This window comes from Amblyomma mixtum, chromosome 2 (genome assembly GCF_055824585.1).
Source record: "Amblyomma mixtum isolate Tamu chromosome 2, ASM5582458v1, whole genome shotgun sequence".
NCBI lineage: Eukaryota > Metazoa > Arthropoda > Arachnida > Ixodida > Ixodidae > Amblyomma > Amblyomma mixtum.
The window spans coordinates 61,737,212-61,809,300 of NC_143013.1; the positions used below are offsets into that span (position 1 = coordinate 61,737,212).

Here is a 72,089-nt window from a genome sequence, read left to right on the forward strand (position 1 = left end):
TATCAGGCTAGGGCCCAGAGTGTACCCTGACGCGCTGCCATGATGCTTTTATTCTACAGAACTGGCAAAAATAAAGAAATTGAAGAAGACGTCATGCGTGTATATAGTGCAGTGTGAGCGAGTGCTTGCGGTCTCCGTTGCTATTGTTACGTTGTCGGCGTTTTTTCGTAATAATTTTGCCGTCGTTATTCCGAAAGTAGGCGGAAAGCCACACAAAGGAAAAAGAGTGGACACAAAGGGCCTGTAGAACACCGACTCCGCGACAATGTGAAGCGGATAGAGAACACGTAGCGAAACCCATGTGTATGACGTCAGAGTGAAGGTGAACATCCTGGAGGTTCTTTATTTTCGTCCTTTCTTTTCCTTTTTCTGGGATAGTGTCTTGCCGCCTTTAGGCCGCACGAAAAATGAATTGGATCTGAGGCTTATGATCCTTAGCGTCCAGCATATTGGTACTGCACGCGCCTAAGTTATTGGAACGTGAACATTTCGGCAGAGGTCAGCTTGGGCGAGAAAAGGATTAAAGAGGAAAAAGAGAGTATGACCAAAGGCTCACAGACACCCATTGTTTTTTTGTTTTTTTTGGCATATACGCGGCACCTTCTTCACGACTGACTGGATGCAGGCAAAAGACGCGCGTGAGTCACAATGAGTCACAGCGGTGGAACAACGGGTCATTGAAGGGACGCGGCGAGTAAGGTGCAACCTGACAATGAAGTAGGCAGACCGGCGAGGGGCGGATTTTGCGACGTCATGAAGGCCATGTACACACACTGAAGGAAGGGAGCCGTGGGACCGATTTTTTTTTTTAAGAAAGTTAGGCTTTATTAGTCCCAAAAAAATATACAAGACATCATAAATGTGCAGACGAGGGTCCCAAAGTCAAAGACTGCACCGGGACCCTCGATAAATCATTAGTACAAGAAATGGTTACAGCATAGTTAGCGGATAAATACAAAATATAGAAAATATAAAATCAATACTTCACAAAAACAAGGTCAAAAATCACAATAACGCAGGTAATATAACACACCAGCAAAAAGTGAATAACACATCAGCATTCCAATAAAAATACTTTGAGCTTGTTTTTGAATTCAGGCAAGGAAATTGATGTTTTTAGATTGGGTGGCAATGTGTTCTAAATTGAAATAGCTTGAAAAGACGACGTCGATTTACCATATTGGTATGGACTTTGGGGAGCAGAAAATTGTTTCTTGCTGCAAATCTGGTAGGGTTGTGATTGATGAGCTGAATGGGGTCTACAAACTGAAAATGTAGGGTGACATGTAGTAATCTAAAGAACATGATTGCAAGGTGATACTGGAAAAGCTGGTGGACTGGTAAAATACTGTGCTCCTGTAATAAAGAACGAGCATTAGTTGAGAAAGGGCTACGTTTAATAATGCGGATGGCCTGGTTTTGTAAGTGTTGCGAGACGATAAATGGCAATGATAAGTATTTCCCCATGCAATAATCACATAAGTGATGTGACTATGTATGAAGGCATAATACAAAGATAGGAGTAGGTTGCATGGAAAATATGAACGCGCCTTAATTAGAGCTCTGATGCCAAACATAGATCTTTTTTTTTTTTTGATGAGCGATATGGGCAGAAAATTTAAGAGTTGAATCAAGGATAACGCCGAGGAAGTTGGTGTTATCAGAAGCCGGAATATCACAAGAACAAAGATTTAACGTAGGGGGACACGAAATAATTTTCTGGCTACTTTTGAACACTATGAATTTCGTTTTAGAGGAATTAATCAACAACTGATTGTCAGTGCACCATTTGGCTACATTACTTAGAACGCCATTCAGTTCAAGAGTTAGATCATCTATGGATGTATTAGATAATTACACGGTAGTGTCATCAGCATATAAGGCACAGTGAGTTGGACTAATAGAATTAGGAAGGTCATTAATATACAGTAAGAATAGTAAGGGTCCTAAAATAGAGCCCTGAGGAACACCTTGGTTAATAGTTTTAGCTTGGGAAAAGCTTCCACCAATATTGATTATTTGTTGACGATTTTGTAAATAGCTTTTCAGCAGTCGTGACACGGGACCTGCAATACCATAAAATTCGAGTTTTTGAAGCAATATGGAGTCATTAATCATAACAAAAGCTTTTGTGAAATCTAAAAAGACAGAACCAACAAACTTCGCCATTATCAATACCTTGCTTGATAAAATCAGTCAAAGAGATCAGTGCTAAGTTAGTCGAGCTGCCAGGCCGAAAACCAAACTGATGGGGGGAAATTATCTTAAATTTATCTAGGTAATTGTTTAAGCGTTCAACTATCAATTTCTCGATGATCTTACTGAGAGAAAATAAAACAGATATAGGTCGATAGTTAGAAATTAATCGTCTGTCTCCTTTCTTGAACACTGGGATTACCTTAGCTGTTTTGAGGCAAGCAGGAAAAACACCTGTCTTTAGGATGAGATTAATAACATGACAAAGTGGTTCAGAGATCAGATTCGCTACAACTTTAAGGTGCCGAGAGGATATCTTATCTAATTTACATTTCTTTCCATTAATACGAAACTCATAGCACTATTACGATACTCTGCATTGCGTCTTTACAGCCCAAGTGATCCGAGTGATTTCTGTGACTGAATTAAAAAGCTTTGCTATTGTCAATTTATTATTTATACTGGCTGTTAGGTTAAAGTGGCTTTCATAGCAGGGTCTTGCAGCGCCGGCGTCCAGTTTCTACTTTGGCGATGCGTTTGCGATTACCTGTAGTGCCGTGACTGTCCAGTGAGTTTTTACAGCTGTACTGTAATAAAGCATTACCGATTATCGTAATCGTGGCCTTTTCAACCCTTCCTTAATCCCTTCCTTTACTTTTCTGTCCAGGTATCCACCCGCCGATGGCTACTACTGCGCTTTTCCTTAGAATTGCCGATTAGTAGGAGTTGGACTTTTCTCTTTTTTCTTTTTGAAATTCGGGGAACTTTTTTCGGGGTTTATTTCAGAACGCAGTTCTACGAATGAATTACTTTTTCTTTCTTTTTCCCAGATATGTAACACCATTTTTCTCTGCAATGAAAAGTCACTGAGAGTTTAATCTTAACCTTTTTTGTGCCCCCAACCATTCAATTTATCTGCAACATAAAAATTGTCGTACTTAGAGGTACCTCCAGAAATAAATACTATCGCCCTCAAAAAGGTACCCGAAATTATATGGTCATGCCATCAGACAAAACTGCCAGTGGGAGTTGACTTCAGGCTATGTTCTCATGTTACTGTTGGGTTGTTGCGAAGGATACAATGAGAGAACAGGTTATCACGGGACCTGTGTTTCGACGGAATCTGTGGAAGCGCAGGTTAACCGACGGTATAACCCGAAAATTAAAATTTTTCGTGGCGCTTACGAATGGTTTCGCGTCAGCATCCTTTATGCGGTACAAAAGCCAACTTAACCAGGTAGCTGCCCTAAGCGCGTTATGACGGTGAATAGCTTTACATTGTGTGGAACCTCCCGCTCTACAAAGAAATTTAAGCTTGCGTAGGTGAAATGCCTGCAAACGCACACCTGCACTAGTTAATCGAACGCTGCCGCTGCCTTACCAAGCGGTTGACTTCCGTACTGTGTTCTTTTTTTCCTTTGAGTGTAACTCCTATTCAGTAGTCAGCCAGTTGTGGTGTGAATGTCAAGAATACCGGCCTTTTTAGGTTAAAGCCGAATTTCCAAAATTGAAAACTTTGCACTTTTCTTTTTCATTTATACCGAGAAGTACAACCGCTACTTATCACTCCTGCACCGACAAGCTCGAAGTAGTCGCCCGAAAGCGGGGAAGAGTTAAGCGTGGTAACGTGAATATAGGCTAGCACTAACCCCACGCTAAGAAGACAAAGGTAGCCCCTGGCCCGTGCAGGAGATGGTCACGTTAACTGCTGTATACTGATACCACCAGCGTCCGAACAGGTGTGCTGTAAAACGCATAGCTGAATGCTCTACTCGGAGCTAATCTGCTATCTTAATCTATGAGTGCGTTCAGAGCCTGTCATGAATAAAGTGCTGAAAATCGCGGTGGCTCAGTGGTTATGATGCTCGGCTGTTGACTCGAAAGACGCGGGTTCGATCCCGGCCGCTGCGGTCGAATTTCGATCGAGGCGAAATTTTAGAGGACCGTGTGCTGTGCGATGTCAGTGCACGTTAAAGAACCCCAGGTTGTCTAAACTTGCGGAGCTCTTCACTACGGCGTCCCTCATAGCCTGAGTCGCTTTGGGACGTTAAACCCCCATAAACCAAACAATATAAGTTGCCATGTTAAGTTGTAGAGATACATAAAACCCCGTTACAAAACTGGAAGCCTATTTTTGTTACGTTCCGGAAGGTTGCCTTACGTTCATAGCACTCGCAGACGGTTGCAGCGCAACTTCAGTCCCCATTCGGCCCATGAGAGCCAGAATCAAGTTTATCTAAAAAAAAAAACAGCTTGAGGTTTGTCATCAAAGCAAGGGCAGTCATAGCGAACGGTTATAGCACCAGCAGTAACCGGTAGCCATGCCGACGAGAACCGCAACGAACGCTTATTCGGCTAAAGCGGGTGGCTCTCGGTTTAAAGAACATCGCCATATTTTCAGGCTAATCGCTCAAAAACGGTAGCGCTAACTTTCGATAATTGCGTGCGCACGCTAACGCTATTTCTCCGTCAGCGTTCTGCGCGTGCGCACACAGGACCCGTTATTGCACTAATTACGCAAAGCCCGCAATACTAAAACTCTATTGCATCTATGAATACAATGAGGCAGTCAATAGGCGCTCTCAATGCGTCACATTGTATCCGCGCAGTAAACCTAGGGCGATTGTATGGACAATGGCATCATGATGTTTGCACCTGCTGTTTACTCTAAGAATTGGTAGCTTAAAGGCTGTCTGGGACAAAAAAGAAACAAACAAATATATGACGGGAGAACGGCCATTTTCCGTTCCATAAGGTGTATAAAAGTGCACTGGGCTTATCGTTGCTAGACATAATTCCAGGTGCTGGCAGGTACAGCTGCATTTGCTGGAAGAATGCTCTGTATAACGCTGGTTGTTCTCTTGTGCAGCGTTGGGACAAATGCTGCCAACCTCGATCATCTTCTTGATGTAAGATCGTCTGCTTGATGCATGTTGTGGAATCCCTTTATTGCTTCATGGCCGCTTTTGTCTGGCAGGGTAGTTCTTGATTTCTCCTTTTACTTGACTTTTCCTTTATTTGTTCCTCAGACAGTGTCTAAGAGGAGGCCAAGGCTAAAGGCTAAGAGCCTGGGGAGGCCTCGGCTTTATATGATGTTTCTTCATTTCATGTGGAGCACAATCCGACGTGCTGGCGCGATCAAAATATTGAGGGACATGGGAAAGCGAACTAAACTGAGTTCTGCGCCACCTAAAGCCGCACGCCTGTTCTATCATCCCTCGCAGGCAACTCTGCCGCCTGCCTCCTACTTTATGCGTGCCGTACGTAGGTACTTCGATCAGAACCTGCGCAAGATGCCGCTTCGATATCCAGCTAGCTGACGGCTAGCGTCTGTTGTAGTGGCTGTGAAGAAGAAAGCAGATAGCGTGCGCCTATCGCCACGCTGCAAGTCTGCATTGAGGGGGTGGGGGGTGGGGTGGGGGGTGGGGGGGGGGGGGGTAGTTATGCAGTTTTACGTCTTACTGCATTACCAATATAACCTTTTTTCTGCGAAAAAGGCGCTGTGTGCTTGTATGTATGTGTGTGGCAGCACCTTCAGGAGAAAGCTCCCGCCGAACACGCCTTTTGACTTCATTATGTGTTAAATTTACCTAGTTATCAGTAGTATAATCGAAATGCCGCACCAGGACTTGATCGCATTGCTGGCTAGTCCGGAAACACGAACTCGGTTTGTTTGTTGAAATAGTAATATACAGGCACCTAGACAGTTGAAGTGGCCGGACAGCCGTGCGGAAAATACGGTAAGGCGTTGCCGTTGCTACCATAGTTGCTACCTTGCCAGGCTTGCCTAGGCACATTTGCCGGACGGCAGCATTTGCCGCATTTAACGTGTTTACCTGTACGGTGGGGCTAAAACTTCCTAAAATGGGCACTGCAAATTTCTGGCTACTCCTTGACGTTATCCACCAATTAGACGACTTCCAGCGGGTGTGTGCGTTATGAGCCATCTGGAAAAAAGTAATTAAAGGAAGCGGATCTTGCACTGAATATAACAATAACTTTCTAGACATGACAGTGCACGCAACATCTCAACACTAGGGATCGTTCTTATAGCACATTCAAAAGTTCGTAATTTTACTTCGGTGCCCAATCCTAATGCTCAGTTCTCCCCAACGTCCATCAAATGGGAGACTTTCTGCGGCTACCACTCAGCACCATCACCGACTTCGATCAGGAAAATATTGAATAACATAATCTGGCGGGCTAGTTGGTGGGAATCCATACTAGGAAAATATTACCCCGAGATGGACGAGGCAAATCGGCAGCCCAATGCCACGGCATAGCCCAGGAGGCAAAAGTCATGACGTATAATTTTGCGTCCACCAGGACAGATGGAAAACCTCATTAAAAACTGGAAACGATAAGCAAGCGATTTGACCTGCGTAACTTAAAATTCTTTCATGCGATACGACGGTAGCTGGCTTTTAAGTCGAGACAGACACCACCGGGCAAGGTATATATATACATGAAACAGGCCGCGCCGCGCAATGATGAGTGCGCGACGCAGATGTGATGAGGCGAGCCGTAGTACACCTGCTGGCTATATTTCGAGTTATTGATAGTAAATCATAACTCAAATGTAGGCTCCACAAAAGATAAAAATAGGCATCTCCGTAGTAAGCGGAGCGTGGCCCTTCGGCGTCACTCTGGCCGCTATTGCTGCTTACAACTGGTTACGAAGTACAACACTGACGATCCCTTACCCGAATTATGTGGTTTATTAGCTAAATCAAACAAAACCAGCCGTATTCTGAGTTCAGGTATACTTAACAGCACCAAGCTGCCGGGCAGCGTCCACAAGCACCGCGCAGTAGCCACAGCATCATTTGTACGCACAGCCCAAGATGGCGTCGGTGCGAGCTTTTATGTTTGGCTCATACGGGGTGCCGCCAGCAAAGTAAGATGGTGGCGACCTCGCATATATTCTCCGTACAAATGAGATCTACGTACAATATTCTATGTACAAAGGATATCATTGTCTTACATCTTATGGCACCAGTTCCGCTGAGTGGGTGACCAGACGTCCGTAGTGGCCGAGGGACAGGCCAAGAGAGTGCGGAGCGACTGCTCCCCTCGCTTATCAAGCTTGCACCCCTGTCGATTTACTAGGCCGCAGCCGGGAAGGAAGGGTCTGGGGCAACGAACGGAGGAGGCGATGGGAGTGTGGCTCGTACTTCGAATACTCGGCATGACGCGGGCCCCACAACCTTGGTCTAATGATTTTTTTATTATTATTGTGCACTAGAAGAACACTGAAAGAGAGAGACAAAGAAAAGGAGGATTATCATTAGCAAAGAGAAAATTATTATTTTGAACAGTGAAGCCACTTCTGAATACAACGCAAACAGCAGAAAACTGTAGAGCTGTTGCAAAGCTAAACGCGCACTATACGAAAGCTGGTTGTTATTGGTCATTAGTGCTGCAGACGACGCGGATTTATAATTAATTCTCATCAAATCAGGAAAATACATCATCCAAACTTGGTATTGAATAAGCAAGACTGTGGTATGCCATCTCTGCGTCATATTCCAGTACGAATATCTCGACAGAACCATTTTACGCTGCGCGTATAGCGCTGCAATAGTGTATATAAGCTATCACTAAGAATGACTGAGTTCAAAAACATTTAAGTTCTCCTTTCACACGATCTGGTCTTTATTCAGCATACAATCAGCAAAGCAAGAAACCAGAGGCAATATATTTAAGTTGGTCATGCGGAACCTTAGAATCACTCCTCACATGCCAAAACGTTGGCGTGTCAAAGCCTAGAGAGACCACGCGCACTTAGAGTACACGTGCACCTTGTGGGAAAACCGTCAGATGTCTCATCCAAGAAATCGAAGCAGGGTGGTGTTGTGTTAGGAAGTTTAAGCTTGATATTCGCGGGAGCTAGTGTGAGGTAGATGAAGGCTTGCGTCAGAATCGAACCTCCCGAGAAAAGGCGGAGAAAAGCGGTTGAAACTGAGGCATGCACTTTAAACAACTTAAGATATGAAGGTTAATTTAACTATAATAAGTCCACCTACCACGACTGAGGTACGAGGAACCACAGAAATCAAACTTGAGAAAAATTTTTTCGGACACATTACAAAAAATTCACATTTCAAGAAACAGTTTTAAATTGCAACATGTTACCAGCTATTGTATCAACTGACAGCTGTCGTTTCGTTCAGATTATCGATAATTTATGACCACAAGAATTATTCTTGCCTTCCGATGTTGTGTAGTGCCTGAATAATATGTTCCCAACTTTCGAACGCTTTGTTTTTAGTTGTCATGTATTTAAATTTTTGTTTGTAGTTTCTTGGTGACATTGCATTGTATTATTAATTGGGCAGCATTAGAAAGGTCTGTGCAAGCGGAAATGAGGACTGCAGTCACGAGTGGCCATCTCGGATATAACAAACTGGTTAAGGTGCTCGGCTGCTGACCCGAAAGACGCGGGTTCGATCCCGGCCGTGGTGCTCGAATTTCGATGGAGGCGAAATTTTGGGGCTGTAGAGCACTCTATGGAAAAAGAAATCGGATAACAATACGGGATGGGAGGGTGTTTCAAGTTTTATGAGGGAAAAGTAAAAAGAAAAAGCTAATGATGTAAAACAAATTATACTCAAACAACATTGTTACTTAACACCTTGAGCAAAAGTAGCTTTACCTCACTTAAATACTCGCCTAATGAGTCCAGTCAATAATTTGTTTAATGGAAGATAACTGAATTTTGATGGTTGGTTGGTTTATGGGGTTTAACGTCCCAAAGCGACTAAGGCTATGAGAGACGCCGTAGTGGAGGGCTCCGGAAATTTCGACCACCTGGGGTTCTTTAACGTGCACTGACATCGCACAGTACACGGGCCTCTAGAATTTCTCCTCCAAAGAAATTCTAGCCGCCGCGGCCGGGATCGAACCCGCGTCTTTTGGGTCAGCAGCCGAGCACCATAACGACTGAGCCACCGCTGAGCTATTGAAGATATACTCAAGCGCTTCATTTGGAAAGATGGCGATCGTTGACAGATACCGATAAATTTCGAGAAACAATATCTCCAATATCAACAGATTTCTGTCCTCTAAACAAAGAGTGGATAAAGCACACCTTCACTCGATGATAGCTACTGCGGTTGCGCCCATAGAAGTTTAGAGTATGGGCTGTAGCCGCTAAGGCTTTTTTTTTTTGCCAGGTTCTTTTTTAGCGCGTAAAGCGCCTTTCTAATGAACAGCAATCTCGCAGATCATGCCTTTGGAAGCTTCTTTTGGTGCCCTACCACTACATAGGTGAATTTTTTTCCGTATGTCAAATGGCGGAAAGGCAATGACATTACCTTGAGTAACTCAATGTATAATTCGGAATGAAAACAACCTAGCCTCCTCTAGGCGACCCGCAGAAATGCTGCTTCTGTTTCTTTACGGTACTTTTACAATTTTTTTAACTTACGTTTCGTGCTGCCCCGTATGAAGTATATCCACAAAAATCGTCTGCGAATGCATTTAGAGGAGCTTCCAAATCACTTCAACAAAGCAGACGAAGCCTTTCTCAGCGGCGCGATAAGCTTTTCAGAGGTTCGCACATGAACCCAATATTGTCCTCGAAGATTCGCTTCCGGTGCCTCGTCTCAACCGCATAGCCCCTACACATGCCGAGGATGTAGAAGTCTCGAATTGCATACAAGGCAGACAAAGCTGCTCTTCCGTCAGATTCGATCAGTGAGTGCGCGTGACAGCATGCCAAAGCCGGAACCGAAACTCACAACCAAAGCTGGGAATACGCTTCCGGGCTAGAGGCTGGTCTATCAATCCAGCCCGATTCCGCTTAGGTGTATATACAAAAGGCGTAGACATTTGTCATCATCAAATATTGTGGCTTTTATAGATGGCGCTGGTCTATCAATCCAGCCCGATTCCACTTAGGTGTATATAAAAAAGGCGTAGACATTTGTCATCATTAAATATTGTGGTTTTTATAGATGACGCTGGAATGGCCATAGACAAAAAAGTAACGCCGATGCCTAGTTACACGCGGCACGCAGACCGCACACCTTACCAATACGACGAGTCCTGTTAAAGAAGCGGTCCAGCTTTTTCCATAACACTGCAGTGAGCTTCATCATTAACGCGAGTAAATGAAGGTCAGTGCTCACACCTGAGGTTATCTTCTGGGCTACATAATGTTGAGACTGTTCGTCATTTCTCGCTAAAGAAAACGTTGATACTCAACGTGCTATTCTACATGTTATCCCGTTATTTAAGGAACGAGGGCTTCTATAGTATTCACAATCTTTTGAATGTTTCCGTGAGCATCTAGCGGTAAATCCTAATCCCAAAATTGGTTTCGCTTTCGCGCGGGTGAACACCCGATAAACAATCCTTTTAGGGCCTACAACTTTTGTCTTTTTACTTGTAAATGTCTACAAAAGAACTGTTCGCGTGCAAGAAAGTTTGGTAACTTTATAATCATGTCATTACGTCAACTTACCTTGCTGGTTTTACAGTTCATGATAAAACTTTTCAAGGAAGTACTTCTCCGAACTGGGCCAATTTTTTCACGCAAAAATAACATTGTAAACTGTAGAGTTCAACGCCCCGTAGGGACACACGAGAGATGAACGCCGCGTTGCAGGGCTCTGGATTAATTTAGATCACCTTGGGACCGTCAACACGAGCTGACATAGCACAGCACATGGAAGTTTTTGTATATTGCTTCCATAGAAATGCGGCCATCGCGGCCAGGTTTTGATCCCGTCTTCTTGGAATCCCAAAGCCCCAAAGCCACTGAACCACCTCGGAGAATAACGCATAAATGAATTCTTGATCATCCCCTCATACGCCTTGGTGCCTGCAGCGCTGAAGACACTTTGTAGTCTACCTCGCTGTCGAGAATAGTGGAAGCATCAAATTCTTTGCAGGAAAGGCGTCGCGCACTCTAGAACGATTCAGAGATGGTGGCAGCCGCACATGAGTATTGGCCGGGGAGTAAGGCTGCTGAACATGGCCCTCCCTTCGGCTGCTTCAGCTCTTTGAGCTAGCTATTTCAATTTTCGATGGCCTTCCTGAGTGCTTTCGCACCTTGAAGTACCCGCTAGCAATCGTTTTCTTAAGTGGACAGCATGCGCAGCTTACCTCGCTGCTTTTGGGACTTTACGGGCTGCCGCACTATCTTGACATGCCGTACCACTCGCCTCAGCGACGTATTCAGCCGCATTGCCCACCTTCTCACACTCGTTTGCGGGCTACATACTGCTACCAAAGCGAGCCTTTATATTTCTCGACTCTTGCGGCTCCATCGCACAGACAAGGAAGTACCCCTACGGACGCCGAGCATTTAAGAATACAGAACCGGGATGAAGGCGACGATTTATAACACATTGAGCTAGATGCGAGAGGCTACGACTATGGTGGGTGTGGTCTGAGGCACTGGAAATCGCAAATGTTTCTCATGCTCCGGCAGAGGTTCGAGTCCAGCCCGAGCCTGAAATATGGTAAATTTTTTACCTGTTGTAAGGCATTGAGATGGAAAATTTCGGAACGTTTCATAAAGGCATGGCCTCAATCATGCTCCACTTCAGGCTCGCGGCTTCAGGACTATATTCTTCTGAGATTGCGAGCTAGAAGCATTTCATGCGTTAAACCGGACAAAGGACAGAAAAGTGTACAAACACGAGCTCTGAACTTTCAATAGTAGTTGACTGGTTTAACAATTATATTCAGGGCGTCCGAGCTAAAAGTAACCAATATTTTAAAATAGAGCGTTCTACGTGGCTAAAACCGACTAAGTGATTTTACGAGCTGCTTGGCGCAGTCTCCAGGATTTTGTTCCGACTGCCCAGCAGATAAATAACTATGACTGTTTAGCTAAGATCTAGATTATTATTTTAAAAAATGTTAAGAGGAAATTTCTAGATATTTTTTTCAAAAACAAACGGCTGTAATCCTTGGAATAAGTTTGAAAAAACTTCATTTTTCTTTTTATAGAGCCGCAATGTTAGACAACATTTTGGTACGTGTTACATGGCTAACGGTGAACAACAATTTAAATTATGAAGGAATGTGTTCGGTTGTCCGACGGAGGCACATATCTGTCTCCTGTTAAGAGAATACCGAATGCTTAAGTTAACGGCTATGCTACGGCACCTCCCGAAAGATGACATGGGATCGCAGAAGGTAGCGCCATTCTTTTATGTGGCCGCCTTCCTCATCGCTTCCAAACTTCCTCGGTATTTTTCTCTTTTCTGCAATCGTGGCTAGCTCACTGTGACCACTTGGTGCACTGCAGGATTAACGGAGGTGTTATTTTGCTTTAAGAGACGGTCACTACTTCAGCGCACGCGCACGACACATCCGGGTGATGGTAGATTGTGCGGATAATTTACCCAGTGAGTGAAAAACATTTTTACAACAGTGACAGATTAATGTCTAGCCGCAAAACTTTTGCAATTCATCGCTTTATTAAATCCGCTGAAAACTTTTGGCCTTACTCCAGCGCTGGCAATAGATAACCGGCAAGCAGATTCGTGCAAAAGCCGGAAGGAAAGGGAAAACGTTACTAGGTTCTTAGTACAGAGGAGCTTTACACCGCCTTTTTCGCTCACTTTTGCGTCCGTACCTGGCGACAACACTTGCGTCACTATTCTTAAATAGATTGGTTTGGTTTGGTTTATGTGTGTTTAAAGTCCCGAAGCAACTCAGGCTATGAGGGACGCCGTAGTGAAGGGCTCCGGAAATTTCGACCACCTGGGGTTCTTTAACGTGCACTGAGATCGCACAGCACACGGGCCTCTAGAATTTCGCCTTCATCGAAATTCGGCCACCGCGGCCGGGATCGAACCCGCGTCTTTCGGGTTAGCAGCCGAGCGCCGTAACCACTGAGCCACTGCGGCGGGGCTATTCTTCAATAGAGCTCTCTTGGCAACTATCCAGATGCAACCTCCCCTGGATAATAATAAAACAACCAATGTATTTAAAAGAGTACGGGCTACACACGGCCAAGTATGCATAGGGCCATACACGGCCCTCTACGCGGCCCGCTACAAGGCATTCTACACTGCCGTGTACACGGCTGTATACACGGCTGTATACACGGCCGCGTGGCTAGGAGGACGTGTTATGCGTGTTATCCAGGCAAGCGTCAAAAAATAGGAAGACGACAAAGAGGAAAGGGTAGCGGACGGATAAGAAGGTAGTCTGGATAGCTTATGAGGTATCCTCTGTGGAATCGATGGGAGTGCGTTTCTCCAGCAGTCGCACTGAGCGTTTTTCTTTAATAACAGCCTTTCTCGTTTTTTTTTTCTCGGCTCTAGAACACTTATTGAGCAGCTGTAGGTTCTTTAGATGTGCTATTATTGGGGCTGTATTTTTATATCCCAATGATTTGCAAAATCAACAGATGTGTATTATAGATGCGTATATCACAGTATGTTAACCGCCGCTGTGTTTTCCTTCAGGCTTTGAATACGACCGAAAAAACATGGGTGTTGCATAGAAGTTTTGTGGAGCAAATTGAAGGCAAAAATCAGACGTGTGTTTATTACAAAAAGGACACACTGAATCGCACTTATTTTGAATTTACTGAGGACTACATACTTGGCCATGATGCGTAAGTACTTTAATCACTGGTCGTATACACTTGAGAATGAGAATGGGGCGAGAATCCCATTATGAATGAATATCTTAGTGGCGGATCCCTGGTCATCGATTACCTAATGAACAAATAAATCAAATTGTTTTTTTTTCATGAACAAATAGTGCTTGAAGCTTTTAAATTTTTGCTTCTCGTTGGTTGTCTCTTGTGTATTTGGGCGGCCAGCGTAAATATGCTTTCAGTACAAGCATGAGCAGAAAATAGCTGAGGTGACGTGCCATCAGAGTGAAAGATGACGCTCGGCGCTGCGGTTATGAATACCCCTATAGCAACAGCGTCAGGTTCGTTTGCAAACCACGGCGCCGCGCCGCCGCGTGGAGCAATGTCGCCGCTACGGTGCCGTCACTTGTGCTAACTTTTCTTGTGCACATCTGTACCTTGGAATATAAGTACCGTGCATTTGGTAGTTAGTTGCGCATGAGTCAATTTCTTTGGAGCAAAAAGCCAAGGTGCAAGCAAGTGAGCTCGAAAGCTGCGCAAGGACGGATGGCAATATAAGGACAACGATGAAAACGATCGCGGATGCAGAACTAGTTGTAGTTTATAGTGGTATGATTTACAATCCGAGCATATCGACCACCAGGGCGATCAGTCGCTGCTGTTCTTTCCCTTCAGCACCAAGACAGTCGAGCAAGGTGGTGATGGAAAGAGAAGAGAGGAAGGGAGAGATAGGAACCCTACTGCTCTCAGCTGAGCTATAGAAGCGGCAATGGGATATGCCCGCATAGGTCGAGGGGCGGTTCGGACATAAGCGGTTGGATCGATGGCGATAGAGAAAGAAACGGGAAGGGGTAATGACTATATTCATTTGTAATAAGGGAGCAATTACTCATTCACATCCACCCGAGCGCAGCCATACGGCTACAAAGAAAAGCTATACAGCTTTCACATAAAATTCGCAGTTAAAGAAAAATTCGTCCTGGTCCGGGGTTCGAACTCGGGACCACCGCTTCACCGGAGCAGTCGCTCTACCAACTTAACTAACCGGGACAGCAAGCTTATGGTAGGGCGAGAGCGAATTGATCATTAACTCGAAGTGGGAACTGTGTTGGTCAAATATTCATTTGGATGTGATGAAGAAGGCGAGCCTCCGGCCCTGTGAGTGTCAGATGAGGGGAATGGCTGAGGCGCTTGTCTAGACGGATCTGGAGGTAAACCTTCTTGATGGTGCGGCGCAAGGAGAATCTCCCACACGCTTCAATCATCCGAGGGTTTTATATAGAGGATCGGCGATGCCAGTAGAAGAGTGTCGCGGTTGAGTTGATGGGCCAGCTCATTGCCGTCAATCCCTGAATGCCCAGGACGCCAATGGAGGAAAACGCTGGAAGGCTGCAGTTCGGAGACCGCTAGTTCGACCTCGTGTTGGAGTGGAGGCGGTAGGCTATGCTTTTGTATGGGGTAGTTAGTGGCTTGAAAGTAGGAGTAGACCGTGTTCGTAGAAATGGAAGGAGGGCAGATAACTGGAGGGTATGCGCGATGGCAAGGACCTCGAGGGACAGTGCTTCCGAAGGGCGTAGATACGGCCCGCTGGTGTGGGTTTCAGGTGCGGGAAGGTGGGCATGGTACAAAGCGTAGCCGCAGGAACCTCGAGGAGTCGCGTAAGAGGCATCAGCGCTGCCACATGACGACGGCTGGAATGCAGGACGCGGGATTTAAGTTGGACGGAAGGGGGGATACGAAGGTTGGTAGCCAGGATGGCGATTGGAGAGTTAAACTTGAAAAACATTTGCTTTGCTATTATGTTGCTATCTTGACTGATTTGTTTTTATGTTTTCTTTTTGTCACCACTAGTTCATTTTGCCATCAAGCTAAAACTCATTCAAAGGCAGTAGTAGCAAAATAATCAGCAGTGCAGCGAACGGGAGGATTGCGGCGGTTTAATTTTTTAGGTATTGTTATGTATAGTCAATTTTTGACAGGGACAGACTATCGTTTATTTTCTCACTCACATATAGTATATGCAGCCTTGTGCTACAGCTGAGAGCGTCGAGCTGACAAATGCGTTTGGTGGGACATTTAAAAAAGTCTAACGAGACTAGAAAAAGGTCGCAGTGTGATTAGCTCCGGCTGAATCCCGCAGACACGTCAGTGTTAAGTTCTTCCGTTGACATCAGGAGGTGTTCCTGTCAATGAGCCGTGCATGGAGCTCGTCGTGAGAGATGTTGCAAGACCGTAACTCGTTGTGCGGGCTACTGATTGCGGTTGTTGAGTGTGAAGAAGTTTCCGATCGAAAAACCCTCGCTGTTGAAATAAACACACAAAAGAAATTTTCACCATAGGCCGTAGGAGTAGCCATAGTATTAGTCATAGGCTATTCTGTCTCTTTAGTAGAAGCCTGCATGAAAGGACGACTCGACGCCCCCGTCTGTAGGGCATGGTGACACGTCTGCGTATCCTTGACATCATTACTCAGTTTTTAATATACGATCACAGAAGCTAACCTTTACTAGGACGAGGCTCATTGCTAACAAACTTTGACGAAGCTAAACCTACCCTTAAGAGTACAATATGATAGCATTAGAGATTCATTGATCGCGGGGAGTACTCGTACCACCACGGACGCAATGAGGCAGCGGTTAAGCGATGCGCCGCTGGTCCCGCAGGTGCCTTTTAAAACGCCGTCCCCAGTCGGGCTTCTCAGACCCATGTTGCTCCTCCCGAGCTACCGTGTATGAGCCTCATTTTTGGGCAGGTAGTTCTCCGGGTGGCTGTCTATCTTTCGGCCAATGAGCTGATGCTCAGTGCCACGGTGGACAGACGACCGTTGCACTGAATTTATTTAAACTAATTTCATTTCTTTCTGAAATGATGGACAAGTTTCCCTCAACTCGGCGGACAGGATGGCACCTGCTCACCTTGGCAGGTTGGCCACCTGCTTTTTCATGACAAGGACGGACGGATGCCGGTTTTTCTCGAAAACGGGACCTTTAATGCTATGGCATTAAAACATAACGTGGCTGTTCTTTGGCACAGTTGAAGCTTGTATTGTTTATTTCTACACCATTTCTTCGATTTTGTAATTACAGGTATCAACGCCGTCGTTTCGCCAAGCTGGGCGATGACGGCCGAGGGGGGCCCTTCATGCATGTAAGCGACTCGCCAGGTAAGAGGCGGCATTGGGTCACTGTTTATGGAGTGCTCTTTCTTCAAATCGCTCGTTAGAGAGACAGTATACTGATATTTATCAATGATATTTCGTTTTAGGCAGTTGAAAACCCCTCGCCCAAATAAGCGCATACCCGGCTGCGGGGCCGAGAGACAATGCAGAATTTAAATCTGAATTTTTTTTTTATGGCAATGTCACTTTTCCGTGGTGACCGGAATCTGCAGACTCTGATGTTACAGACGCGACTACCGCGTCACCTAGGCTCAGGCACAAGTAATCAGTTGTTGCACTATTAAGTGCGACAATAACTCATGTGCGTAGGTTTCATTAAAACAACAGTTCAAGGTTTCGGATCGTTTTAAAAAGAGTTTCAGTAAAGTAAGACTGTTGATATCGACCGCATGCGAGTATACTTCACAGGGTTTAAGTATCAGTGTTTCTTTCTGATTGGCAGATGCGCTCCTGGTCTGGAACAAAAGTATTCTTTGCGAGTTTTCAATAAACCCTCCTTGATAGTCAGCACTGATCATGTATCCCTCATTGTCTCATGTCACGGCACTGTTTATTTGCATAAATATTTTCATACTCACAACCGGCAGTCGACCGTTTTATTAAACTGGCTTATGCTGTTAAATAATACTTTCTGTTAAGGACTTTCACAAGGCTGTTAAAATGCATTCCATATAAATGGCACGCCAGCGCTGCCCTCATTTGTGATGATAAATTCACCAGTAAATTCAACAGTATAAGTATGCAACAGTAAGGAAATAGACATTCAGTACTATTACCTAAAGCTCTTGCCTTAAGTTAGCTCTTGCTTTAGTAGACGATGAAGAGGAATAAGATGACCTCGATAGATTACAGAGGCAGTTCCAAGAAGCGTTCAACGTGCCCATCTCCCTTTTTTTTTAGTGCCGCAATAATTTCTCGTCTATCCGCACTGACTCAAGAGGCAAACTCGCCCCTTTAGCGAGCACAGTACAGCATCAGTCGATTTGGGTAATTAGGCGAAATGTGGGTATGTGCGCTAGCATGATGTCAATTGTCGGTTGCAGCTACAACCTAATAGGTGGTACCAGGCTACCACCTAAGTACAACCACAATTCCTTCTTCCGTTTAGCTACTGTGCGAGCATCATTCGAACCACGTTCTCCTCTTAACCGCTGCTATACCGCTGCTGCTCATTCTGCTTAGCTCGGTGCGCTCAGGGGCGGTGCCGCCAAATTAGCGCCCCAGGTGCTCGCCTGGTTACCACCGGCTACACCTTGGCAAGTCAGCCACCCGTTGGACAGGTGAGCAGTGGCGCAGTGGTAAAAGGCTGGTGCTGTGGTATGCGTTGCCATCGGTGGGACTTGGGTTGCTTGGGTTTAGTTGCGACCTACGTTGCTTTTCCCGAGCAACCTCTCGCGACTAAATGGGCTGTCGCCTGACACAGTGGGCAAGTTGCCCGCCACCCGGTGTGCAACCGAATGCGCATTAGGTGCGCTAGCAGTTCGGTTTTCCCTTCTGTTTTGTGCTCAGATTCACTGTTCCGGGATGGCAGTTGTTCGGATAGTGATGATGGGATAATGTCCATATACGCGAACTGGTCGTTCTATTTATTCATAGATCCCTGGGGGTCTTCCTGTACCATTCCTGACGCAGTGGTGCAGCGGTCAAGAAAAGATAAACAGCATGATGTGGGGGCCACACGCTACCAAATAAAATTTATCGCATCAGTGGCGCAGTGGGAGCGTATCATTAGAAATAGTAGTCTGAATCTCAGTGTCATCGTAAGCTTATGACCAGTATTTGCTGCCCTAAGCGTGGCATTTGAAGCGCTTTTCAAAACCTCCGCCTTTTCAACTTCTCCATCTTCAACAAATGCGTGCAGTGGGCGCAGCCGACGACATCTGCGGAAAGATGACGGCTCGATAGGCCCATTTGCAACGCTAATTTTTTATGAATTTAGCAGACTCTCTAGATTGTAGTGCCTGCTTTTCTTCATTGGAGAGCTGCGCTGCCTACTTGTCAAAGTCATCATCACCACCTAGACCTGATGCAGTGACCTGCTTGGCGTTTAGAGGCATTGGTCATGTGTCGAGAAGAGCACTCGCCGACCGTTACAATAGCTTATGACTTGAGGGTTCTCTTTGTAATGAAACGGTTTGTCTGTTAATATACACCTACCGATGGATATATCGCACCACCTTTAAAGCCTGGCTCGGTAATGAGGCCTCCGTGCTGAGTTCACGACTCTTGATGAGCTACTGCAGCTTTTCCCACAACTGACGGTAACAGAAATGCCACGCTGTGGCAGGAAACACGCCACCAAGTGCGTTCCGTGCGGAACGCTTGTCATGTATACTGTTCCGTTTTCCCGCGGCAGAAGAAACGCTATACCAAGACTTCAAGCTGCATAAATGACCGACCCAAAGAGCCCTCAGCAGCTGTCTTATCACTAGTTGACGCCGGTCATATGGCGTAACATTGTAGGTAATGTCACCCCACATTTAACGCGCCCTTGCTAGTCATACGCGTGGCAGGGCAACAGAGGTATTGGGAAGGGATTTGGTATACACAGGGTGGCTGACATGTAAGCGCCCCGTCCCTAATGTTGGCAAACTGTTTTCTGACGGCTCCAAACCGGGTCTTTCTTAAATCCCGCCGTACTAAAACACGTAGACCCGACATTCACGGGCAGGTGCAAATTCTGCGTGCAGTATGCTGACCTATACCACATGGTGCGGGCCTGCCAGTTAAACACAAATACAGCAGTTATAAATCAGCCAACTAGGGAGGGCTGGGAGGCGGCCCTGTCCAGCTCGGACCTGGAGGCCCAGCGGGCCCTGGTCCAGAGAGCACGGGCAGCGGCGGCAGCCAATGGCGTCCCGGAATAGGGACTGCCACCCAGGTCAACGCCCATCCACAGCTTCCCTTCCCAATTCAATACAGTGCAACAATAAATGTTTTCTCCTCCTCCTTGCCCTGACACACGACACGCAAGACTGTCGAGGGCAGAAGTGTTGTCTGGAATGAGGCACCTGCGAGGATTGTTTGGTGGAGCGTATATATTTCTTGTGTGTGCATGCTGAGGCTTAGTTTACAAATAGCGTTTTCCTGTTTCCCTGCATCACGTTCATGTACTTTAAATGTGCTAGTTGTCATAAATTCGAGAGAAATTTCATTCACAGAGCAGACAACACGTGGTCATGAGGAAAGCAGTCTGAATCTCAAGGGACAGAAAAAGCTTAAAAGAAATTACATTTAGTAATGACGTTAGGGAATTCGCAGGCAGTATACGGGCGTAGTTCTTGCGACGAGATGGACGTAACTGAAACAAGCAGACATTCACCACTTTCCTTCAGTATAGATCTCATTCGAACGGCGGTTATATTGGTCACGTTGATGATGCATAGTCGTCATAGCATGGTTTACACTGATAACATTTTTTTACCTGTGTATGGTGAAATAAAAATCTAATAACATCTGCAAAGAACATGGCCACACGTTTAATAGATTTATTTCCAGGTTTTCCTGTGTTCGGGTCCTTGAATCGGCCTTCATGTTTTTTAGCTTTATAAGAGACTTGTTTCATTTCATTTCAGGATCACTGAAGGTCACAAGATACAGGCTGAGGTTCTGGGACCCCCGTGAGTCGTGCGCTGTTTACACAGTTTTCAAGTTCAGTAAGTACCATGTTTCCTCTCACCATAACCGCCGCGGTGGCTCAGCGGTTATGGTGCTCGACTGCTGACCCAAAAGACGCGGGTTCGATCCCGGCCGCGGCGGCTAGAATTTCTTTGGAGGAGAAATTCTAGAGGCCCGTGTACTGTGCGATGTCAGTGCACGTTAAAGAACCCCAGGTGGTCGAAATTTCCGGAGCCCTCCACTACGGCGTCTCTCATAGCCTTAGTCGCTTTGGGACGTTAAACCCCATAAAACCATAAAACCAATCTCACAAAAGCTACCTAAGCCAATTAAAAATGCACAGCGCCATGCATAACATCGTTCTCATGGGCTTGCGGAAGCCGATGAAAACTTGCATCGGCTTGCGGAAGCGATTTCGTGCTTGGCCTAAGCTACGGTGAACTAGGAGTAGCCTAAGCCGAGGCCAAGCGCCGCCGCCGTTCGGCACTACGGGTTTCTTCTCTGATCGCCTGTGCTTCAAATACCTGGACACGTCCTGGCGCTCGGAGCGAGCGGACGCATCTTATATGCGGTCTGCGATTTTCCGGCGATTTCACCAGTTTCCGGCTATTTACAGCCACCAATTTTTCACAGGACGGCCCGCCACCCATCCGGCGTCACCTGTGGGATTTCTAACCACTTTCAGGCGAGTGCCTTCAACTTTACGGCCGATTTGCGGCCACGTCCGACCGCGGGAGCTAGGCCTAACGGCTCAGCACGCCTAGTGCGTGCTCTGCTCCCAGCTGCGGCGGCGACGCCCGCTTCGCCTCGACGGCGCTTCCCTGCATTTCAACATGCAGTACACAGTCACCGGCACGGATGTTACCGCCGCGGAGCTGGCCGATGGCACTTGGACGGCGCTCGAAATGCAACGCCGCTACAGACGCCCGCCACCACCGGAAACGCCGCCGGCCACCACCCAAACGCCCGCAGCCACCACTGTCCTGTCAGACCAACGACCCCGCGGCCGTCCACCTCCGCCGACTAAACGACGACCACTTCCTCGCCTGCCTTCGAGGACTACAAAATCGTCTTCCGACCTCAAGGTACCGTCGACCTCAACGCAGTCGGCCCGGCCAAATTGGCGATGGCCATCTACAACGCCGCCAAGATCGACGGCCGCCTTGCAATAACCGCCGATCAAGTCCGCATCCATCCTACAAACAACACTGTCACCATCAGCACACCGGACAAAGAACGGGCGTTCCTGTATGTTAAAATACAAAGTTTAACCATTGACTCCAACGCCATCCTGGTAGCCACGTATGCCCCAGCCCCCGATGACTCCGTGCGAGGAATAATCTACAGAGCCTACAGTCACAAGACCGACGCTGAGATCCTCGCTGAGCTCCAAGCTCGAAACCCCGATCTCCCCATAGTCGCCGCACGCCGCATGGGCCGCACACGACATTTCGTGGTGACTATCGCTAATGCCAAGCTACCCCGCTACGTGAGGTATCTCGGCTTCACTTTTGAGGTGTTCCCCTACAAAAGCCGGCCGGAGGCATGCTTCAACTGCCGGAAGCTAGGGCACAGGGTGGATGTGTGCCCCCACCCACGAAAACCAACCTGCCGACGCTGTGGCGCAGCACATGACGCTCCTCCAGCTGGCCAACCGCCCACGTGCCAAGCCTCATGTATCGTCTGCAAAGGTGGCCACCCGACAGGCAGCAGAAGCTGCAAATACCGGTTCACGTCCTCCACTCGGCCCAAGTCTTCCCCATCGGTCACTGACGCCGATACCGGCTCCAACTCGACAAACCCCGGACGCCAGTCCCGGTCCCGAGACCGCAACCGCGGCGACCACAACCTACTGCGGGACGACTCCTTCCCACCGCTCGGCAGCGACAGCCCTTCCAGCCGCACTCGCAGCCGTTCCACATCCGCCTCACGCAGCTCTCGGGCCAGCTCTCAAGGCCGGCCGGAGACCAAAGCAGTCAAACAAGTTGGATGGAAGACTCCTGCACAAGTCACCGCTTCTCCACCAGATTCACAGGTAAGGGAGCTGGCAGACATGGTCAAGGAACTACAGCTACAATTGGCCAAAGCAAATGCCAAAATTATTAGCCTAGAATCAGCACAGGCAAACCCCAAATTGCAACCGCAGCAGGTGGCTCACGCTCCCACATCCGACCCCGTAGGTGATCCACGCATGGACACTGAACAGTCTAAACGCAACAAGCGCAAAGCACCTCCCCCCTCCTCACAAGCAGACATAGATGCCAAATTCGAAGCAGCTGATACGCGAATGGCCCAATTCGAGGGCGCCCTCCTTCGACTAGCCCCCACCATTGACCGTCTAGTAGAAAGCTGCGCCACAATGGCAGCCAACATCCAAACCCTTCATGCCAGGCTCGATACTCTCACGAATCCCCAGATATCCGCAACCCCTTTGAAGACGACAACCCCTCCTAACTACCCAGCACCCATTATTGTCGCCACATCGGAGAGTGCAACCGCGCGCTCACGTGCAGGCGGCATTCTTAAATCACCCGTCGCGCTATCACAGCGCCCCGAACCCTACGGGAAACGCGATGGCTAGCTCCCCCTTCACAGTTTGGCAATGGAACTGCAGGGGCTTCAAGGCGAAGCGGCGAGCCTTGGAGCACACCCTGCAGGCCCAGGCGCACACCCCCCACATCATCGCACTTCAGGAAGCCTACATGGACACGAAACTTACCAGCTACGCCGCATATAACCAACAAACGACACCAGACCAACGGCCCAACACCGCCATCCTGGTCCACCGAAATTTAGCAGCTAATCATATAGACCTTAGTTACCCCGAGGTTCCGCACATTTTCGTACAGGTCCTACCGAACAGCCGCTCACAAGCCCCACTCCACATCCTCAACGTCTACAGCCCCCCTAGCGACAAAAGTACACGAGTGGCAACACTCGTTCGTAAGGCCTGCGCGGCTGCACAAACAGGGATGCTACTCATCTTAGGTGACTTCAACGCGCCGCATACCGAGTGGGGCTACCCCCGCAAAGCATGCGGTCGTAAGGGAGCCAAAGTGTGGGAGACAGCCCAAACACTGGGCCTGACACTACTTCTAGACCCCGACAGGCCTACTCGCATTGGAAACAGTGTCACACAGGACAGCTGACCCGATCTCACTTTCAACCGCAACATCCCAAACGCACGCTGGGAAAACCTCGGCATGAACATAGGTAGCGACCACTATGTTCTCAGCACAACCTTCACGGCTACACACAGCAAAGCCCCCAACCGAGCAATCAGGCACACTAACTGGGACGCCTTCCGATACGTGCGCGCCAAACGCACTTCGGGCCCCATAGACGACCTGAACACATGGACAAACTCGCTGCTCGAAGACACCGCCAATGCCACCTCCACGACTACCCAGGACGAGGATGGCCCCTCTCCCGACGCCAAACTCATACACATGTGGGAGGCCCAGCGCAGTCTTAGCGCTCGCTGGCTGCGCCAAAAACACAATCGATCCCTCAAGCTCCGTCTCGTTCGCCTCGAGCGAGAGATCGAAGCTTACTCCATCAAACTGAGTCAGGAGCAATGGCATCAAACCTGCGACCGTCTTAACGGCCAGTTAGGATGCAAAAACTCGTGGTTCTTGCTCAGACATCTACTGGACCCAACTCACACCAAATCCACATCTCACAAGAACCTCACCCGTGTCATACACGCTTTTCAGGGCACAAATGAGGAACTCCTCGCTACCCTGAAAGACAAATACATCAATACTTCCACTGAAATTCCCATTCCTTCAGGGTACACGTGTGCTCAGAACACCAACATGGACGCCGACATCACGGCAGGAGAAGTCCGCGCCGCCCTCAACCAGATTAAAACCACCGCAGCCGCTGGCGACGACCACATAACCAACAAGATGCTTCGTAACCTCGAAGATCAGTCCGTCGAGGCACTCACGGACCTCTTCAACCAACACTGGCATGAGGGTCGCCTTCCAGACACTTGGAAGCATGCCAAAGTGATTTTCATACCTAAGCCAGGCAAACGACTCGAGCTGGGCAACCTTAGGCCCATCTCGCTCACGTCCTGCCTGGGAAAGGTCATGGAACACGTCATACTCAATAGACTCCACACTCACGTAGACCAAGAGGACCTTTTTCCCCCCACTATGATCGGCTTCAGGACCGGCCTCTCCACTCAAGACATTATGTGGCAAATCCAACACGACATCCTCGATCCGAGACCCATCCGAGCTACACGAACTATCCTAAGCCTAGATGTCAGCAAGGCTTTCGACAACGTGTCACATGCTTCCATCCTGGCAAACCTCTCACAGATGAATGTAGGCACTCGCACTTACAACTACATCGCCGACTTTCTTCATAACCGTACAGCAGAACTTCACATTGCAGACCTCCACAGCGAGAAGATCACACTAGGCACCCGAGGAACACCACAAGGAGCAGTCCTATCTCCGTTCCTTTTCAACACTACAATGAGAGGCCTCCCTCCGCTCCTGGAAGAGATACCTCACATTAAACACTCAATATATGCCGACGACATTACCCTGTGGACCAACTCTGGCTCTGACGGGGAAATCCAAAACTCCCTCCAAACAGCGATCGATAAAGTACACTGCTTTGTACAGGCGAACGGGCTCACATGCTCCTCCACGAAGTCAGAATTATTAGTCGTCAGGGACAGACGAGTTCGCTTGCCAGTCCCCGACCCGCAAGAACCTATTGTGCTTGAAGTCGACACACATCCCGTACCTCCGGTCCGCACCATCCGCGTTCTGGGTATGTTAATACAGAACAACACGCAAAACTCGGAGGCCATTCAGCGCCTCCGCACCACAGCCAATCAGATCAACGGCCTTATCCGCCGCATCAGCACCCGCCGCAGAGGTATGAAGGAGGATGACCTCTGTCGGCTCACGCAAGCTTTCCTCATTAGCAGGATGGTCTACTCCTACCCCTACTATCACCTCCGCCGGAAGGACGAGGAAGCTGTGAACAGCATTATACGTTCAGCGTACAAAGCGGCACTGGAGCTACCTCAGTACGCCAGCACACACCACCTCCTCCAACTCGGCATAAACAACACGCTCCCAGAACTCATAGAGGCACACAAGACCGCCCAAATCCACCGCCTCTCCCGCACTAAACACGGGCGGCTCATACTTGACCGTCTCAACATCAACCCCATAGGCGACGTCCACCCCACGACGCCCATTCCGATAGGGGTCTATAGCCGCCTAGTTATAAAACCAATCCCCAAAAACATGCTACCTGGCCGCCATGATACGCGCCGTCAGCTGAAAGCCCAAGCACTAGATGCCACATACCTTGCCGACGAACACGCAATATACGTAGATGCTGCACGGCAAAGTGCCAACACATACGTGGCTTGTGCAACCACGCCACAATCTACTCTCGTCACCGCCGCCACACTAGTAGCTCACTCTCCGACAGCGGCAGAAGAAACCGCCATCGCGCTGGCCATCGCTGACCCACGTAGGCGCACAGTCCTAAGCGACTCCTAAAGAGCGATACAAAATTACTCGGCAGGTTTTATCTGCCACCCCGCTGCACGCATCCTTCGCTGCTGCACTCTCGACCATAAGATCAACCTGGTTTGGGTACCCGCCCACGCGGGAAACTCTGGAAACGAAGGGGTCGACCGACTAGCCCGAGGACTAACCAACCGGGCGGCTGGCCCCACGGACCCAGACGCTCTTGCCGAGGCTCCCCAGACCTTTGCCGAAATTACCAACCTCTACAGAGAGATGAGACGCCAGTTCCCGCCTCCACACCCCGACTTGAATCGAGCGCAAGCCAGCTTGCTCCGCAGGTTGCAGACGTACTCCATCCTTAGCCATTCTAGACTTTCACTCATCACAGACGGGGAATATGACCCCGTCTGCCAAAATTGTTACCAGGGAGAAATCGTCACCCAGGCACACATCCTCTGGGGTTGCGCGGGAAATCCGCCCCCTCGAACCTTACTGCCAGCTCCCTCCGAAGAAGGATGGAACCAACTCCTCAAAAGGCCAGACAAGAGCCTCCAACTGGCACTCATTTCGTGGGCCCAGGAAGTCGCCCCCACCTGGGGGCCACACCAAGCCCACCTGCCCTAAATCCCTCCTATCTATGGCAATAAAGTTGTTTCTCTCTCTCTTCAAATACCTGAACAGCTTCGCTCAAATTTAGCATTGCCAAGTACTGTAATCGTCAGCCTATTTTTTCTCCGCTCTGGCTGCAACGCTTATTGATACTTTTATCCATTTATTCTCCTGTGCATTGATTCCTTCTGTTTCTTTCTTTTTTTACAGGCAGAGATGAATGTGAACTTCACGTGAGGAACTCGAATATTAGAGGAACTCTTCAGCAATGCAAACTGTATTTTACAGATTACTGTGATCGAGAAATGTACACGGTCTCTAAGCGTGATTGTAAAAATTAAAAGCATCATCATGCGGAGAAGTATGGCTTTTAGTTCGTTATTGCTTCCCTGTGTGCTAAGTGGGAATAGAAGGGGTTACAAAGCTAGGGAGGCACCATAGTTATCGCACTCTGGGTGAGCATCTAAAGTGCGCCCTCAGGGAAGAATGGGTTCAAAAAGAGGGACAGAGAAAGAAGTACAGGTGAAGACAGCATGGTTTAGGGTGTGCGTGGATGTTACCAACCCATGTGCGTTCATGCCTTTATTGAATAAAAGAGGTGAGGCTCCCTAATGAGACCCGCAATGGGTGGCGTCCTTATTCCGGGACCCCATTGGTCGAACCATCAGCTTAGCCCTTTTGGCCAAAGCCTTTTGGGCCTGAAGTGCCGCAGTGCATCTCGCGTCTACGCACGGTGGGCAGCTCAGTGGTCAGCGCCAGCGTCAACGCCAATGAACACAACGAACGCTGACGGCCTATGGCTTCAGCGCCGCGTTTCTGGCACAACGTTGTCAATGCCAACGCATGCAGCGCACATCTGCCAGTAGCGCCACTTAGCTTAAAGCATGGTTGAGGTGTCCACTGTTCCAAGAAGGCAGTTATGCGCCTTCCCTCTGGTTCAGGTGTCCATCGAGATGTGGACACCTCGCCCTCACCTCACGCTACGTATATTCTGGCATAGCAGAGCTAAGCCATTGCCAATTTTTTCATCATCTGGTTCGTACTTCCAGATGCTCGGCGCCAGTAATGATCCAGCCCTGACCTTTCAATGCAGCCGGATAAGTGAAAAGATAAAAAGGACTGAGTACGGCACCAGAAACAGATTTATGAACCTGTATGCAATGCTGAGAATGCGGCCAAGACGGCCGAGTTCGTCGCTAAGACCAGTGAAGGGCAGGGGCCGTATTCTCGCGTGCTTGGATCATCCCGGTCAATTGGATAGGCTAACGCGATTGGCCAGAGTGCGGGCTGTCATACGACGGCCAATCGCGCGAGCCCATGCCAACTGTTCTGGAAAATCCAACCACGTGAGAATCCGACCTCAGGGGAGCGCTACGAGAGGGGCGCTTAGCGCGCTGTCCAGCCAAGGCCCACGTTATATGTTCACGCAAGAAGGGACACACTGATTTCCGCTCGGACCAACCACAGGGAAAACTTGCATTTGGCGATTTTGCGGACGGCAAGTATCTGTTCACTGTCCAGAGGTTGTCACTGCGTCTTGCTCTTTCAGTGCGGCAGTGTGCATCCATAAAATGCGTAGCGAGTGAGTGTACGCAAAAAATTTTTGTCTCCGTTCCTTTTTCCCGTCGAGCTAAGTGCAAAATGTTGCGTTGTGCGAACAAAATACCTGCTTATTGAGCGCCATTGGCAATCGGAGGATGCAGCAATCGCCATTAGTCACCGTAGAGCCGTGCACAGTTTCGTACATGCTTTTCTTTTTTTTTTTCAGTGCATGTCTGCCCTTTATATCTGCTTAAAGATTCCAGAAACATTGCTTGTAATCATTTAGGTCAAGGGGAATGGAGTAGCCCTTTAAAGTCTTTTTACTCTACATGCCCTTTGATACGCCGCTGAACATTTGGGAAAACTGCGCAGAATAACACAAGACGAGGGAGAAACACGCGCACACATACGCACACGAGCGCCAAATGCGCTCGTGTGTGTGTGCGTGTTTCTCCCCCCGTCTTGTGTTATTCTGCGCAGGGTTTTCATTAATGTGTGGCTACACCAACAAGAACAACGCTCTGCTCTACCAAACATTTGGCCGTCTGCATGGCCGTTCTTTTCTTTGGTCATATTTGGTTGGTTTGGTTTATGGGGTATAACGTCCCAAAGCAACTAAGGCTTTGAGAGACGCCGTAGTGGAGGGCTCCGGAAATTTCGACCACCTGGGGTTCTTCAACGTGCACTGACATCGCACAGTACACGGGCCTCTAGAACTTCTCCTCCAAAGAAATTCAACCGCCGCGGCCGGGATCGAACCCGCGACTTTCGGGTCAGCAGCCGAGCACCATAACCACTGAGCCACCGCGGCGGCCTTTGGTCGTATTCAATCTCTCAGAAAAGGGCGAAAATGCTGCCTCGTCTTCGGCAGCGCCACTTGCAACGCCTCAACTACCGCTGCCTCTCGCCGTCGCAACCGAAGTGAGTTCTGCTTCCGCCGTTTCGGCCAATCAGGTGTCACCAAAATGTTTTTGAAAGGGACGCGATGTTGTGATACGGACCCTGGATTCATCACATCCTCAATGTCAACATCCTGTTGGTTCCGGCTTTAGCGGCAGCGCTCTTGGCGTACGCAGGAGCCGGTCTGCGCATGCTCATTAGGAGACGCCAGCGAACCAAGGCGAGGCGCCGAGATTTTACTGAAGGCAAGCTGCGGAGGAGGTAAATACCCTCTAAATCCACCATTGAGCGCCGACAACAATTTCCATTTCCATCGCTCTATTGTTGCCAGTCTTGAGTGGGCTGTGCAGTCGCGCGCTTTATTCATTGCAGAGCAGCCGCTCTAGTATTCATTCATTCATTCATTCATTCATTCATTCATTCATTCATTCATTCATTCATTCATTCATTCATTCATTCATTCATTCATTCATTAAACACTGCCAGCCGCCTGTTGGTGGCCAAGGCAGGAGTGCATGCAATTACACAGTGCTTTGTCAATAGCAAACAACGAAAAAAAGGGAGAAAGAAGGCGTGCAGGTAGGCAGTAAAATTTCTGCGGAAAATTTTAAATAATAGACGAGTAATAACCACTTTACATTCAAATACAAAACAACACGCGGCAAGGGCAACACTCCAGAATCGAACCAAACACCCTAACTTGACCGGCTGGAGTTGATTGCAGAAAAAAAATGTTTCGGCTATTTGTACCTGTTTATCAATGTCGTTCTCGGTAGGAACGCAGTCGGGACAGGTCTTTTTTATCGTGAACTGCACAAATAATCGAATAGATCGGATGCGGTGCACCGAGAGTGCGTGCGGGAAGCATGCAACGACAGTCCGAATGCGGTTGGGACATGTTTCTGTGACATCCCTTTCCTGCCAATCTGAAATCAAATTTCCAAAGGACATCTTGGGTAAACGCGAAAGTTTTCCTACCAGTTACAAACTCACGGGTATATTCGGCCGATATGCTCAATCCATACTCCTGATTTCAACGCACGAAAGAAAATTCGATAACTATGTTGAGCCTCGGATAGAAGCGCAGCAAAGTGATTTTTCTACCTTTATCGCGTCGCCCACAGCTTGGCAAGTTTTTTTTTTCGTTACCATGAAATTACTTAGACCGGGCCGCAACAGCGAAAGTAAATTTAGCTCTGATTTTTTTAAAATTTAACCTGGTTATCAGTGGTATGACCGAGTTGCGGCACCAAGACTTTAACGCATTGCGGGCAGTGCCGCAAAACGTAAACTCGCTTTATACATTGCAATAGCAACATTGGCACAATATGAGCACTGCAAATTTCTGGCTACTCCTTCACGTTATCCATCAATTCGGCGACTACCAGCGCATGTGTCTATGATGAGCCAACAGGAAAAAAGAATTAAATAAGCAGGATAGTGCCTTGATTGTAACAACTTTATAGACGACAATAAACGCAACATCTTGGCACTTGAGATCGTTCCCACACTAAACTCAAGCGCTCGTAAGGTATCCTCGATACCCAAACCCAATGCTCGTTTCTCACCTACCTCCTTAAAGGGGGAGCCTCTCTGCGGCTGCCGCTCAGCACTATCACCGGCTTCAGTCAAGACGAGATGAAAAAATGCTCGTCAGCGCACATTCAATACCCCGTGATGAACGAGGCCAGTCATGCAGCAGCCTTAAAAAGAAATAGTAGTACACAAAAGAAGACACGACGAACGAGAACACACGAAGAAGCGCTCGTCCGCGTCTTCTCATTCGTAGCGTCTTCTATTGTGCACTTTTATTTGTTCTAAATCATCAACAACCAACACGTCCACACTTATTCTCTTATGCAGCAGCCTAATGCTATGGTATAGCAAAGGAGGTAGAAGACACGATTACGTCCACCGGGTTGGGACGACAAATCCCATACACAACGGTAAACAATACGCATTTGACGTAACCTGCCTACCTTCAAATTTTTTCATGCGATATGGTTTATGGCGGTTTAACGTCCCAAAACAACTCAGGGTGTTAGGGACGGCGTAGTGGAGATCTCCGGAAATTTCGACCAACTGGGGTTCTTTAGCATGCACTGGCATCGCACAGTACATCGGCCTCTAGAATTTCACCCCCATCTAAATTCGACAGCCACGGCCGGGATCGAACCCGCGATCGAACAAGCACCGTCATGCGATATATACATGGAACAGTCCGCACTGCGCGATGGTCAGTGCGCGATGCAGATGTACCGCTATGAGCAGTAGTACAAATTCCTTCACTGTGACGTTGTGGCTGCAGTTGAATTACAATTACGGTCTAAATTCATAGCTCGAAAAATGCGCTCCGTGAAAGATGAAACAGACACCTCGGTAGTTAGCGGGGCGCCGCCCTTTGGCGTCGCGCTGGCCACTACTGCTGCTTGCAGCCGCTGCTGCCATGCAGCGTTGTCATCTTGCTCGGATGACGGGTTTTGTTGGCTCACACAAAACGAGCCGTATTTTCAGTTCAGGAACACCGCAAAATGCTACTCTGCCGAACAGTGTTCACAAGCACAGCAAGCACAGCGCAGCAACCGCTGCACCAACGCCGTACGCACAGCTCAAGATGGCGCGGACATGCGCCGGTGCGGGCTTTTAGATCTGGCTCATACGGGACGCCACCAACAAATTAAGATGGCGGCAACCAGGCATCGGAAGAACGAAGTGGCTTTTCCTCTTCAAATATCTTCAAAGGACCCCCTTCCAGCCAATGGCGTCAGCCGATTCTCACGAACCTGAGCGCGACGATGCAGGGAGCGGCGTGACAACGGACGGGGGAGCCGATCTCTGACCATAGAAGGAGGGAACTATTCCCTTTCATTCGCGACTTCGTTCTTGAGTTCGCGCACGCGTAGGAAGTGGGGCCGGGTTTAGAACAATCGGAGAACCGCGGGACTCTCGGTGACTCTTTTCTTCATGGTTTGAAGGTCTTTCATGTTCGCCCAAAATTCCTTCACGGTTAAAGTTGTCCTTTCAGCACTCCAACACCTTTTTTTCACGGCTTGAAATTTTTGCAGTCGGCTTGAAAGGGGGAGTGAGCCAGTACCAAGAGCATGGAGTTGCATGCCCTTTTCCACGCCCGTTCTGGTGTGCGCCAAGAGCGCCGACACTGCGCGCGTACGCCCAGGAAGCGCCCTTGGAGCTGGCCCAGTATGCCTGCTGGATTTCTTCGCATTTGTCCCTGTTTCTCCGCAACAGCTTGAAGCCCCTTGCACTGCCGCTCAAAATCGAGTGGCCGAGCACCTTTAAATAATGAATATTTTGTACTTGGTCGAAATCGCACGTAGTTTGCTTTTATTGCCTCTCATACAACAGCATAGGTAATAAGCAAGTATGAGTTAGAGAGTGTGTAAACAAAAGAAAAGGAGTTCAGTTTCTTCACCATAAATGCGCCTACAGAGAGCCGCCCAACGCAAGCGACCCCTACAGGCGAGATATATTTTAGAAAAGACACTGTCAACGAGAAAAACGAATAACAAAAGCGTGCAAGGCGAGATGACCCCATTGTACGAAGACATCCAGGATCCTTTTAGTCCCGCACTCATCGCTATTGTCGCCGCGTGAACACTTGCGAAAATAAAGGACGCACAGAAAAGCCCCTACGAAGACGTAGAACTGCCTGCCCACCGAGACAATTGAGAAAATGAAAACTTGCACGGGCGTTGCCCAATCTAAAGTGGAAAGCATTTTTTTTTTTTTCTGCGTCGCGAAAGAAGCAGCGGGAAAAGAGCAGGTCGTCTCCAGCTCTTAATGCAATTCTCTGAGCAAACACGAAGACCAAGTTATACGAGCTGTCAGGGCCACTGGCCCTGAGGCGCTTACCGTTCTCAAATAAGCGGTGCCGCTCTCCTGCTCTGTGAGTTCATGAATGAACTTATATACTGGCCTGTACGAACCTCTCCAATTCCGCGGGAGTGCTGAATCTCTTTCGTTGTTATTATTGGCAACGCTATTTCAGGGCGCTCAATACTCGGATGTCTAAGAAATTGAAGCTGCTCAGCAGTAAATGTGCCGTTTGTCATGCAGACTACGTTTAGATTTCACTAAAAGCGCTGCGATTGCGTCACTTCAAAAGACGTATAGCTTTACTGCTGTTAGTTTTTTTTTTCTTTTCATGCTCTCACTGCTGCGAAGCGACGCGCGTAGCACCGGTGTGCATTCGTCTCAGTCACTGCCCAAGTACGCTTAGCGAATGTCGCCACGGCGCCGTTCCACTGTTTGCGATTCGTCTCAAGAAGTAGCCGCGTCTGGCTAGTTTTTCGCAAGCCTTCGAAGCTAACGATTTTAAACATCCTCTTCTACCTCGAGGCTCTTTTTTTTCTTTCTTCTACTGTCGGTCATCAATGTTGCGAAATAGACTGCCGATAGCATGTAGTCTCTACGAAAGCACTTTCCAGAATCGAGGATGGATTTGCACCGTTCATATGAATTATTCGGTGGTACTTTATTCTTCGCGGCCTTATATTGAATCCCTATGGCCTGCGTTTTTTTTTTTTCTCATATAATCCAAGATGGTTGTCATAACTTATTCTTGTAGATTTTATATTGGGCCGGGCCTCGTCTGGCTGCGTTTTTTTTTCCTGATATTCTATCTTCTATTTACTTTTTTTTTTTGCAACGCTCCCTATTCAAGGTTATGGCTCACCCGGGACTTGGAGGTGCACTTGTACTGCCCAGAGAGGCGTTGAGAAGGCAGGATGGCTGAAATACGAAATGGTAGGTCATGAACCGTGCAAAAAAAAGTACATAGCCTGTTGGCGCTAACTTCATCATGAATAAAATTCAACTCGCCCAACTTTCCACCTTACTACTGCAGGAGAGATGCCCTGATTCCATATTAGAAAGCTGAAAATGATGTATATTGTGCAGGCGCTGGTGGGCTTATATTAATCAGTATGCACGAAGCGGGATGGGTTATTGTGGAAAAATTCTTGAATCTTTTCTTGAAGACTATTGAAGTAAGGTTTATTGATGGCGTTCGCAAACGCAGCGTCCTGTCTCAACTTCGGCTAGGACTCTGCGGCTGTCTACGTATCTTAGCATTGGATGACAAAAAGTGTAAGAGTTACATTATTTCTTCAGCTAAGAAGCTCATTTACGTATGCTAGTTATTTCGCCAGCGAATCATGTTGTCCGTGGGCTTTCAGGCAAGATTAGTATAGTCTAACCAGTTGAAAATTGTTAGCAAAGCTTTAAAGGGGCTAATCGGTCGTGCATCTTAGCATAGGGGTGCGCTAACTATATTACAGATGGGACTGCACTGGTCATCTAGTGTCGTCCCTTCTGTAATATAGTTGCACAACCCTATGCTAAGAAAAATATTGAACTGCATGTATGCAGTACATAATAACCGATTATAAACCCCTGAATGCTAACATTGAAAAGCAGACATAACGATATCATAATCGTTTTGCTTTATTTCTTTTCACCGGTTCGTCGAAGTGCGAAAGTGTGAAAGTGAAAAACCCATCTACTCACTACTTCTTTCTTGAGGTCGAGCAATCCCCATCAACGTTACAATATCAGGCTATGGTGACGTTGAGTGACGTCGATGGTTGCCGCTGAAAAATTTGAAGTTATGGTGCTGAGCGACCTTAATCTGACCTGTTGAAGTACAAGTTGAGTGAGGTCAGCAACATTCATTCGAGGCTACTGTGTTGTGCACGTTTCTAATGTCGAGTGCCAGCGTCTATAGTAGGCTAAGGCATGGTTTCGGAATGGAGTGGCGACGCATGGGCGATCTAACATTAATCAAAGCCGTTCTTAATATAAGAGTTTTCCAGGTGTCCGCGTTGAAGTTTTCACTCTTGCATCTCGGTTCAATGAAACGCTATAACGCGACTCTTATTTTACCCTCAGCGATACTCACTGGAGGTGCATATAAAGTTTAAGAAAAAAAAAGTCAAGGAAAAGAAAACATCCACGAAAGAAAAAGAGTACAAAGTAAGAGTACAAAGTGGCTATATAGGAGGCACTGAAGTGCATATCAAAACAGAGACGGTGAAAAGCGCACTACTACTCAAAATAGTAAGTAGAAATGAGCACTGGATGCTGAACGCAGCAAAAATAAGCTATCTCGACGACGCATAATGGGTCCCCGGCCCGTGTACGTGACCCGCAGGCAATCTTCAGAGCTCAAGATCTTTGGTACGGCCGGCGCTCGGGTCCGCCTAATGAAGGGACCCAAGATGGTCATTTGCGTCCGACGCACGATCGAGATGACCTTCCTTCGTTTATCGAGCAACGTTATGGGATCGCCTACGTCTTCTGTCGCTATCTACTTGGACGTGCTCCTTACCTCATTACCGAAGTTTCTTCAATATTGAAGCCATCTCTGCGTGTAACAGGACCCGAGCTGCTTGATATTTGCGGGAGTGGTGGCGAACGCGAACGTTGCATCTTGTGGGACCCCCTAAGATGCGGTGTCCGTCCACTAGACCAGGACTGCGTCTAAAGGAAAGCAAATGGGCACCCGGGGTGCTTTGCGCTGTTTCTACGTTGGTTCCTGACAGCGGCACAGCTTTCACGCTCCGTGATACCGTGCACCCGTTAACGGTCACCCAGGGACCAAACAGAGGCCGCATGATGCGAGAACAGCAGAGCCAGGTCGTTGTTCTGATCGCTTTCGGATATGCGATATCTGCAAATATTGCTCTCCTGAGATGATATTCACCCGTCTAGTTTTCCTTCTTTCATATGTTTTTTTTTTTATCTCGTATCTTTGTTTCCATAGCAGAGACGAATGCTTACGTGCTTTGAATTGGACGCAAGGGCTTCTGTTGGAAGGATTTGATGCTTCATGCTTTTTGTTTCTTTGTTTCTTTTTTAGACGAATCGCTGAAACAACCTTGCCGCTTGGTTAGTTACAGGGATTCATTACTCTTCAATATCCTTATGCAGTTGTGGACACGCACTTTGTTTATTCGGGTTAGCAAGTAATCTAAACTAAACAGGAAGCGAAAATAGACAATTCACTGTTTCTCCGTGACCAAAATTTTTTTGGAACTTGTCAACGTCACTGCAGCGATTAATACTGAAGATAGTTGGATGTCGTTTTTACCTAGGTCTTCACTGAGAAGACAATCGGCAGCAGAAGCCTATGCAAATATATCTCTGTACATCTTCGCATTGTCAGCGGACGCTTTCCAGGAACAATACTAATATTAGCTCCTACTTTTGTTGCGTAATAGTGCATTTATTCTCTTTTCTTGGCCTTTTTTCATTAAAGGGATACTGAGGCGGTTTTCGAATCAGCTAACCTTCTAGGGTTTTGAAGTAGTGTCATTGCTGATCACGTCTGTGAAATTATTTTTTCGATTTTGGCTAAAACAGTGGCGCAATCACCAATTAAAAACGCGATGTTTAAATTTCCCGCGCCCCGCGCGAGCGCAGGAGAGGGGAACAGCGGAGAGGGAAACCTCGTCCATGTCGGCCAGCGTGACGTCATGTTGAGGAGCCGGGGATGCTTCGGCGCACGCGAGCGCGCTTTCAGCGCGCGTTGTTTCTCGTGCTGCATGCGTTGTTCCTCGTACTGCGAGCGTTGCGACGTACAAAGCGTGTCAGCCGACCTTGAGAATCAGATTCAACAGGTACTACTCTGCGTTCGTGTCCACGAACAACTACGGCCGCGACTGTGTCGTCTTCCACTGTTTTCCGCAAGACCACAAGCTCGCAGCGCAACCGCTCGCTGCTGTGACAAAGAATTCAAGCCGACTAAAGCAAGCTTACTCTGCTCGAAACACTTTCGTAAAAGCGGCTACAGGCAGAGCTTGTCCTAGTGTGATCTCTGGAGATTTCTGTCGAAAAGGCGCGGCTGAACCATGACACAGTTCCATCGATTTCCTCGCGCATAAGAGGCGTGTCACCATTCCGAAGAAGCGCCTCTTTTAAAAGTAGAAACATGCTCACTTAGCCCCTGAAGAAACCTTATAGAGGCTTAAGCATGTGTCGCTCTCCTCAGCTTAGGTGCGGCCAGACCACCTGAGACGTGCTCAGCAAGGCTCGGTTAGTGATTTTATACTCGGTTCGACGTCTCCTAGCAAGCAAGCAAGCAAGCAAGCAGAGCAAAGCACAATAAAGCAAAGCAAGCAAGCATCGAAGCTCTTCATATGCGGCATCTCGTTTAATCCTAGCTAAGCAATTAAAATGAAAGCGTTCGACGTTGATTTCGGATGCAAATTTATGAGTGAAATGAATGCCAACCGAGTTTTTGCAAAAAAACACCGAAACCTTACTCGGTTTCTTCATCAAGTTGTGGCAGCGGGCGAGTTGCAGCTAGCTTGGCTTTTAAACACACATATAGTTGGCAACTACTTCACTGAACCTAAACTGCAAATCTAGGAAGGGCGAACGTTTCCGAGGCAGCGATTAATATTTTCTGGCATCTGTTGAACGCGCCAGGAGTGAAGCGTATTTGTGCGCGTATTTGGCTTGGTTTCCAGCGCACCATGATTGCGTCACTATCTTGTGGTCACATGCCTCGCAGTGCTTGGCCACTGCGCTTCGCTAATTTTGACACCAACTTTGTGCTCCTTCATCGTTCACTTGAAATACTTTCTTGCCCCAATCTGCAACGCCGGGTACTGAGAACAAGATTTACACAGTGCTTTGGGCCTTTTCTTTAGGATGACGCTCTTCCGGGCGAGCCAGGAGGCGTCCGGTGGTAGTAATTGACTTGAGTATTGTTCGCACCCCTTCCTTTCCGAGAATACGAGCCGATGTTGTGCTGGCACCTTTTACGCATGGTCTGTATCGCGTCTTTGACGCTGGCGTATGCTTGTGCTAGGCATAGAATTTTTTGCTTGTGTCTTTTTTGGTTTCAGGCGATACGTGGAATGAGCAAACTGTAGTATCCTTTTCTTCGGTGGTCAGTAAAAAAAAAATAGTCGCCGTATTCGCTTTTACAACGACACGGAAAGCTGCGATCTGCCCTCAACGCAGCGCCGGATCCGCATCGGCAGCTTCTCCAGTCCTCAAAGTGACGTCACGACCTCTCTTGACCAATCACGGGCGGCGGCGCGCCGCGCGGCGTGCCCCGCTTCACAGGCCGCATATTTCGGCTAAAAAAGGCAATTCGCGCTTGTTTTTGCCTTAATTGGATGCGATATTCCAGTATACAGCATGAAAAACTATAGGATGCCGCTGCCAGCCCGATTTTCAGAAAAAGTGCTTCAGTCTCCCTTTAATCAGCAGCCACTGTGAAACCAGAGCCAGGAACTCAGTTTGCTTGCTACCTATCAGCACTGATGTCATGAGTGGTAGCAGACTACACGAAGAAAGACTACAAAAGGTAAACAAAAAAACATTACAAAGTACAGGCTCCTCATGCTCGAAGAGATAGGCTGGGCCGTCCCTTCTACCATCGATCAAATGGGATTGCCTCGGGCCACAGCACAAGCTTCGGTCTGACACTGTAGCGAAAATTGCATTACGTTTTCCTTGCCACGCAACTGGGGCACTGAATGGCGCTTGTCTGTTTCTAGGCGTCACGTTTAGGCGTCACAGTCTGTCTTTAGGCGTCAGAGGAATTTTCTTCCCTGCCATACATGGCCTTGTTTCGTCTTTTCCTTTTAAGTACTTTCGCTCTCGGCAGCGCCGTTTTCAGCTGTCGAAGGACTGGTGAGCGAGGTAAAACTGTGTGAACGGAATTAATGTGCCTCAAGTGTGTTTCCTCCTCTCCGACGGTGATACACCGTATTTTAGGGTTTCTAAACACTGGTCTCCCTTCAGTTCATTCCCAAAGGTCGAGAATTCGATGCTGAAATTATTAGGTTCATTAAAGGTGCACTGAAGAGGAATCTGAACTCGCCTTTTCGCCGCGGGAACTCGATATACACGTTCTGAGCATTCTTAGAAACTTCGATTTATTGACCTGTGTGGCCGATTTCTCTATTTAAATCGAATTAATGTCCGACTCCCGCCTTTTTTTTTGAATTCTCCCTCGTACGGTGGGCGGAGTCGACCAACGCGCGGAGTGCCTTTCACCCAGTCCCGTGGCGGCTTGCCGCTCTGCCATCGGCGGAGTAATACGTAGTAATCCGTAGAAGCAAATAGACCGCGTGTATCTTTATTTCTGCGGGCTTATTTTGCGGCTATATTATCTGCGAATGAAACTATTTATTCACGGAAACCTAAAAAACAACATAAAGCGAAAGCAAAGCCGCGTTGGTCGACTCCGCCCACCGTACGAGGGAGAATTCAAAAATAAAGGCGGGAGCCGGACGTTAATTCGATTTAATTAGAGAAATCGGCCACACAGGGCAATAAGTCGATGTTTCTAAGAATGCTCGGAACGTGTAGATCGAGTTCCCGCGGCAAAAAGGCGAGTTCAGATTCCTCTTCAGTGCACCTTTAACCTTTTCTTACCTCTCTGTGTATTGGTCTTTGGGCAGTTTCTTATGCCAGTAAATCACCTTGACGTAAAGGGGAGCACGTGAAAGTTGAATGTTCCCTTGAAACACGGATGACCCTCGGGCGACGCGTGTCAGTAGCCTCGGGCGATTTGTAACTTTGTGGATGGAGTGATTGATGGCTCACGGCTTCTGTTTAAAGAGCTAGCGAGCGGGGATTCCGTTTCTCCTCACTGACAACCCATTTTTCTTCGAGCTTGACGTGTTATTAAGACCAACTTTATAGCGACGGGGCATTGAAGAAGTCCCCGCAGGGAGGCGTCTGCAGCATGCAGACGTTGGTGAGTGGCGACACCACGGGGTTAACCCGAGCATCCGCAGGGACATCCCCGCAAGGGGATGATGGTGAACAATGCATCACCACGGACCCGAGCATCCGCGCTTAGCCGTGCGTGGCATCGCCGTGTCCGGGGAAAAGGGGATCCTGGTGGTTGAGCCGATGCCGAGCGTTTGGACCCTTAAGGCCCCTCAGCGGAGGCAACACACCACTTTGGCCCCAGCTTCCTGTAGACGGCACCTCCGGCCTGACCCGACTGGGGGAAATCGGCAGTCGCCTTTTCCTGTTCTCCTCTCATCTTTCACTTTCCTATCTCCTTTCTTACAACTTTCCTGTATCCTCCTCCCTTCTTTGTTTTTTCCTCTTTTTCCTGGCGGCGAGGGTTAACCGTGTGTGACCAACTACCCTGAGTTGAGTCATATTAGGTTATAGTTAAGGTGTACAGCTGGCGTGGGCAGGACTTACTTTCAAGTTCCTGTCGCGTCCCCTTGTTGGACTCCATGGTGGGTGGCTGGCACCATGACCGAAAAACCAAATTTTTTTATGGCTCCCCCCCTTTCCAAACTTGATCGCTCTCTGAAAAGAGTGCGGAACGAAGCAGCAGACTTTTTTTCGAAAAAGAAACCGACATTCACTAAGTTTCATGTTATACACAGTAACTGTGAACAAAAGCAAGCCCGAATCATATCCCCATTTCTTGTTACCAAATGCCTAACAGATACCTTAGGGCCTGGCTACAAGGTATCCAAAATGTCAAGCGGCGACCTACTCCTCGAACTACGCGAGAGCATCCAGTGCTCGAAACTTGCAAACATCGATTCCATAGGGGACATCTCTGTCTCCGTGACTCCCCACCGATCCCTCAACTCAGTCAAAGGCGTTATCTCAGAAGCTGACTTTATCCACCTAACAGAAACTGAAATGCTTCAAGGACTATCCGAACAAAATGTAATAGACGTCCACAGGATCAAAATCCGCAAGGATAACAAGGAAATAGACACCAAACACATGGTCCTCACATTTAACACCAGCAGCTTGCCCGAAACAATCGAAGTAGGATACCTGAAAGTCAACGTAAGACACTACATACCCAATCCCCGTCGCTGTTTCAATTGCCAGAAGTTTGGCCATGGCTCACAAAGCTGCCGCGGCCGCAAAACCTGCGCGAAATGCGCATAAAAGGACCACCAGTCTGAGGAATGCGACGCAGCACTACGCTGCGCAAACTGCGAAGGCGACCACGCTGCGTACTCCAGGGCGTGTCCGTCCTGGAAAAAGGAAAAAGAAATCATCACCATTAAGACCAAAGAAAACATTTCATTCAAAGAAGCCAGAAGGCGTTTTGCACTTAACAACACATTCTCCTTCACAGCGAAACCAAACTTCGCTGATGTGGTGCGCAGGGGCGTAGCACCACACAGCACTCCGGCACCTGCCGCGGCCACTTCCACCGCACCTGTGGCAGTGCCATCCACGCCCCAGGCAGAGACAGCGAAAGCTGCTCTGCCAACTACAAGCCAGGGAGTGCCGGCCCACGGGTCAACACCCCGCAGGACTTCCCCCCGTCGGGGGAGGCCCGACACCCACACACCTGCGGAATCTCCGCGGTCGTCCAGCACCTCTTGCGAGGTGATGGACCAAACTCCCAGCCCGCCTGCTTTACAGCGGCGGAACAACTCTCTTGAGCGGAAAAAAGGCAGGGCCACCATAACGGCCCCAGAACATAAGTAAACTCTCAATCGTTCCTATCCCAAACATAAATATGGCTTTCCTAGTTCAGTGGAACTGTAGAGGAATGTTGAGGAACTACAATGACATAAAAGATATCCTAGGGTCAATCTCGCCCGTAGTCTTATGTCTTCAAGAAACAAATCTAGGTCCACAACATACAAATATCCTGAAACATTATAAAACTTTTAGACGCGATCGTGAGCAGGCAAATAGACTATCTGGAGGCGTTGCGATCGTCGTGCAAAGCGGCGTCCCTGCTCGAGAAGTCACACTCAAAACAAAACTTGAAGCCGTCGCGGTCAGTGTCGTCAGCCATAAAACAATTTCTATCTGTTCTGTATATATTCCTCCACATTTTACATTAACAGTCCACGATTTACAAGAACTTATCAATGAACTTCCAGAACCGTATCTAGTAGTTGGGGACTTCAACGCTCACTCCCCTTTTTGGGGAAGCGAGCGCTGTGACTCTAGAGGTCAAATAATAGAAGATTTTATCATCACAAACACTGTATGTCTTTTAAATACAGGAAAAGCCACCTACTGCTCCCCTAGCTCGGGAAAAATGTCCTTTTTAGATTTGTCATTTAGCTCACCTTCTGTTTTTAATGATTTTAAATGGGATATCATTGATAACCCATATGGCAGTGACCACCTCCCTATACTAATCACTTTAACATCCCCACCGGAAATAATCCCCACAAGGCCACGGCGCTGGAAGCTTCATCTTGCCGACTGGTCACTTTTTAGAGCAAAGGCAAATTTAGAAAATATACTTTTAGATAATCTCTCCATCGACCAGATAAATGAAAAGTTCACTAATTGTATCATATCTGCCGCCCTCACAGCTATTCCACAGTCGTCAGGAGTGGTGCAACAAAATCATAAAATATGGTGGACAAAAGAGTGCAAGGAAGCAAAAAAACTACAAAACAGAGCTTGGGGTAAATTTCGCAGGTATCCGACACATGAGAATCTCATAAATTTTAAAAAAGCAAGAGCTAAAGCTCGGTACGTCCGTCGTAGTGCCGAGAAAAAATCATGGCAAACTTACGTCTCTTCTATAAACAGTCACATCACATCAAAAAAAATGTGGGAACATGTGCGAAAATTAAATGGTAACTTTTCACCATTCACAATTTCTTTATTGACAACACCTGGCACACAAACAAGCATAGGGGAACAGGCAGACATATTGGGGGAACATTTCGCAGCAGTTTCAAGTTCATCACACTACGCACAGTCTTTTTTAAAATACAAAAACACAGCCGAAAAACAAAGGCTTCCAACTAGTGCAGGGGCAAACCAAAAATATAACAGTGTGATTACCCTCCAAGAAATAAATACAGTACTGTCTGCTGGTAAAAAAACCGCTCCAGGATCCGACCAAATCCACTACGAAATGCTGGCCCATCTCTCTCAACCTGCCGTAGAAGCACTTTTAAAGTTCTTTAACACAGTTTGGATATCGGGAAAAATACCTGAGGCCTGGAAAAAAGCTATTATTGTGCCGCTTCTTAAACCTAGTAAACCCCCAACCTCTCCTAGCAGTTATAGACCCATAGCCCTGACCAGTTGCCTCGCCAAATCCTTCGAAAGTGTCCTAAATATACGACTAACCTTTGTTCTTCAATCCTGTGAACTTCTTGATATCCACCAGTGTGGTTTTAAAAAGGGATGCTCAACTACAGATCACCTAGTCCGTCTCGAAAATACAGTCAGACAAGCTTTTATACACAAACAACACTGTCTTAGCGTCTTTTTTGATTTAGAAAAAGCATATGATACAACCTGGAGGTTCGGAATTCTTCAGGACTTAGCTGAACTTGGCATCCGTGGCAGAATGCTGAACTCCATTAAAGACTTTTTATCTAACCGCTCATTTAATGTCCGTCTAGGCTCAACCCTTTCGAGGGATTTTATTCAGGAAAATGGAGTGCCTCAAGGATGTATTTTAAGCACAACTCTTTTTATTGTAAAAATGAATTCTCTTAACAAAATAATACCAAGGTCTGTTATGTATTCACTTTATGTAGATGACCTCCAGATAGCTTACACATCCTCGAACATATCAACATGTGAAAGACAAATACAGCTAACAATAAATAAACTGACAACATGGGCAGACAAAAATGGTTTCCGATTTTCCCCACAGAAAACAGTGGCCATTCTGTTTTCACTCAAACGAGGCTTACAGGCAGACCCCACCCTACACCTTAACGAAATAGATTTACCAGTAGAAAATGAACATAAATTTCTAGGCATAACATTTGACAGAAAACTCACTTTCCTGCCTCATATTAACACGTTAAAAAAGAAAACTTCCCGATCACTGAACATACTCAAAGTCCTTTCACATAAACACTGGGGTTCTGACAGGGCAGGCCTTCTAAAAATTTATCGCTCTGTGGTACGATCCTCATTAGACTATGGTAGTATAGTATATGGTTCAGCAAGGCCATCGTACCTGAAACGACTGGACCCAGTGCACAATTTAGGTTTACGTCTTGCAACTGGCGCTTACAGGACATCACCCATAAATAGTCTTTACGTTGAAACAAATGAACCATCTCTTACAGATAGAAGAAGCATACTTACATGCTCATACGTTCTAAAAATCCGTTCCCTACCAAAACATATCTGTTACCCTATTGTTACAAATTGCCCATCGAGAACACTGTTTAATAGCAAACCACTAGCTATCAGACCACTCCTCCTGCGTTTTGAAGAGATGTGCCAAAACCTCGGCCTACAAGATGCATTACCCGACATTGCTCGAAGACAAGACCCACTGCCTCCATGGTACAATTTTCCTAAAATCTGTGATTTCACCCTTACTCAATTTCATAAAAAACAAACTCCACGACAACATATACAACAAGAATTTCTTGCACTCGAGCAAAAATACAGTAAGTTCACAGATTTTTATACAGATGGCTCAAAAACAGATTTTTACGTAGGAAGTGCAGTGGTGCGAGGTAATTCGGAGAAAACAGTAAGACTTCCAAATTGCGCATCCATCTTCACTGCAGAATGTTACGCAGTCTGGCTGGCCATCGACAAAATATTAAAGGAGCACCTCACAAACAGTATAATCTACACAGATTCCTTAAGTGTGCTTACAGCTCTCCACGCTAGAAACGCTACCACTCCTATTCTTGGTGACATTATACACAGCATAGTAACAGCCGCAGCTAAAAGACAAAATATAAAACTCTGCTGGGTCCCGAGTCATATCGGAATAAAAGGGAACGAGAAAGCAGACTTGTGCGCTGCTCAAGCTCGTAGGATGGAAACAAAAAAAGTAAACATACCTTTTAACGATTGCATGAAATTAGTGCAACGGAAATTAAGGAAGAAATGGCAGTCGGCTTGGAACAGTGAAGTCAATAATAAACTACACTTAGTAAAACCGGTTTTAGGGGAATGGAGGTCGTGTGACCACCAGGAACGCTTCAAGGAAGGGATTCTCTGCCGTCTCCGAATAGGCCACACTCACCTTACACATAACTTCCTGCTAACAAAACAAAACAAACCTGTTTGCGAAGAATGCGGAGATGAACTTACCGTTAACCACATTTTATTCTCTTGTGCGAAACTGGAAAAACTAAGAAAAAAATACTTCACTGAATTTTATAATGAATGCATTCCTTTTCACCCAGCACTGCTTTTAGATGATAATGCCATTGTTAACATACCTTCTCTTTTTAGCTTTTTAAAAGAAGCAGGCGTGCTTGAAAAACTGTAAATTTCGATCCGCTAGTTCACTTTATTAGGTGATACACTTCAGCTACTTTCTCATTCATGAGAAGAAGGCTGAGGTTTTTATTTGTCAGGTTGGGAGCCTCGGGATCCTTGCCCAGGCAAGGATAGGCGCTGAGACTACCTGACCTTCTTGATGTTTTTAACATTAGCCATGTCTAAATTTCGTTTCTTCCATTATTACTAGGTAGTACAGTATTATTAGGCCATCTACACCAGCGATGATTTTTAACATTTTTGAAAATTATACAGAAAACTCATTCTATACCTTGAGCTTGGCGCATGATGGCCTTAGCTGCCTATGTGCCATAAAACCCAACACAACACAACACACAACACAACGCATTGAAGAAGAAACAAAGGAAATGAAGCCTGGATGCGCCTGCTGACGACACGCACAAGGCAGTAGTACACACGAGCCCCAGCGTATCCTCGGAACGTGCTCCCGAGGGCCTTACTTCACAACCAAGAGCTGGTGAAAGTGGCATGGCCATAGCTACTTTTCCTCACGGTGTCCAGGGGCCGTATTCTATAAGCTGTCCTTTTTAAAATTGTCATTTTGCATCCATCTGGCCCTCTTTCATTGGTCACTCAGACTCCCTTGACATGAATGTTTGATGGTTATGTCTTTATTGATGTCCTGAACATGTTTATTTCGATTCATGGTGGAAAAAACAGCGCAAACTAAGACAGAAAACACAGAACAAGAGGGGAGACACTACAAGCGCTTGTAGTGTCTCCCCTCTTGTTCTGTATTTTCTGTCTTAGTTTGCGCTGTTTTTTCCGCCATGAATTCACACCAACTAGCCCAAATGTCTGCTTTGCTACAGTTTATTTCGGTTCTATATGCTCTTTATATATAAAGATTGATTGATTGATTGATTGATTGATTGATTGATTGATTGATTGATTGATTGATTGATTGATTGATTGATTGATCGATTGATTGATTGATTGATTGATTGATTGATTGATTGATTGATTGATTGATTGATTGATTGATTGATTGATTGATTGATTGATTTAGGGTTGCTTGACGGCGGAACGAACCACTAGCCCGTCAGCGCAACGGTTTGGTTCAAGACCCTTTTCCCAAGCATCTCACCCGAGAAGAGCCGAGCACCAGGCCGGGAGAAATCGTGTACCCATCAGAAAACTGGTCGGTGCCCGGTGGCACTGGGAATCGAACCCAGCACCTCCCGCATGTAAGGCGGATGCTCTACCAAAGGCCACACTTCCACTGGCTGCCACTGTCTGCCACAGCCAGAGGTCAGGTCCGGTCGCCTGTTGTCGACAGAGCCCTGCGGTACCCCTGACCAGTGGCTGCATATCGCACTCATTAGCACCCCGTGCTGAGGTCCGGCCGCCGACTACTCAATCATGGGTCGCTTTCCACAGACGCTTGAAAGCATCGGGTATGGCTGAGTGATTAATGACAGAGGACCAGGCGGACGCGAAATGGCCATTTTAATTGGGACAGCTTATATAATACAGCCCCAGGTAACCGCTTTCTAAAGATGATGTAGCTTTTTCTGAAAGTGTTCAGGGTGCTTGAAAGAGGATGGTAGATACCTTACACCCAGGAGGATCCTTGTTTCGGCAAGTGATCTCACCTTTGAACACAGATTGTCAAAGATAAACAGTCAAGCATAAAACGTAACTGATATCCTTACGCAAAGAATCAAGCCAATTGAGGCCAGTGAGTTTAAGATCATCTGCACGTGGTGCACGAGTTCCAATTCGTGTCACTGGCTACTCGGTTTCTTGGCGTAAAGCCGCTGACACGCCGTAATCAGAATTCGTGCCCAGATGTTTAGGGAAAAGAACCTGCAGCCACTCAGCTCGAACGCCTCCTGAATGCGATTAATAGCACAGTGTATCTAACAACGCCTCAGCATGCCGCTCTAATCCGTATCTGTTGCTTCGTGACCGTTATGAATCGGGCACACCCCCACCATTGCCCAATAGCAACAGTTGGTACAGGAGTGAAGGGAATAGAGGTGGGAGTGAGCAATGGAATCGAAGCTGTCTATTCCAGTCCGGCTTGCTGCAGGAGGCAAGCCGAATGGGAATGATTTCTCTCGCGGCTTGTCTGAGCGGCATAGTTACCATACTTGATTAGCCAGCTCCTTGCGTTAGATGTATTTCCACGTACCAGAGATGCGTGAGTCGGGAAGCGCCACGTCTATGCCTCAGGGGCACCAATCGAGCTAGTCCTTATACCTAGCAGGCGCTGCCTGCTGACGCTTGCATAATGCAAGTTTGTCCGTTAAACGGGAAACACGGGCCGTGTATAGCGACACTGTTCGTCGAACGAGACGTCTTGAAGACGTATACCAGCCCTCGCGGCACGACGGACGCCGGTGGCTGTTCCGCGAAAATTGATTGTGCCCCCATCCATTAAGTCCTGCTGGCGACTCTGCTGGGACCTGCCATCATCGATCGCGCCGTCTCATGGCCATTGGACGTCCGCTTGCTTCCCCGAAATGTTTTCCATTCTTATTCGCCCATTAGGGATTCTTATACGGCTCAGCCGGCACTTGTGTTTCCCTACCTATCGCCCTAATTAGGGTGTCTCATTCGCATTTTCGCCTTCTTTGGCGTAGGGTCGGACATGTATGGAGCAGGAGAGAGGCGCCCTGCCAAAGACAACAGGGTGAAAATGAGCGCCGTTTGTTCGAACGCGAAGGGTGTTTGAATACTCTTTAAGCAATACCATTAGCGCAGAGGGCGTCGTAACACGGTTTATGCGTCAAAGGCTTCCTTAATGACACGGAGTGGCGTGACAGAGGAAGCGAGCGGCATGCATGTGTACCTAGTCAATATGGAGAGAAAGTTTTCCGAAATTCCACTCACCTCGTCTCTTTGTCGAGATGGTTGCATGTCCTGCCATCTCTTACAGCGCGCCCAAAGCACCCTTAGTATTTCTTTTTTTTGTTAATATTTTAGATTTCTACTCGCTTGCTAACATGTCTGACTAATGGACCTGGCGCAACTCGTTAAGGATATCGATGACAAATTCCGCGCAACTCATGTGGCTTGAAGCTCGCTTCGCTGTAGTTTCTTGCTTTTTTTTTTGCTGGACGCAATCTTCCTTGTCTGTTTTCTTAGCAGCATGTAATTTCTGGCCACCCTTCATTGCGAGAGGCGGTGAGAGGCGAGTTGAGAAGGAACTGACAGCTCCTCCTTCATAGTTCTGGATGAATAATAGCACCGCATATTTTGAGGCCAGCACTTAGTTTCACCAGATGGCAGCAGCAAATGCCTTGAATTATGTCTTGAGCTCAATATAAAAAAGTTATTGTTGCCAGAAAATACCGGTTTGAAATGTTTGCCCATCTTTGCATAGGTTAGCACTAAGTCCGCTTTGATCAGTTAATAGTTAGGGCGGATTTTATTAACTTTCACAGTTACCAGAGTAACGCTCTTGCCTGCGTACAGCGCCCCTTCATTCAAAAAATCCTCTTAAAACATGTTTCAGCAACTTTTCTTAAAGGTCTAAACTTCTGGTCACTATAGAAACACCGGCGTAGGCTGTTGCTATGGCACACACTAAGTTTCATCGCAGGGGTGTTTTTACATGCGACATGCAAACAGATAGAAAATGTCATAAAATGGCGACAAAGTACGTTTTATATAAACCCAGGACAAAGTCCTTCACACTGCTACCGTTGTAAAACGAGGCGCGCAGTGCGACAGAGGACCAGACAACCATGCACAGGGGACTCGAACTTCGAATTCACCAACTTCAGTTTACTGCCCTGTAACACAATACACCGCCATCACTGAAGTTTTGATTGATTGATTGATTGATTGATTGATTAATTGATTGATTGGTTGATTATTTGTTTGCTTAATTGTTAGTTTATTTGCACATCTTCGTTTGTTTGTTTGTTTGTTTGTTTGTTTGTTTCACGTGTTTCGTGTATGCCTGTCGCTTGAGCGCAGCTCGCTTCCCGTTTCGCTTCTCCCCTGAATGCACGCAAACTTAGAAGAAAAATGTGCATAAAAAAGAAGTCGAGAATATGTTGCACCGAAATGAAGTCTAGACGGAAGATGCGGGGCACTACAAAAATGTGCCACAGGTAACCTCAGCTCGCGAGTGGCCGCGGCTTCCCAGCCTCTTTCCCTTGCTCTACAGCAGCTCCATCTGTCAGGACTGCCACCAATCGGACAGGGGTGGAGGGTCAGCTTCACCAACACAGAGCTGCCCCAGCGCCTCATGTGGCAGTCGCATGCGTCACGTTTCCCTCCATGAAGTTTGACTTCGAGGCAATTTCGACGTCAGTAGCGTGAAACTGAGACGCTTGTTTTGTGATGCCTTCAAAATGCGAAGAAAAACGTGGCGCGCTAAAAAGCGCGTTGGTGTGCCTCTTCTAAAACTGTGCTTGGGTGCGCATAATCAGGAAAAAATGTGGAGCTTACCGAGCATTCGAGGTGGGCCCTCTGTAACTGGATGCTGAGAGTATGGCATTACGGAAGCCTCAAGCTTCCTTCTTTGAGCTTGGGCTGTTATGATATTCAACCTGTATACCGCACCCTTGTGAGCCCTTCAGCCAAATAAACTGCCCTATGTGGCGCACCCTCCAGACATGGAATGCAAAAGTAGCATCTGTACCCCCCCCCCCCCCCCCCCTAGAGTTTCTTACTATTGCCTAGAGGGAAAGCTGGCAGCCCGTCTATGTGAGTTTGCATGGAGATCCCTCGAGACCACTTCAGCCACTATGGGCGCTCAAAGCATCATGGGGCGGTGAGCTACCGACTGCAGAACTTCAACTTTTGGCCAGAAAATAATGCAAAAATAAACGCTATTCGATAATCAAGAATGTCCTAACGTTCAATATCCTGTCTGTAAATTGCAACAAACGAGCAGAAAAGCATTTAAGTGCAAAGTTCGCCCAAAGTAAGGGATGGCTAGCTCTCCTATTGGCCAAGTAATGAACACTACAAAAAATAATATTTCGTAATTAACAGGCGTACTTTTAAAAGTAAATATGTTTTCAAAAAAAATGTTGTTGCTTAAACACTATAAGAGGTTTTTAATGGCATTTCAGAAAAGTGAAACCTTTTATTGGCGTCGTGTGTCGTCGCGTTTTCACTACTACGGGTTTTGCACACTGCGTTCGCGCGAAAGTCGTCTGCGCACACACGAACGGCGTTTTCGGAGTGAAACGTTTTAGTAGTGCCACTCCGTGTTCCCGAAAAATTACGACTGTCCCGCAACAAGTAGCTCACCGCCCCATGATGCTTTGAGCGTCCATGGTGGCTAAAGTGCAGCGCCGCCAGCTTTCCCTCTAGGTAGGTAATAGTAAGAAACTCTATGGTACCCGCACCCCCTCCCCCGTTTTTGAGTTTCTGTATTCGACACCATAACGCAAAGGCAGTTAACAATGGTGAGAGCTGGCGGGCAGGAGCGAGGATGGGGTAGCGCCTTCTCTGGAGATAGTGCTGACAGTGTGGTTACCATCACTGAACAGGGGGCGCTGACAGCGGCATTGGTGAGTGGTGCGACGCTACCGGAACAACATTATTATTAGATGCTTCTTTTAACTGGCAATTCCTGTGATCCACAAAGCGTCTTATCATGTTATAGTGCAACTGCATTGCTGCGGTGATCTGCGAATAATGACGACCAAAAAGAAGCAGGGATGCACGATAAAGCATCGAACCCCCTTTGTGGAGTGCACCGAAGGCCTTGTTTATTCGTTGCCAGTGACTTGCGGTAAACAGTACATTGGGCAGACTGGCAGGTGCATGAATGAAAGGCTGCTAGAACACAAAAATAATTTCGAGCAAGCTTGCAGGAACCTGGGAATCCATTGCAGAGATTGCCCTTCAACTAGTTGTGCACCGGTTTTCCAAAAATGCAAAGCTTTGGCTAATCACAAAGACCAGTTAGTCCGGGAAATAATCGAGGCAGCTTCGATAGCGAGTCTGCGCGACGATTGTATCAGCACGCCGTCTGTAGCTTTGACTAAGAAAGAATTTGACATGTTAAAAATGTGATTATAAGTATCTGTGATTATTTGTCTTATGCTTTTTTGTGGACGCTTGAACGATATGGTTGCGACGCATGTGCTTTTTGAGAGGGTGAAGAAGGTATAAGAAGCAATGTTTCTTCGAAATAAAAACCAGTTGTAAGTCAGCGCTTGTCTCTTGTCCCGATGTTTTGCGCTGTTCCATCAAGAATGAATAACCAACATGCCCAAGCTGCTGTCCTGGCGGGTCTATAAGAGACGCCGTAGTGGAGGGCTCCGGAAATTTCGACCACCTGGGGTTCTTTAACGTGCACTGACATCGCACAGTACACGGGCCTCTAGAATTTCTCCTCCAAAGAAATTCCAGCCGCCGCGGCCGGGATCGAACCCGCGTCTTTCGGGTCAGCAGCCGAGCACCATAACCACTGAGCCACCGCGGCGGCATAATAACTAGCTAAATACACACGCGTTGGTGAATGCTTCGCATGCTTCTTGGAAATAATAACATACGAAGCGCAAAATGCATGAGTTTTGTTACCCCTTTCACATTAAGCAATCGCATCATATAACTGATGAAAACAAGAAAAAAACATAAATAGTAAAAGCAAATGGCATGCATGTCCCGAATCCGGAAGTGGTGATTAGTCTCCTTGTTTGTTCGTATCGAGTCAGCGTTCCTGTAAGATAGTATAGTTGTAAACGTCGTTACGCAAGAATGGTTTGGTTTGGTTTATGGGGTTTAACGTCCCAAAGTGACTCGGGCTATGAGAGACGCCGTAGTGGAGGGCTCCGGAAATTTCGACCACCTGGGGTTCTTTAACGTGCACTGACATCGCACAGTACACGGGCCTCTAGAATTTCTCCTCCAAAGAAATTCCAGCCGCCGCGGCCGGGATCGAACCCGCGTCTTTCGGGTCAGCAGCCGAGCACCATAACCACTGGCCACCGCGGCGGCCGTTACGCAAGAATGCTGCTGTTCTACGAGAATGGGCAGCCTGCCTATTTCGACTTTTTTTTTTTTTCTGGCCAGAAACGCTCGTGTTTAGATAGTGATAAGCTCTCCGTGGGCACTATTTAGCGCTTTCCCATTCTAAGCTCGAGTTTCACGCCGAGGCGGAAGAATCTCCGTCGCCTATTCTTTCCTAAGCCGGACTTTTTTTTTCTGTCTTTTTCTGCCCCTGCGGCGCTTACGTCACGTCCTTAAGACACGAAGGAGAAATTGAGTGGCATCACTGACATTCATAGGGGAAGAGGACTTCGACCAGTCAGAACGAGTGACTGTCCGCGCTTCTCAAAAATAATATTTTACGCTGAAGCCACAGTTGCCAGGTTATTATACTTCACAGCGGCTTGTTTCTACGGCCAGGGGCTGAACACGTCGAACCCATATTTTCCACCTAAATTAAATACGCTACATAATGCGCTACATAATACATTTATTAACATGTTATGCAATATGCAGCACAGCGTGATAAGGCATGCAAAAACTGCGCTATAAGGGACATTAATATGACGTCACGGACGCCATTTTGGCGTACATTGAGCAACTGCAGTGTTGCGGACCTGAGTAAGTGGAGGTAATCGATTAGACCCGCGCGGCAACTTTTCACCCTGTTCCATGGACGCCAGAAAATGGTGGTCACTGCGGTTCGAGTGCATATCCACTCTGTTTTCGCTGTTCCCAGGGTGCATACATTGTGGCACTGGTGCCGTTACTCACTACAGCTGTAGTTTATTTCGTTGTACTCAGCACTAACGTCCTGCACTAACTGTAAGTAGATAAGCAAATAAAGGTATGCATTGAATCTGATATATTATAAGCGAAGATAAGAAAAGGCACCTGCCATATCTACTCTCTTGGCAATCATGAACATATATGACGCTTCCGGACGCGCGAAATATTGGAATGGAATATCATTTTAGCGATTTTTCTTCAACAAGTGCGTGGCAAAAAAAGAAAAAATGAGGCGGCACTTAAGCTCACGTCATTCTCTACTTTACATTCATAGATCCCTGAGAGTCCTCATACCCCTCCTGGCGCGGTAGTTAAGCGATGCGCCACTGTCCTGCGATGGCAGGCAATGCCACCGGTGGTAATGAATAAATTATATTCCGAAATACGTTTGAACCATCCATGTGCCTGGCCTATCCAATCTATCTACCTAAGCTGATAATGGCGGTGTGCGGTCCAGTTGTTTAATTTCTTTACTAGTTTGTATCAAGTAGGATTAAATTATTAGCTTATTCATTTCTGCTTGAAGCACAAGGGCTTTGTTGGTGCAGTTACCAACGTGTTCCCTCTAAGTATAAACTAATGAGCTCATTAAATTGGTCTATGAAACAAGCAGCGCTAAGCAGATCAGAAAGTTTGCGGCAAGGTGTTTCAACTTGCTGCGCCCTGTTTTCTTGGTTGCATTAATTATTCCCTTACTTTCTACACCGCGTAATCAATTTAAACCGCCTTGCTTCCCGGGATCGCCGCTTTCACTCTGCAATAAGGGCTGCAGCCAAATTTCTCTTCTTAGATCTCTTGCTCGCTTGTTACGACCTCACGTTAATCCCTGTAGCTTAAGATTGTAACCTCTTCCACCCAACTTTTTATGCACCGGCATGCCCACGTGTTCTCATTCGCCATTTCTGAGGAAGCTTTCACTAGGCGCGCGCAGCCTTCTGCGTTCGCATCTGTTTTATAACGCGAAAGCCTGCTTAGCAATTTAGACCGACCCGCCTTCCCCTTTTTCACTCCCTCCGTACGTATTCAATCAAGCCTGAAGGCTGTACAAAACTTTCCTTGCCAGTGTAATCAAAAAGCCTGACGTATCGCACTTGCTTCGCTTGATGTTTGCAGGATGTTGCAGGTTTGTTATTTGGTTTTTTGCGTACCAATTAAAATGCGGATGAGGCCCGTAGGAAAAGCTTTCTCATCCTTGTTTCTGCCTAGATCTTCGCTGCCTGAACCCAACGCCGGTTTGCGCAAACAACGTGAAACGCGATGTATAAGCTTGCGAACCTCGCCCCCCGAGCGGCGCAAGTTATTCCGGGGTTCTGGGCAAATAGCGTTGTCTCGGGGAGCTCGTTATTAACTGCGCCCTGATGCAAACACGGCCGTTGCAAAGCCGGTGGATTGGACAGATTTAAAAAGAAAGAGTAAAATGGTGTACGTCAGTGCACAACACGACAGCGGTGGTTGCGCAGGCCGGCCTGTCTTATATAGTATCTATCGCGGGAAGGCAAATCCCACGCTGGTGTGCGCGGAAAGATTCCGGGTTCATTCTTTTTTGAAGCACTCTCAGTTTCCAGGCATTATTCCGTTCCGCCTTACTGCTTGGCAGGTCTTAAAATAAATTCTTACCGGACTGTTTGCGAGATCCGCGGTAAGACCTTCGTGGCCACCAGTCTTTTTTGCTTCAATTCATTCCCGAGTGCAGTACAGTTAAGACACCTGTTTGCGCAAACTTTGTCGAGAAAAAGATTAGGAAATAGAACACCCTCGAAGTATGGTTTGGAAAGAATATAATCGCGGGTTACACTACACTCTGGAGTTACGGCATGCGCAGGGATATTTGGAGCTCAACAACGAAGTATTCAGAAGAGGCGGCCGCGTTCGCAAAGAGAAAGACAGAAAGAAGGAAGGAAAGAGAGAAAGTCTTTCTTTCCTTCTTTCTTTCTTTCTTTCTTTCTTTCTTTCTTTCTTTCTTTGTTTCTTTCTTTATTTATTTATTTCTTTCTTTCTCTCTTTCTTTCTTTCTTTCTTTCTCTCTTTCCTTCTTTCTTTCTTTCTCTCTTTCCTTCTTTCTTCCTTTCTTTCCTTCTTTCTTTCTTTCTCTCTTTCCTTCTTTCTTCCTTTCTTTCCTTCTTCCTTTCTTCCTTTCCTTCTTTCTTTCTTTCTTTCTTCTTTCTTTCGTAGTATAGCAGACACTTGAAGTCCGTTTTGAAAAAAAAAACTACGACGTACCTAGATGAGCGCGAGGCTGACTTACAGAACGAACTCCTCTTGGACTAGAGCTGCAGGATTCCTCAAACTGAAGCGAGATAACGTGCACTGACATCGCACAGTACACGGGCCTCTAGGCGAAATTCTAGAGGCCCGTGTACTGTGCGATGTCAGTGCACATTAAAGAACCCCAGGTGGTCGAAATTTCCGGAGCCCTCCACTACGGCGTCCCTCATAGCCTTAGTCGCTTTGGGACGTTAAACCCCAATAAACCAAACCAAACTGAAGTGAGATGAAATTCGCACTGTTCTTAATTATTTAATTTACTTGAAAGGCCGCGAAAATGGTGCATTCAATGAAGACTTGCAAAGTGAAATGAAACAAAACAGGCTGAGCACCGAAGCTGGCATCAGTACCTGTCAAGCTTTGATGCGCTTTGTCTTGTCTGCTGCCCTTCTTCCTACTGTCGCTAGGAATTTAGAGCGATTACCACTTACCATGGGCCGCCGCGGTGGCTCAGTGGCTATGGTGCTCGGCTGCTGACCCAAAAGACGCGGGTTCGATCCCGGTCGCGGCGGCTAGAATTTCTTTGGAGGAGAAATTCTAGAGGCCCGTGTACTGTGCGATCTCAGTGCACGTTAAAGAACCCCAGGTGGTCGAAATTTCCGGAGCCCTTCACTACGGCGTCTCTCATAGCCTTAGTCGCTTTGGGACGTTAAACCCCACGAAACCAAACCAAACCAAACCACTTAACATGCACCAACTGGCCCAACAAGCTACGCTTCTTCAATACTATGCTTCCTTTCTGGGCATCTTTCCACATGTTCAGCCTCCTTCAGACCAGGCTACCTTCTGCGTCAGCACCATCGCCTACCTCTCCTGCAAAGCCCGGTTTTATTCCCACTGCATAAAAACGACCTTCCGCCGCAGGACGTCATTAGTTTGTTTGGTTTCTAGCGTTGTCCTGTGTACTTCTCCTGCTTGTGAAGGCGTCCTTTCCGCTGGTTTTCCACTTACCATGCACCAACTGGCCCAACAAGCTGCGCTTCTTTAATATTGGAGCGATTAGCTCAAAAATTCCTCTGTTTTAGCTCCTATATTTGTACCTTCGTTCCAATGTATCGTGCGTCAATTGCTGCCTGCAGCTGCGTGCGCGTGCTGTAGTACCAGTAAATATTTGTCGGGTCAGTTTTCCAAACTCCGAGATAATGTGATTCAGGTGTATGCCGAGAGAAATAGGAGTGACAGCGAGGGGCTATTTATTATTGTCAACATCCTTTGTTATATCTAGCCAACTGTCTTTAACGGAGAAATCAATAATGACCTTTATTAAGTGTTTTTTATATTTATTTAGAGAGAAAGAGAAATGTATTAGGCAATATAGGACAAGAGGTAGCTTGGCTGAGTGTGGAAGAAAAGTTACCAGTTAGTAGTGGGGATCAAATCCACGACCTCTGCATGTTGTGTTGGGCCGAATAAGCTACAGTGATTACGGTAACCCCTCCCGATTTAAAAAAAAATATAGATATTGCAGCTAAGGGTAGTCTAATGTTAGAGTGCACGGTGGCCAACGTCCAAACATAACGCTGGACGTGGTACATTGTGTTAGATTGCAGGTGACACGGAGGAGAGGGTTAATTGGAGAGATATGGGAGAGGCCTTTGTCCTGCAGTGGGCGTAGGCAGGCTGATGATGATGATTATGATGACATGTGGATCGCTGTTGACGCGGGAAAACTGGTAGCAATGCGAGAACTCTAATACGCTATCTAATGCACCGACACCTCACAACTGAGAACCCGCGATCTACGCTATCAGCAAGAAAAAATAGAGGAGAGCAATGACTTGTTAGTTCCCAGATAAAGAATGTATAGGCGTTCAAGTTATTTATGAAGAGAATGACCATAATCTGGTAATCATTTAGTTATGAAGCATTTTGACAGAAGTTAGCAGGAAAGATAACACGCCCCCAGTGGGAACAATAGCCGCGATCTCCACATGTCCACATTAATTCACTTCTAAAAAAAAAAAAAAATTGAAAACTCCTCTGTACTTTCGTAAGATTCAAGGATTGCCGACTTTTTCCAGTATTTTCAGCGTCGGCGTCTGGGAAAATGGTAGCGACCGCAGGCAGACCAGTGCAGAGGAAGCTTTCGAACGTTCAAACTCTACTTCTGGGTACCGCAGCCGGAAAGTGGGTAGTGCACATAGCTGAGCTAGAGCTCTTTAGTAGTACTCCTAAATCGGAAGATGTCTATACCATGCGCACTGTACGACAGAAATTTGCAAAAGCTCTGGCGCGAGCAGGCGGCAGTCTGAAACAAAATATAAGACTGTGACGTTTGGCCTTAGATAACAATTAAAGGTATAGAAAAGGAATACGACTGTAGTGTCATACTGCAGCGCTCACACTTATGCAGCTGTCTGCAGTTTTGCTATTGTTAAAACACCACAAAGTCCACAAGGTATTCACGGGTAATCGCATATTGCTTCATGGTACAGCATATACTATACTATGAATCCAAAACATATATGTAGAAGGCTCGAAACCGAAACTGAAACCGAAACTGAAACCGAAACACTAATACCTGTTTCTTTTGGTGTCAGATGGCGCCACCTTTGTCCGGATGTAAACATAGCAGCAGTCTCCAATATGGCGCTTTGCGTGTGAGTGTTGCAGTGCAGCTTGTGCGTGATTTTCGCTTTCGCCTGTGCTTCTTCTTCCTCTAAGGCCTGTTTACGGTCGTCACAACGTTTCAGCGAGAGCAAGGTATAGTGGTGAACATTCGGGCGACACTTTTCTGGACGAAACTGCCGCATTCATTGACAGGGAGGGGTTTCTCGGGAGATGTGTGCCGAGCGTGTGCGGTAGGCGAGGTTGGTTTCGGCGAGCAGATAGCTGGTTTGAATGGATGAATGGAGCGCGTTGATAGCACTTGTATTGGCGCTACATTTGAATAACTCACGCAGGAAGTGGTCGGTTAACTAACTCTTTCCTGTCTGGTCATCGAGTCGCTACTGCGGTGTGAAATGGCTGTGTGCGGGCTGATGTTCGTCGATCGATAGCTGAAGGACTCGTGAAAGCGCATCGTTTTGCATCGTGAAATTTTAAAACCCGTTGTTGTATTACTGGTTTACACAGGTGTACTGGTAGTGTTTGTTGTGGTCTAACTACGCTCCAGCTGTTGTGTCGTCTCAGTTTGTGCACCTGAAGAACGACTTCCTGTGAGGGCCCATACAACGTAATATATCGAGCCTTTAGCGGTGAACCTTTGTGCGTGGTCTCAGTAAAGCAATTATATTTTCATTTTGCTTCTTTTTTCGGCAACCATGAGAGGTTGTCGCGCAGAGCAATTCTGTGTTGTTTCAATCTCTGCCGTGGCTAGCGGGCTGCGACGGAGTATTATTATTCATATTAGAAAACCTGTGCTTGCAACAAAATGTGCATGTTTCACATGTCTGGTCTAGGTTATGCGTTTTGGGAAGTATAATAGTGCTTAAAGAAGGGAATTGCGCTAAAAAGACACGGACGAGAAATGACATGGACGGGCGACATCAATTGCGCCCGTCCATGTCCTTTCTCGTCCGTGTCTTTTTAGCGCAATTCCCTTCTTTAAGTATGTATGTACGACCGACTCGCCCAACAATGTGCTCCCTTGTATAATAGTAAGGCTACAAATATTGCCACAGGCAAGGACACTCTTCCAATTCCAGGATATAATGACAAAGAAAATGAAACAGTATGTGAAGAAACTCTGGCCCTCATTTTAGCTTTGGCGAATGCGAATTCCATAACAATAAATTTCAGTAAGACAAAGGTGCTGCTTTTCTAGCTTGAGAATAAAACTTGTTCTGCCTAAAGGGACCCTTGGTGCCAAGAGTGTAGAAATTGGGAAGTTATCTAAAGATTTAGGAGTTTACTGCATGAGCAGTTTGACTTTGGAATGGCGTATAACGAATGACCATGACAAACTTTAAAGCAGTGGGCCAATTAAAGGAAAAAATGTTTATGCTACTAGAGCGCATAAAATAGTTGCGTGATTTCTTAGCTTCCACTTCTGTTTATTTGTGCATGCATGCTGTGGGGAACTTCAGTTAAGAGGAACTAGAATAAGTTGTTTTAAAGGAAGAACATTAATATAATTGTGACTGTTCTATTTTATTGCCACATTGTAGAACCTGTTTCATTAGTGTGTAATCATTACTGTGTAATTAAGCTGCACAACTTCCATACCTAACATTTAGCATGGTAATTTTATCTGGCTATAAAGTATAACTTGCTTGAGAGTGACTTAGTAATGCTAAAAGAAAAATCGGGCTGTTATAATATTTGCCTTACAAGCGGATGGCTTGTGCCCACTTAAGGTTTTAAAACTGTCAGAAGTCACAAAATATTCACAGATGTAAAATTATCACAAAGTAGTTTGTAATTTGTTTTGTTTGGCCATGTATGCTTTCTTTATGTAAATATATTTTTAATCTTTTATTTCTGAACTGCATTTTCACCTTTGTTGGTTCTATAGTGTGTGTGTTTGTATGCTTGTGTTCATGTATTTTCTGTCATCTCTCAGTGTAATTCATTTATGTGTAAACTTTGCATCTGATAATCTCGATCCTTGTTGCATAAAAAACCTTTTGTTCTTGAAATAGCAGGCCACATCAAGCTGCTTCCCTTTTGTGGCGGTTCCCTCTGTAAAAAGAAAAATGATTTGATTGATTAATGTGTGTTTGCAGTAAAAGTTACTTATCTTGCTTCTTTTTTTTTCATTTGCCTTATGCATACTACTTCATCAGGATCTTCCATCATCTAACTTGGTGAGTTTGAATCTTTTTTTTTCACAAATTTTTATTACCTCAGAGCATAAAGTGGGCATATATATGATGGATGAAAGAAAAGATGTGCCTGTGTGGTCTGTGTTCTCATGCCAGCTTTATTAAGCTCGTGTAGTGCTTCTGTGAAAGTTTTTCATGCCTCACCCTTTTTATCCAAGACCTGTCGTGGTAGCTCAGTGGCTTTGGAGCTCAGCTGCTGGTCCCAAGGTTGCGGGATTGAGTTTTCACATTTCAGTGGAGCTGAAGCACAAATGCGCCCATGTGCTGTGCGACGTGAGCGCACGTTAAAGGACCCCAGATGGTCTAAATTAATCTGGCATCATCCACTTTAGTGCCCCTCATAGCTTGCGCGTCACTTTGAGACTTTAAACTCCACGTGCCACTTTTCGTTCAATATACAGCCTTTCTTTGCTGTACCAGGTTTCGTCGTTGTACACCGGGCATGCACAACCGGGCATGCACCGGGCATGCATTTCTTTGGCGTATAGATTATGAAATGTGTTTGCTATTTCTAACCTGGCGAAACACTTCATTCCTTATTATAATTTTTTTTTACAAATTTTGTCTTTCAGAATTATTGCAGAGACATTTTAGAGAGTAGTTATTGTGTGTTTCTGCATGTACCATCTACATTACCTTTCTGTAGAGTGTGTGAACAGTGTACACAGGCAACTAAGTAGTACAGACTCCAAATTCTTGATTTATCATTTTCCTCTTTGTAATCATGCATAAGACATTAATAGTATATATCACCACCTGATATTCGGCTATGACCGCTAAACAGTCATTAAGTTTAATTTCGTCTGTAATGCTGTTTGGTTGCTGTTTGAATGGCCGAACGATTGCTCTGACTACATAGTTCAATTCAGGTAACGTGAAACAGTTCAGGTAACAATGAAAAACATTGACATATGATCCCTGCCTTATTCTTTAACTTCCATTGTTTACACCAGCCTACCTAGAGAGATGGAATGGCAACGAATGAATAAGTATCAGGTAAATTGCAATGTTTTTCAAGCATTATAACTTTGACGTCGCAGCCATCATTAACCTGAACTGCAACCTATACAGTGGTACAGAAGAAATTCAGTTAATAATTATTTAGTCCTTGTCAGCAAATACCACATGCTGAGCCATGTATACTAATGTGTCGCACATCATTCCAAAAAAGAAAATGTGCAGCAAAAATTTCCTGTCTTTAGTCCTTCAAATCTGAAAATAGACAGCAGCCCACGGTTTCCGGGTAGAGCGCTTTTGCTTATCTGACTTGTAGGTTCATGTGGTTCTGTGGCCTTGTAAGCAGTGCTTGTAGATGCTAGTAGCTGTGCTGAGATATGGCTTTGTTTGTGGGGTAGTGCATCGGTCCATCACTCTGTGCAAGGCTGACGTGGGTGGTTCATTCTGCCAATTACGTGTGCTTCATGCTTAACTTTTGTTTTATGAAGGTGCTGAAGAACTCCTCAGTTATAACCATGATAAGTCGTGCAGATTGCTAAACAGTTCAATTTTGCTAGTTATGCTACCGTCCAAATACAGTTTTATTGGGGCCTGGGGTTGGGTGTTTGCTCCCTTCGAGTGGGAAATTTTTGGCATGACTACAGCATTCACCTCCTTTCTTTTTCGACATAGTTCACGAAAAACATTATGCAAAAAAGACTTCCGTGCTGCTCACCCCCTTTAGCACTCCTGCTGCTGTCTGTGTTTATAATGTTAAAATTGATGCATGAGATCGGTTTGTGTAATGCATAAAAATAAACTGGTAGGAAAACAATGGGCAAGTCGTACTGGTCCTGCAATTTTAGTAAAGCCTTGCTTCAAACTAGGCTTGTGTCAAGGATTCAATGGCTGAAGTAGAGCCCAACAATGTGAATAAACATCTTTGGCAAAATCCTCCACTACTGAGTTGATTCCTTGTTAAGGAATGGCTGCAGTGACAGCCTGCCTAGAGGGGTACAGACGCAGAATTTTGAACGCAAATGATACATTTCGTTTCGTGATCATAAGGAGATGCCATGGACAACTTTTAGTGGCAGGCATTGAGTGGAACATATTTTAATATGATTTTGAATGTTGTCCGAGCAACCTCTCTGCTTTTCCGCTCTAATCGAAGGACGTCATCGTGCACTTGCCCCCAGTTATTCTGTCGTCACTGAACCTAGTGGTTGTTCACAGGAACAATGTCCCATTGCTGTGAATGTCCCATTGCTCTGATCTACTGCCTCTCTCATTGATGTTCTGATTACTCTGGCTACTGCATAGAGAGGCGAATTCTGGAGTCCATCGTTCTGGGCATTAGATTTGGCTTGTGCAATTTCTATACTTTTAAATACATATTCAAAATCCATTTTTATCTCATTTGTTGACCTATTTCTTAATTGCATTCAATTACACATATCTGACCAGATATTATTATTATTGTCAATACAGTTGTGCCTTGTTAATGGGGACACCTTAGTTCCTGAGCAAAACTGTCCATAAAGCTAGTCGTCCATAATAACGAATCACGAAGAAAAGAAATAAAAAATAAAAATGCTCTGATTAAGGTTAGCTTCTCTGCATACTGGTCGCCAGAGAAGTTGAAATTAGACCTGATTTTGGTAGTTACACGCCCTTTACCGTGAACGTCATTGTACTTGAAATAATGGGATGTAGGTTGACGTGCCTAGTGGTCTATGATATGCTCGAAGGAGTCTCATGGCTAAATGACCTAACGACTACAAAGACTGTTCACATCTCATGAATTGCTACTATATACTAGGCAAACAAGGGAAGGGGAATGAGGGGCTCGTTGTAAATATGACAGAAGCCAACAGCCACAGAAACCAAGGGGCACAGGGGATTTTTTTTTAATTAATATATTTATTTTGTAGTGTTGATCAATTTTAGAATATTACTGAATATGTTATCGCTTAAAGAAAATTGATTAGAAAAGCAGGAGAAAAAACAACCACATGCCGCCGGTGGGATCCGAACCCACGACCTCCGAATTCGGAGGTCGTGGGTTCGGATCCCACCGGCGGCAGGTGGTTGTTTTTTCTTCTGCTTTTCTAATCAATTAGCTTTAAGCGATGACAAATTAAGTAATATTCTAAATTGATCAACACCACAAATTAAATAAATAAATAAATAAAAAATATATCCCCTGTGCCCCTTGGTTTCTGTGGCTGTTGGCTTCTACTATATATTAGCACTCACTGGGCTGACAGCTGCTGAATGTGGCTTTCTGCGTGGCACAAGCTACAAAGGGAGTTTACATCTAAGTCATTCATGCAATATGGAAAATGGTGCGGCATGTCGATTGTGCTACTTTGCACTATAAAGCACTAAACCACAAAAGAAAACTACCCTCACTTAGCCAAATGCATTTTTTCACTGCATTCCTGTGCAATTTTCATCACCTTGCATATTTGAGATTTGCTTTAGGGGATTTAATTGTTTTGCTGTTATCATCTCACTTTATGTCCGCCTGGTGCATAGCTTATGTGCACATTTCATGCATCTTTCAGTGCGTAATTCTAAGAAATCCGTGAAGCTTAATTTTGATCAACTTGTATATTTGAGATTTCCTTTAGGGGATTTAATTGTTTTGCTTAAGTGGTAGTGACTTAATGGCTGTATCTTTTGCTTTACTTTTCATTTTCTTTATCAGGTATTCTTTGGAAAAAATAAACAGTTCTTGGATGCTCTGTTTTTTTTTCTTTACTTCTGCTCCTTGTATTTTTTTGAAGATCGAACGGTTTAGGTCTAAGCTAAAAGGTTTGAATGTAGAGTTACTTCGCCATTTCACAATTTCTATGTGGTTGAGTGCTGTTTCATGTTAGATTTTTTTGTATAATAATGCTGTTCTTTTTTGTGAGAAATGCTGTGTACACATACCCATATTGTTATTTTTTTTTTGCATTTGAATGGAATTTAGTTGCATGAATTTTCAATGAATTTAGTTGCATCAGTGGCAATGTCCTTTTCCTGTTTGCCATTTTCTCGCCTTTTCATCTATTGCTCCCGAACACATTTCAGTCCTAACATGTTTCGGAATGAGAATAATTTATTCGGTTGTTCATGAAAGTGTGCAGTGCTGTTGATCAGCTGGAAGGTTTCTTAAATTGAAAAAAAAAAAAATGGTCTCAAAAACTGAAGTGGGATAAGAGGCTGAGCTGGAGCATAAAAAATTTGAATTTGTGAAGTATTAATTGCCTGTGATTATTTACGGGCAGCCGACATGTTTCCTGAATGCACCCTGGAGTGGCAGGTGTGCTACTCCTTGTGGTACAATGTGTATGGGGCATGCTTACTTTGGAACGGCTAGTGACTCATGAGCCTTTTGATCACAGCTCTTTTTTTGACTGCAAGGGGATATGTTCATAGCTTTTGCAGATCTTTTTCAAAGAAGAAACTTTAATCCACTTTATGATGCACTTTGGTCCACCACCCATGTTATCGAGGGGAAAGACTGTCACTGATGTTTTCACGTGACTGTCATAACCTGTTATAAGGTGACACATACGACAGCTCTGACAGCACTGAGTTCACGTGTGCATATCATAGAACTAGAGCTTTTGGCTGTCAATAGATTCAAGAGTTGTTTAAAGGTAATATTCCTGAGGTGGAGATGTCTGACTAGCACTGTACTAACATTGATGTACCGAAATGGTATGTTACTTCTGCACATGTCATTCGGACTTGCAGTCATGTGGACTTATCATGGCTGCACTAGAAACTCTGTGAAATGTTTAACTTTCATTTTGATGAAAGAAGAAGTCAAATTGAGTGCATTCTTTTGTTTGCACATGATTCTGAATGTATTGGGAAAGTTGGTTAAGGGTAGATTGTCTACATGGCACGTCGTGTGCTTCCCTTCCTTTCTGCTTATTTAGCTTGAGTGTATGTAAGGGACTGTGCAAAGACCTGCTGTGACAGTCTCCACACTGCTTTATTGACGTTAAACCCAAAACCATAAACCGATACACTTGTCAATGTTCACTCTTTGAAGTTTGATGCTACTGTGCTTTACTGGATAACAGCTCAGTTTTGTTGTCATTTATTTCTTGTTTTCACTCAGGAGAATGAGCCTCTGAATATTAGTTTTTTGACACATAGTCTTAGGGGTGTCTTTGTTGGAAAGGGGGGTGGGGTTCCCTATACTGGCAAGTGCGGTGAAGTGATGATATTACGAACTATGGTTGATGTGAACCTATGGCTCTGAAACTGCATTAATGCAGTGCGTATTGAGGCACCTACCTCTCTACATTGCTTCAAATGCGTAAGAGTTCTGAACTTCATTTCATAGATTCTGTGTCTGCAGTAAGGAGCTGGCCACACTGACCTTTAGGCCTTTGCAGCCTGGACATACTCTATTTATCAAGTGCCCAAAAGGGACATGTTTTGTTCAGTAACAGTCTTTCTCGCTTTTAAATACCTTATCATTGATAATGACGCTGTGTTGTGACACAGCAGACAAACAATTTTGAGCCTGGGGTGCTGGGTTCAAGGCCTATGCATCTTAGCATCTCGAGCTAAAAGTTTAATGGGAGAAGAATCTTGTGCCTGGCAGTACATAGCCTTTCATCATGGAGTGTTCTGCACTTTGAAAAGGTGGCCTGTCCTCAGCTTCAGATAAGATGCGCGGCTGACCTCGAGAGTGCTGTTTATATTGAACTGATTCTTTCCTTGTACGGAAGAGAATTTAAATGGAGCTTTTTTTTTTCTTTAGTGGTAATAGACAGGTGTTGAACCCTTCGTCTCCCCTGTGTAAACCAGTGCATATTGCCATCTTGACAGTGTGTCACAATATTGTCATTGGCTGCATTTATATAAGAAAGGCAAAGTGAATAAGAAATAAGAAAAAAATACTGTCGCCAATATTTGTTTCCCAGTATAAGTGGTGCTGCAACAGCTACACATATGGGCTGCCACTATTCGACACACTTAGCACATGGGATTACAGACAGCGCCTTCTCTAAAGAAAACTTCGAATCCGCGGCCTTCCTAGATGACATTCTCATTGGCTGGCAGGTTAACGTTCAGTTTCTCGTTACGGCGTATTATGCCCGAGGCGAGCGTGTTTATTCAGAGCAGGCAACCTCACATAGTATTTATCGTTCTTGAAAAAAAAAAGACAGGAAACCGTTTCTCGAGCTCTGCATTGTATGCCCAAGCCCTTGTCACGAACCGAGGCGCGGTGTGCGCCAGTCCTGAGCCCCCTGCCACGCCTGGGGCTTCCTTGGCCCCTCGCTCTTCCGGAAGGCTTCTTCCGCTGTCAGGCACCGCGACGTGGCGCTGTACCGCGCGGTGATCGAATGGAACGCGAGCTGGGCAGCTGGAGCTCTTCCGAAGAGAATCCCGCCTCCCTCGTATAGATCATTGCCGAGCTGCCTGCGCTTGCCCCCCCCCCCCCCCCCCCCCCCTCTCGCGCCGCGCGCTCCTCTGCTTCCCGGTAGCCCGCCGCTTCCCTCTTTCGCGGTGTGATCCTTTTTTTCCGGCTTCCTCCGTTCCACTTCCGGGGCGAGACTTCCTGGCCCAATCGATACGCGCCGGAATCTCCGCCACCTAGGTAGTGTAGCTGAGTGCGCGGGCTGGCGTGAAGAAGGGCAGTTCGCCTCCGTGTGGTGTGAGGGATAGCGGGGGCACATTTGGCGGCCGCGTGGGGATTTGCGGCGCGTTGCAGTGTGGACTAACGAGGTGGCGAGTCGCGGTCGCTGCGGGAAAGGAAGTGGCAGTGGAATAGTTTCCGGGTGACTTCTCAGGGCCCGTAATTATATCGGACGACGGCGGTTTTTGCGGTTTGCTCTTGAAAGAAATGCGTATTGCGGCTGCGACTGTCGTTATGCGATGTGCGGGTACCACTGTGGCAATCCTGATCACTGTGTTTCAGGTTCTGACTGCACACGATGTAAGTTATAGTGGAGTTTTGTGACTTTGTTAGTATTGATAATGATGATTTTAAACCATCTTGCAAACAAATGCAAAAGAAAACTGGTTTGCCAAAGCCAGTAGTGAGGTTATAGGCCCAGCAACATCGGTGAACGACAAATAACAAATAATGGCAGTACAGCTAAAGTGAAGTGTGTGTATATATATATATATTGACACTGTTGAAAATCACGAGTAAGCACTGGATTAAAGTAAGCTTCGTTCGTAGAAATTACGCAAATCTCAAAAGAGGTGGCAAGAATAACACACGTACATTTTTTTGTTTATTTCGAATAACTACATTCGCGGAAGCATTGGATAGGGGATTGTATTACAGAAAACAAAATACAACATAACAGTGGCAAAATATAAAGTGCAAACATACAAACATTGTGCGTAAAAGTGCAAGAAAAGAATGAACAAAACGCGAAAATAAAACGCGTAACTTCAAGACGCAGTAGAAAGAATAAAACATAAAAAAACGACTGAACAGCAATAAAAGAACGCACAAGTCGCTTCACTAAAATGCGGGAATAATGATTGTCTAAAAAGCGTGGAATCTAATATGAATGCGATACCTACGGGAAGGTGGTTAATGATCTTGAAATGCTTGCTAAGCTTTGTTTTGATGTCCAAGCAAAGATATTAGTGCATAAGCACTCATTAAATATTTTGGCGACCATCTAGACCATCCATATTGCGTTGCAGGCATTAAAACGGCGAATTTTTCGTAATAATAAAGCAGCAACATATTTCCTCGCGAATGCAGAGTGCAAAAATGACGCAGGACGACTGTCTGTATGAATTCAGTTTAGAAATTCGCGGCATTACCAGTATGCAGTGCAAAGTTCAAGCATAGTGATTCTCTTTGTCAGTACATTGTAGTAATAAGTACTGTAATAAAATTGCCAGTGGCTTAGCTGGGCTATGCCAGGATATACGTAGCGAAAGCTAAGGCGGCATATTCACGGCGTTTAGCCCGTCGTTCGGCGCGCTGTTCTTCTGTTTCCTGGGCGATTCGTTTCCTCTTCATCTCGTTCCGATGTCGATTCCAGCAGGCCTCCTACTGCTTCGCAGACTTGTCGACGTCCATACTGCCGCCTCAACTGTGGTTGCGGCGCACGCGAGCTCTCCTTTTCAATCCGACATGTTATCAGGCATGGGACACAGCTGGCGAAGCGAGCGGAGGCCAACGCAACGACGAGGCAAGCGGCGTGACGTCATACCAAACGGCGGCGAAGCACGCGGTGTGACGTCATGCCAGATGGCGCGGCGAGCGCGCGGCGTCCGCCAGCTGCGGTGGTTGCTAGGCAACGGCTCAAGGTCGGTGTCTGTGCCTCCTCTGAGCAGCTCCACAGCGAAATCGCAAGTTCGTGGCCAATGTAGCTTTCGCAACAATAATATTCTGAAAATGTTACAACAGATACGCCGTTGTGGCCTCATGACGCGACCACAGGCGCTCGCTCTTTCAACCCGGTCTTGGTTGCCCCTTTGCACAGGGTCTTACATGGCTTTACATCGAGTGTTTGTCATGTGTTGTTGTAGTCTTAGTATTACGCAGAAATTGGCTGTGTATTATCTTAGAGGGCAGCGTTATCGTTCGCACGTAATTATTGTCTTTAATTTCCTCTTCAGTGGTTTCTCTATCTCTCTTGTTGCTCTTCACCGCGCTTCCTCCTTTCTATTTTTTTTAATGGCGGCATTATTCTCCTTGAGAATTCTCTTGGAAGCTTGCGTGCTTGATCTCCTATCCGTCAAACCTTTATGCTTCTATTTTCTTTAGCTGTTTTTTTTTCAGCTTCATATATCTAGGGCTATACGGATAAGGTGTTGGCTAGCGGTGATTGTGGCCTGCCTTTTTCCTATGTGTTTTTTTATTGTGCATGGAAATTTCGGCACATGTTTACACTAACGTTAAAAGCGCTTGCAAATTTTTTTAAGCGCAGCGAAACGAGGCTTATGTTGAAGCCTGCACGGAAGCATTACGTTCGTAAATGAAGATGCAGTGTGAACTAAATGAAGTTGAATGAGATATGTCGAGGCAGAACTTTGGAGCGGTTAAAATTTAAGAGAATTGAGAAAAGTCGCCAAGTGCGTCCCCTCTCCCTTCTTTTCCCACCAAAAAGAAGAAAACTAAAGAACATAGATAAACAAAGAAATACCTGCGACGAGAAATGAAATAATAGACACCTTTAGCATACTGTGTACCGTGTTATCGAGGCCGGAGTACCGAGAGCCCGCCTACCGCCAGTGCGCACGCGCTGATTGGTCCCGATGCGGCAGGCTTTCCGCAGCTCTTGGTACCTGGCGCCGTCTGGTGCTCTCAAGGCGATCTTCTGGCGTGCGCACTGACGGCGCGCGGGCTGCCGGTATTCCGGTAACGGTAACACGGTATGCTAAAGGTGTCCAATGTCTTTTGGTTGGCATCCAAAAAAATAAAAGCCTAAATGAAGGCGGGGATGAAGAAAATGAAGTCGGGTATACTGGAAGCTTTGCAAGAAAAAGAAAAGGAAAATGATAGACGCAGTCACCAAATTTCAGGGATCTCGCTCACGATAGTTACGGATGCAGGTTGCGTTTGTATCGTTGAGGAACGGGAGACGTCGGTGCTTCTGCGAAGCATTCTCGCGCGCCCAAGAATGTAGCAGTGAGTCTGGCGCGCCAAATCGCGCTCCTCGTCCGAAATTGCCGCCGCCGTTGGGAAGATGCAGCTGCCGAGAATCGATCTGCATGTATCCCACGGCATTATCATCCGCCCACGGCGGCTTTGCGAGGTTTGCCGAAAGTGTCTCTTTCTACGGGAGTAGTGTTATAGTTTGTACTGTTCCTAGATTGTGAAGATAATGTTGATGGCTTGTTGAAAAGAAAGTAAACGGAGAACTGTACGAAAAATTCCTCTCAAATTTTCCGCATCGGGGCGTGTTTTGAATGTAGTCGCAGCGAACGGGGACCCAGCACTTAAATTCGCCGAAGCTTAACACTGACGCGGACATCGCTTTCCTCGAAAACTCGGGCGTGTAGCTTCGAGACGTATACATATATTGGATTCGCGGACGTATTCCTCGTCGCGAAATGTTGAGAAACGAGCCAGCATTAAAGCTATGGAGCGAGAAAAAGTAGTGTCGCTATCACGTCGTCATTTTCCAGTTCGATCAACCTTACATATCTGGCCGGTATTTACGTAGTGGCACCTCCATGGGGGTTCTGTTTAGCTGTTTGCGGAACTGTCATTGGTATCTTAAATGGGAACTGCGCGTTCGTCCGCGCTCTCGGCGCTCTCAAGAATAGAGTTTTAGCAGAGAGTAGGCGCACTAGCATAGACATACGCCGATTTGCAGCTGCGCAGCATCTGGTAATTCGGTATACGCCAAAGCTAAAGTACGCCTACACGCTGTGCTAAAGCTCTCAAATGTCTGGTCTGTGCCACTGTGAAGGGGCCGTATTTTGTCACATTGTTTTCGCGCGCTATAGCACTGAAAGCACTGCGCGACTTGAAGTTGATCGGTTGAGGCTTGACCTAAGCGGATTATAGTGATCTAGCGCAATTTACTTTTGCTGGGGGAATACCCATAGGTATTACTTTGACATTAAACAGCCTTTTTCTCTTCTCCGAACGGCGGTAGACAGCGCTCAGGACAAAAGCGCTTTGTTGTGTCACCTTGAGTGGCTTCCGTAATAAACAGCATGCGTACGTGCACGCCTGCACGGACTATGCAGACGCACTGTGCGTCAGCACAGGGTCCGTGACGTCGTCTTGATCACCCATTTCCTGTGTTAGTCGTGGCTGCAGCAGCGTTGGCACACGCGTCGTGCACGGTGTCGAAAACAACGGCAACGGAAGCGAAATCCCATTCCGCCGATCGGCGAAGCGCTGCGATGCGTGCCCGAGAGAAACCAATCGGACCGGGCGTGGTGATCGCATTTCGAAGCCCGAACCTGGTAGGGAAGCCCTCTGGCGGGGTTTTTTTGTTTATGATTTTCGCCCTCTCGTGGTCGTCGCCCGCATAATGATGTAAGCGATGCGCGGTATGCGAGACAGCCCATCTGCGCCGCGCTAACTGGCCCCGTTCGGAGGGGAAGACGGGGGATTTGCTATGCGAGCTTTCCCGCGCGCCCGGTTTATGCGATCAGAAAGGTTATGGAATATGGCTGTAGGGAAATGGGAACAGTTCCATCAGCTCTTTCGGTAATTGGTAGCCGGCTTTGAAAAGCGACGACAAAGCTAGGTATAGTGGTTACGCGAGGCTTGGGCTAAGAGCAGAGAGCGTTGGAGATTGATCATCATGCGGGTTGAAGCGGATTTCTTGGTGACTCTTGGAGGAGGCCGGTGTGCGGGAGGGAAGGGGATTATCGTATTTGCGCAATAGATTTCGTGAACTCTCTTCGCCAGAAAAAAAAAGAAGTGCTGGAGAAATAGCATTGCTAACCGAAAGACGCGGGTTCGATCCCGGCCGCGGCGGTCCAGTTTCGATGGAGGCGAAATTCTAGAGGCCCGCGTACTGTGGGAAGTCAGTGCACGTTAATGAACTCCAGGTGGGCGAAATTTTCGGGGCCCTCCACTACAGTGACCCTCACAGCCTGAGTAGTCTGGGGACGTTAAACCCCGATAAACCACAAGCCAAACCAGCATTGCTAACCGCGAAATATTGTGCGAAAGCGGGTTTTTGCAGGAGGACACCATCGCCACGTACCTGAAAGCGCGATTTAGTGTGACTTGCGCACAGATGGAAGTTGATGAAGACGGCGACGTGTAATGCACGGCGCGAGACTGTGTTGCAGTTTAACACGAAGCGTGATCGGCTGCGACGATATTTTATAATGCTGCAGTGCAGAGGCCAGCGAAGCTGATCTGTTGGCGCCGCCGCGGGTTCGAAACAAGTCGCGGCAATGTTGATTTTATTTCTCCCGGTTGTCCAAGGTCACTCTCATTCAAAGTCTCGATTATTTCCCGCCGTTTCCCGCTTCACGTGACTAACTTCAGAGGCGTCGCCACGCACTGGCATTTTCAAGGTTATGAGGACAATAGTGATTTCGCACTAAAAAATGGCGGCAAAGCAGGCAAATGTCTCCGTTTGGGAACTCCCCCC

The 72,089-nt window shown here is 46.6% G+C and overlaps 2 protein-coding genes across 5 annotated transcripts in view; both read left to right on the top strand.

Moving 5' to 3' along the window:
- Positions 1-5,030: 5,030 nt before the first annotated feature.
- LOC149359518 (uncharacterized) lies at positions 5,031-27,760 on the top strand. The gene is made up of 6 exons (XM_089567691.1): positions 5,031-5,105; positions 13,629-13,780; positions 16,852-16,928; positions 20,519-20,599; positions 26,891-26,957; positions 27,730-27,760. Exons 1-6 carry the CDS (start codon positions 5,031-5,033, stop codon positions 27,758-27,760), a joined length of 483 nt encoding a protein of 160 aa, XP_089423817.1.
- A 30,143-nt stretch (positions 27,761-57,903) lies between these two features.
- The window catches only part of LOC149359519 (cytochrome b5 reductase 4), a 171,739-nt gene continuing 157,553 nt past the window's right edge, over positions 57,904-72,089 (top strand). For all 4 annotated transcript variants that reach the window (XM_089571724.1, XM_089571727.1, XM_089571723.1 and 1 more), the window contains exons 1-2: positions 57,904-58,030; positions 60,055-60,075. The gene's annotated coding sequence lies outside the window, so the exon portion shown is untranslated. The remainder of the gene's footprint in view (positions 58,031-60,054; positions 60,076-72,089) is intronic.

Coding starts and splice junctions, on each gene's coding strand:
- LOC149359518 (XM_089567691.1), top strand. CDS start 5,031: ATGCTCTGTATAACGCTGGTTGTTCTCTTGTGCAGCGTTGGGACAAAT. Junction 20,600..26,890: donor TTACACAGTTTTCAAGTTCA/GTAAGTACCATG, acceptor CTTTTTTTACAG/GCAGAGATGAATGTGAACTT. Junction 26,958..27,729: donor ACTCTTCAGCAATGCAAACT/GTATTTTACAGA, acceptor TCGTACTTCCAG/ATGCTCGGCGCCAGTAATGA.